General features: G+C 50.5%; 1 protein-coding gene and 1 pseudogene across 1 annotated transcript; both read left to right on the top strand.

The window, feature by feature from the left end:
- The first annotated feature begins 22,141 nt into the window (after positions 1 to 22,141).
- Stc2 (stanniocalcin 2) lies at positions 22,142 to 34,721 on the top strand. Its single transcript, XM_060363887.1, has 4 exons — positions 22,142 to 22,814; positions 24,760 to 24,902; positions 26,912 to 27,123; positions 31,499 to 34,721. Exons 1-4 carry the CDS (start codon positions 22,478 to 22,480, stop codon positions 31,890 to 31,892), a joined length of 1,086 nt encoding a protein of 361 aa, XP_060219870.1. The 5' UTR covers positions 22,142 to 22,477; the 3' UTR covers positions 31,893 to 34,721.
- Positions 34,722 to 36,745: 2,024 nt separating this feature from the next.
- Positions 36,746 to 37,328, top strand: LOC110547807 (small ribosomal subunit protein eS10-like; annotated as a pseudogene).
- Positions 37,329 to 71,273: the final 33,945 nt, after the last annotated feature.

The raw sequence follows: 71,273 nt of genomic DNA, 5'->3' as shown, positions 1-71,273 counted from the left end.
AGAGATTTGTCCCCAGGCACATGTATAGAGGACCGATGTGTGCAAACGGATGAAGGTCCAAGGTAACCAAGAGTCTCCGGAGAATGGAGCGAATTCATAGTCAACAATATTTACGTGATACTAGGTCCCAAACCCGGCTCCACGGTCGGTTAATTCCCATGGCGTGCCAAAAAGACAATGTGCCATCACCCACCGTTAGTTAGGTGACCTCGGGACCAGAGAGATAGTCCCATGGTTAAGAGCACTGGCTGCTCTTCCGTGGGACCCACATTCGATTTCCAGAACCCACATGACATCTTACAATCATCTGTAACTTTCTCTTGACCTCCCTGGGCACCGGGCACTCATGTAATGTGCATACATACATGAAGGCAAAACACTCACACACATAAAATTATTAAAAATAAAAAAGAGGTGTCTCGCTGCAGATCCCATCGCTGGTCTGGGTTGGCTTATGAACCCAGACAGCTCGTCTCCAATGGCTTCAAGAACTAATGGCCAGAAAGAGCCATTCAAGAGTTTCAGGCCAGCGGTGGAACACGAGGAAAAGGAGTTTTCGTCGTCAAAGCAAAAGAAAGACACTAGACCTCACTTCTCAAAGCCAAATGCCAAGCAGAGATGGTGTGTGTGTGTGTGTGAGAGAGAGAGAGAGAGAAAGAAAGAGAGAGAGAGAGAGAGAGAGAGAGGAGAAGTCTGTAGTGAAGCAGCAGAGAGAGGGGAGCAAGGGTGAGTCACTGCCTCTCTAACGAGGATGCTCATGTTTATATGTGCCTGACTGAAGAAGGAGCATGTGGTCACTGTGTCCACATGTGTATGCATGTGGGTTTGTGCTTGGCTGCACACACTTTTGAGTGTATTCACATGTGTGTATGTGTGTGTGCATGCCAGGGCAGGCGTGAGCATGGCAGACAGCCGCGCCCATAAGAAACCTGACCATCCCAACCGTCCCCAAACAGACTTGTGTTTTCCCATTGGCAACCCAACTTTGTTGCCAACAGAATTCCTCATCGGAAACAAACAGCCTCCAGGGAGCAAATGTCCCCTCCTCTGTCTCCCTGCGCACCCACAGGGCCCCACAGACAGAAGGGCTCAGTCCAACTTGTTGACCAACTGACAGCAAGCCGGGCTGCGGCTCCTGCAGTCACCGGAGGTGCAGTTAGTGGCCACTCTCTGCTGGGCAGACAGCTCGCCTTTCACACATTCCTTGGAGACTTAAAAGAAGAGAGCCTGTTTATTCCCACTCTGTGCAAACGCTCAGGGTGTGCACGGCCACTCGTGGGCTTGCCAGTAGCAAAGGCAGCAAGGCAGTGGCCTTCTGGGCTGGCACGAAGAGAGATAGCTCCATTTCGCCTCCTGCCAATTTAACTTCCCCACACATGCTCCTTTCTTCACACAGCTGACACACAGAGCTGGGAAGCACTCGCCTAGCATGTGTGAAGCCCTGGGCTCTTTCTCCAACACCATCCAAGGGAAGGAGGGAGGGATGTTAACATAATCTCATGTATTTATGAAGTACCGTGAGATGTTTTGGTTCCTGTAAAGTGTGACATCCGGTCAGGGTCACTGCCACTCTGTCTCCTCAAACACATTGTGTCTTTGCATTGGAAATATTCAAAATTCCTTCTGCTTAAGCGTAGAGCTCTTGTTAACTAATCGCCCTATGATACTGTGCAACAGTGCAATTCATTCCTCCAAACTGTGATTTTTTTTTTGCCTCTCTTGGCCTTTCTTCCCCTCTACCCTTTCCAGCCTCTGCAAACTACAGTTCCACTCTTGACTTCTGAAATCAACCTTTTAACTTCTAGCTATGAGCAGGAAGATGTCTTCACTCTCATGGTTGCTGTAACTCTGTTTAAAGGAGCCCAGACATAGACTCAACTTAAGTGTCTATTAACACGTGGATGGGTGAGAAAAACACAGAGCTATTGGAATTTTACCCAGCCATAAAAATTAATAGAATCGTCCTGTCATTTCTGGCAATACAGACAAACCCGAAAGATGCCATGTTAAATGAAAGAAGCCAGACATAGGAAGACAACCCACACATTCTTGAGCTGGCTTCTCTCTGCTATGATGATGGCCAAATCTCAAGCCTGTCCTTCAAGTGGTTCCATTTATAACCCTCAGAGAAGACTGCTCTTTTAGAGGTTTATTTGAAACCAAAGTACCCAAAAGTCAGCTTCATCAAAACTCCTCAGCAAGCAGGCCTCATCCCTGCCCAGTCCTACTAATCGCAGAGATACTGCTGGCACTAAAAGAACTCAGAGTCCACCCCATGCTTCCTAGGGCAGCTCTGGGAAACACTGTCTCAGTGTGACAGTTGACCCAACCTGGAAGTAAGTGCAAAGGGATGGACCCAGAGCAGCTTCTCCACAGGGAATGTGGCTGCATAGACACTGCACGAGAGAGAGAGAGAGAGAGAGAGAGAGAGAGAGAGAGAGAGAGAGAGGTGGGGAGGTCCTTGTCATTTTGTGGAAGTCAGAAAGCCTTAGGGTCATTTCTAAGGCAATAGGACAAGGTACAAGAAACAGCAAGTCACAGGAGTGTGTTTGTATTCTCTGTAAAATATCCTAAAGAAAGACACCCCTGAGGTAGAGCAGGAACAGCCAGGAAAGGCTGTCACGCTCAAATGTCACTGAGGGCTGATGCCATGTCTTCCCAGACATATCCCTGGTGTCTGCTCCAAACCAGCCACTAACTGCACATTTTCTAAGGGTAAACGGGGATGACAACAGCAGTGAATACCAGCTCCTTCTGACCATCTCCCACCATGCTTCTAAGAAAAGTCATGTCCTCGGCCTCCTAGGAGTCACCCATCCTACAGAAATCCGTGTGTCCCAGCCTTTCTATTTCAGACATGAAGAACAAAAACCCAGGGGAATCAGTCATACAAATCGGGGACAAGGAAAGACTAGAGCCCAGACCTCTCGCGAGCCGCCCTTCTCTCACACAGGCACCAACTCCAAGCAAGTGTTTGAAACAGGTAACGCTTTGCAGGGTATGGTGTTCCTCGAACTGTATGCAGTAAAAGCACCCAGCTAGGTGGGGTGGCAGGGCAGGCTGGAATGGAGGCTCTTCTCGCCAGTAAAACAGGCATGAGTTCCTGACCTCTACGCCCTCAGCCATGCGCTTCTGTAGCCCCAAGCACTTCCTGAGACCTGGGTGCCAAAGGAAGGAGTTTTGAAAGCCGGGAGTACTGAGCTAGTGAGACTGGGCTTTGGTCTGGAGAGATCCTGTGTGGGATGGGGCTAGCCCAAACCAGATTGGAATTCCAAAAGGATGCTCGTGGTGGTGATGGTGGGGAGGGGGGGTTAGTCTAGGGCCATGATTCAGACTAGACCAAACACGGAAAGCACAGCCATCCACTCATCTGAGTTGATTTCAGAGATGTGTTCATATTCAGACCGAGTTTTCTGAGGCGATGTGAAACGGCACTCCTCTGAGGTGGTGAATTTTATGTTTCACACATAAGGAAAAAAAAAATAAATGAATAAAGCCTTTCTTCACCAACTAACACTCTCGGTTGTCAAAAGGATGAAGAGGCAGGTAAACGGGAGAGTCCTCTCTCGGTTCCAAACCTCGTGAAGAACCAAGAAGAGTGGCATATACTGTGTTAAGTACTTTGGTGCACGGTAGGTCCCGTTATAGCAGCCATTTTACAGCCAGAGAGACACAGGCCGCATGCGCAGAGCCAGGCGCTGCCGCAGGCTGCCAGACTTCAGAGCCGCAAGCAACGCGCAGCAGCGAGCAAGACACTGAGCGTCTAAGCCCAGCAGAAGTCCTCTCCTGACCAGTTCACCCCGCTGGTGGATCATCTCTCCCTGCAGAGAGAGAAATCCAGACAGCTGACTGGATTCCTCTCCCATCGGCATCCAGATGTTTGACATCACGTAAACAAGATAATGTGCCCGTGAGTAGGAGCCACTCAGGAATTAAAACCCTGTCACAGTAGACCCACTGTCTCAGCCCACGGCTGTCATTTCCTGAATTATGTCCTGCCCAGGGCTGCTTGCACCAAACAGCTCGACTTTTCGAGGCTTCCTAGCGATTGCCATTGATCAGCTGCGTGCAGGGGAGTGATGGCGAGCCATCCTCAGAGGTCTCACCCTCTATCCAGCATCAGCTCAAGTCCCATGGATGGTTTTTATCACAAATAACAAAAACCACGCATATTTTAACTTCGACTCTAGGATTAAAGTAAATACATAATTTTGGCAAATTACTCGGAATTATGGGCTAGCAGCATCTGGTTCGGATATTCTCAAGTAAGTTATTGGCACAGTCACTGCCACATTTTTAATTTTAACCAAAATGTTCTCGGAAACATGTGTTTTCTGTCCTGTTTGCATGTAATCGGTTGGAGACGGGGTCGGAGTTCAAACAGGGGGTTGAGCTGTGATACCTGGGTAGTGCCTGCTGTCTGAGGGGGCTGCGTCCTCCCAGGGCCAGCAGCGTTGGCTTTGATTCCTGTCCAGTGTGAGAGGCCTACAGGTACTGTGTGCCAGTCTTCATGCTTTCTCTCTCCATGCCAGGATCCCATCCTTGCCAGTGGGTGCCCTTCCCTCTGCTCCAAACGCCCTCATCACTCTTCTGAAGACTTCACATGCCTCCTTACCAGGTCCCCTCCTAATTCCACATCAAGGGCGGCCAATTACTTTTATAAATACTTGTTTTAAAAATATCACAGTGGCTTCCTGCTGCTTCGAATTCTGACCGGTTACATGGGATTTTAGACTCATAAATCCTTCAAACAGCTCGTACTTAATCTACAAAGCATGCTCATTTTTTTTTCTGTAGACCCTAACTATGACCACTCATCGAGAACATTTTGTCAGATATTTGACCTTTCCATTAAAAAAAAAAAAGATAAAACAAAAGGCATTTTCTTGCCATTTCAAAGCCCTTTGTAAAGTTGTCCTTGCGTCCATGAGTTCCACCTTGTACCCATTAATTGCCAGCTGGGTGGAAAGGGAGGTGTCCCATCACTGGAGGGAGAAAGCACGAAGAGTGTCAGTTCCAGAACGTCCAGCAGAGGTTAGGTGCCCGGCCTTCAGAAGGAAATTCCGGGAAGGCCTTGGCTTTTCTTACAAATGAGAAGTTCTCCAGCACGATGCGGAGATGTCTGAAGTGAATTTTCCCTGTGGTCGACCCACCGCATTGGGACCTAGGGAGTTGGCTGCACAGTCTTCGGGTTGCCACTGCCCTGCTCACTGTCCACTGAGTGGGGTGGATTTTGTCTGGATGGTTTCTCACTTGAAATAACTGGAGACACCCATGGGCTGTCCACTTGGGATGTAAGCCCCCAAGTGGACAGGCAACAGAGCAAGATTCAGCTCACAGAGTGGCAACAGCCAGGCGGCTGCCCATCAAAAGGACCCCAGGAGCTTAGGAGCATTTGTCTGACTTGGTCCATCCCCTCAGATGTAACAAAGAGGCTGAGACTGAGTAGTTGATAGGTAAACAACAGAAATATTTCCTAAAGTTCTAGCGGTTGGAGAACACAAGTTCAAGGTTATCAGCAGATCCAGGACCTATGCCAAGATGCCAACTGTGTCTGTGTCCTTATGCATCACCAAGGTGAGGGACAAAAGGAGGAGCCACGGTCCTCCCATGGCAGAAGGTACAATGAAAAGGAGTGAACTCTTTCTCCCAGTCTTGTTTGTTTATTGTTACTACATTTATTTATTTATTTATGTGTGCATGTGTGATCATGTGTGCTACAAAACATGTGTGACAAGCATCTGAGGAGTGTGTGATTTTCCAGAGTACACAGCAGACAGACAAATAGACACAGAGAGAGTCTTGTGAGAAACTGCTACAAATACTAAAATCTACAGACCTAAAGAAGCTAAATAACAAGGAGGACCCAAGGGAGGATGCTTAAATCTCATTCAGAATGGCAAACAGGATAGACACCAGAAGCATGGAAGAGAGGAAACAGGATGAGAGCTTACCATAGAGGGTCCTCTGAAAGGATCCACACAACAGGGGATCGAAGCAGATGCTGAGACTCACAGCCAAACTTTGGACAGAGCACAGGGAGTCTTATGGAAGAAGAGAATGGGGAATAGAAAGACATGAAGGGGATAGGAGCCCCACAAGGAGACCAACAAAGCTAAAAAATTAGAGCCCAGGGGGTCCTGCAGAGACTGATGCACCAACCACGGATCATGCATGGAGAGGACCTAGACCTCCTGCTCAGGTGTAGCCAACTGGCAGCTCAGTATCACTGTGGGTTCCCAAGTAAGGTGACCAAGGGCTGCCTCTGTCATGAACTCAATTGTCTGTTCTTTAATCATTTGGCCCTGGCGATGTGGTCTTGCAGGGCCATGGAGAAAGAAGATCTAGGCAGTCCTGATGAGACTTGATAAGCTATGGGCAGATGGCAGAGGAGAACTCCCCCTTTCAGTGGACTAGGGGAAGGCAATGGGGGGAAAGAAGAAAAGAGGGTGGGACTGGGAGGAGCTGAGGGAGGGGGCTTCAATCAGGATATATAATGAATAAATTGTGAAAAAAAAATATTTTTTTTTAAAAGAAACGGGTTCAAGCAATTGTGAAGCTCTTGGACCAGCGCTCTGTAGGCCAGGCCAACAGCTGGACCTTCCAGTAAAGGTCAATGCTGCCATCTTGAAACAGCATCCCCCCTCCATTCCCCTGAGAGACCTCGGCTTTCCTCCTAGGCCTTCAGGGGCCTCCCCCGCCGCTGAGGGTCACTATCTTTGCTGAGAGTCAATTGGACCCAGATGCTAACCACAGCTGTAAAATACCTCCACAGCAGCATCTACATTCGTGTGTGACAAAAAAGCTGAGCAAACAACAAGGGCCACTTAACATATAAAACTGACTGACATCGGAGGCGTCCGACAGGGAGCAAGGAAGAACAGAACAGGGACATGGGCTGTCCAGGAGAACCACGTGTCATGGGGGTGCTGAAGGCGATGCAAAAGCAGGCCCATGCAGAGCAAGGCCTGTGTGAAAGCAGGCGTGAGGGAGCAGGCTCCCTCCCAAGGGCTTGTGGCCTGGTTGTCCCTCTGAAAATTGTTAATCGTTTCCCATCAGATAGGCAGCACCACAGTCTGGTACTCAGGAAGGCTTGGAAAGAACAAGAAGGAAGCAGCTGCATGGACTTAGGGAAAGACCAGAGCCCAGAGGGCAAGAAAAGGATGAGAAGACAGAGGCACAGCTGGGGAGGGGCTGATCCAGCTCAGTGCAGAGACAGTGGGACACGTAGAAGGAAGAGCCGGCTTGAGCGCAGGACAGAAAGGCTGCTAAAACCACTGGGGTCCCACAGAAGGCTTAGTTAGGACAGATGTGGGACAAAGCAGAGAACTTGGGAAGCAGCAATAGAAAGCCACTGAGACCCACTGACAGTTTCCAGAGAGACTGAAAAGATCAAAGCCAAGAAGGGACCAAGGGGCTGGGAATGACCCCCCCCCCCCAAAAAAAAGCCAGAGACCTGGGGAGATGCTGCCAACAAGAAGGCCTGAGGCAGATGTATCCAGAGAGGAGGGGTGGACCCGAAGCCAATGTACACGGAAGTCCTGAGCACCTAGTAAAATGGGAACATTGCACATGAGTGTGGCTAAAAGCTGAGGAGTTACTGTTGGAGATGTCAGTGGCAAGGAGTTAAGAGGAAAGGAAAGGCCCATGACTGTGGAGTGGGCAGTTAGTAAGCAGAAAATTGTTTCTTTGGTGGTGGTGGTGGAGCTAAATAAACTTTCTTCTTTATAAAATACCCTGCCTTTGGTATTTTATTACAGCAAATAAAATAAACTAAAGCAGTGTTTCACAGCAAGGCCCCTGAGTGCCCTAAAATGCTCTGTACCATGACACATCAGACTGGGAGCTTTAATGTCTACTGATGATCCATGGTGTCATTTGATCTCCCTCTTTTTTAATAAAACATTTTCATTAATTCTTTGGGAATTTCATACAATGTGTTTTCATCATGTTCAACTCCCACTTCTTCCTCTAGCTCCTCTCAGATCCACGCCCACCTCCTTACTCCCCAAATCTACCCACCCAACTCTGTGACTTCTTTAAATAACCCATCGACTCCAATTTAAGCAGCCCATATATGCACAGGCATCAACCTACCAGTGGCCACATCCTTAAAGAAAACTGACTATCTTCCCAGAAGCCACATAGGGGTAAGGACTTATGGCATCCTCCTGCCTCCACACTAGAATGTTAGCCAACTTGATCTCACACAGGCCTCCACAGCTGCTCTGAGTCCGTGAGCCCTGTCATGTCCATGTTTCACTCCGGTCCTCCTGACTCTGACTTTTACACTCTTCACCCCGCCTCTTTCTGATGGTCCCTGAGCCTTGCTGGAAGAGGATGACCTATATGCCCCCATTTGTGACCAGGAATTCGACTAACACTTGTGCCCTGCACTTTGACCAGGTGTGGGTTTCCGTCCCACCATCCTCTGCACAAAGAAATTTCTCTACTGAGGTCTAAGAGCTGTACTAACCTGTGGATATGGAGATCCAAACTCAAGGGACAGTGTGATACTCCGTCCATTTAGCAATATTACAGTAATAGGTTCACGGCTGGGGCTTGTGGACTTCCCAACCAAGCCACACTTACACTATCTATGGAATAGGCCTTACATCCAATCAGAAAGTAGGTGGTTACCCCTATAATATTTGTGCCACTATTGAACCATGGGCATATATCTTACCACATCAAATCAGTCATTTACTGAAACTCACAGGCTTCACAGCTGGATAAACAACACACACACCCCCTCCCCGCAACCCTGACACCCAGCAGCCTGCATGGCACCCTCCAGTGAAGGGAGCTGAAGAAGCCCTGACTCAAGGAAGTCCTGATAAAGGTGCATTTCGACACCGGCATGTCAAGGATCCCAAGTCCTTACTGATACGGCTCAGGTGCAAAAGGAATGGCAGCACTTTCCTCAGGAGTCCGAGCATGAGTGTTTATGGATGACGCGTGCACAGACTAGCAACTGCAGCTTCCCCTTCCTGGACGTTCAGTCTGAGACTTCCCACCTCCAAAGACCTCCTACCAAGACTACCCAATCCCTCTCCCTCCGTGCTGGACCTAATAAACACGCAGAGGTGCCTGCTTGCGGCAGTAGCGTTAGCAGAAACTCATCTGACCCCAACCTCACTGTCTGCGGATCTCTGTACCTGTCCTTTCTTTATCGTTTCACCACCCTGAGCTAGGGGTTAGAGACCCAAGCTGCACAGATCTTGGCAAAGGGCACCCGAATGAGAAAAGAAGCCAGAGGCAGGAAGCTTCCTGGTTAGTACAACGCGATTTTTCATTGTCCTACCTACCCCGAAAGTGTCTTCAGCAATAGGATCTGACCGTTAAGTTCTGATGGGCAGCCAAGAGCATTGGCAGCAGCCTTGTATTGTCTGATAAGTGACGTGGTGGGGTGTGTTCTAGGATACCTCTGACCAACACGTGGGAGGGAGGTATCCCACGCCTGGCACTGAGAACTTTGTTTGGCAACCTATGGCTTCCAGAGAGACCATTCGTCCCTGTATAGGGGAACGCCAACCAAACCCTTTACATGTATATGTGGGTATAAAGATTTGATGTGTGTGTGTTTGTGTCTTTTACAAACACCTTTAGTGCCCCATCCTCTCTTCTGCTCAACCCTCCCGCCCCTCTCCCCATTAACCCTCCTCCCCTTACTCCCCCTTCCCCCTTCATATCGTCAGCGAACATTGAAGGGGAGGGGAAAGACTATTTTATCTCAGCTTTCTGAAATCCAAACTGATAGTTAAGCTAAATCCAAAGAGCTGAGGGAAGGAGGGAGGGAGAGAAGGAGGGAAGGAAGCTGTGGTAGTCTGAACTATAACGGCCCCCATAGGCTCACTTGTCTGAATACTTAGTCCCCAGTTGGTGGAAATGTTTGGGAAGAATTAGGAGGTGTGGTCTTATTGGAGGTGAGTCATGGGGGAGGGGCTGGGGGAGGTTTCAAAAGACTGCCGTCATTCTCTGGGCTCTCTCTGACTCCTGCTTGTAGACAGAGGTGTGAGCTCTCACTGTTCCTGCTGCCGTCTCTTTACTCCACTATCACGGACTCTCAGCCTCTGAAACTGACAGACCACTTAAACACTACCTTTTATAAGTTTCCTTGGCCGTGGTGTCTGGTCCCGGCAATAGAGAAGTAACTAAGACAGGAATTTTTACATCGATAATGTGCATGCATACTTGCATTTTGCTTTCTAACTCCAAAACGTCTCCCCACGTGTTAGAGCACCTCTTGCGTCTCTTACGTCTCTTGCGTATGTTTGTTACGTCTCTTACCAGCCTCCGCTCCTCAGGCGTGGCCCCTGCCAGGACCTTCTGTCTACCCCCCCTCTGACGAGCAGCTTGCGGAAAGGTCTTTGAGGAGGGACCAGAGGACACAAGTAGGGCTCAAGGACCAAACCCTAGACTCTCTCCCACCCTCTGTCCGGTCACCTCCACCGTCCCCTCAGGGTAACCCAAGGCGAGCGGCAGTAAGGAGAGTTGCCCGAGACGCAGCAGTGTGTCAGGGATGGCTGCCCTCCGAAGAGCATCCTCACGGGGTAAGAATCCAAGTTCCCTGAGTGGGGGATGCATTTTATTGGCGCCCCGAGGATGATTCAGGGGGCAGTGACACATGCTTTCTATTTAAGAGTCCGGGGTTTAATTTCACGATCACCTTCTATTTATGGAAAGAGATGCTGGATTCCATGTGCGGTCACGGTATTAAGTTTCCTGCTAGAATACACTTTCTAAGTGAAGAATTGGAGCCGATTTAAGAGAAAGTAAGAAGTAAGTAGCCGTCTGAGCGGGAGGCGGTAATGCGTGACTAAAAGCTGGCCTCCTGGGATAGGGCCATCCTGTAGATACACCTTTGTCACTTGCTCCCTGAGCCCAGATTAAAACTCATAAGCCTATTAGATCCAAACAGGTATCTATTCGCTGAGAGCCTGCAGCTCCTGGGACTGTAAAAGTCATACAAATAGGAGCCTGGGGGTCTTCCTCCCTCAGAGAGGCCACCGGAGATGAAGCAAAGGATGTGTAAGAACAAAGCTGTGGGAGGCCTAGGAATGGGGGGGGGGTGCCTGGAGGAGAGAATCTCTGAAGCGTTGGCTATGTGGGGAAACACCCAGAAACAGCCCCTGGGCTCTGACCTGGTCGCCTGCATCCAGAGAAGTGTCTTCGGCATTCTGGGGACCTTCTTATGGCAGAAAGGGCCATCAGGGGACTGAACTTCCACAGGTATTGGAGCCTTGTGAGGCACAGATCCGGAAGCATGTCAAGGTGATAGTCTCAGGAGCACAGCGCCTTAGGGCCAGGACTCTCTTGCTGATTGGCCCACAGTGGCCAAGATCACCCTCTAGGCAGCTCCACCATCTGCTCCCTGCCTTCCTGTGTCCACTGAGCTCCTGACATGGCAGAGGCTGCCTTCTTCCCAGAGGCTGGCCAGTGCCCCTAGCCCTGGAGGGCCCTGGGCGTAAACAGAGCCCAGCACACAGAACTGCCTCCTTTTGCTCCAGAACTTGAGAGCGAACACCACAGAACCTTTTGGTGCCCTGTGCACCACGACATTAGGGAAATGATGGCCCCACATTACCTACAGAGTCCCAGGGAGACAGAAGCACACAGCCCTGCCCTTGGCCAAAAGCATGAAGAGATCTGAGCCAATCAGAGTCTCCCTCTGAAGGAGGAACTGCCAGGAACTTGAGCTGATTCTTCGAGCCCAGTTAATGTGGGGCTCCTGTTCATACAGTGGGTCATCTCCATATAGTGGAGGGGTTCCTATCCATACACTGGAGGACTTATATCCGTAGAGTGGAGGACTCATGTCCATACAGAAGAGGGGCTTGTCTCCATACAGAGAAGGCATTCCTTCTGGAGATGGGGGAGGTGGAACAGCTGACTAAGCAGTATTTGTGGAGGAATGGCTTCCTTAGACCTGTAGCTTCACCAGTTCCAGTTGGTCGGGTAGGGCAGGTGTCACAGTGGGATCCCGAGGCAGAGGCTTGTTCACTTCGTGCAGACCGGAAGGAGAACCGGAAGGAGATGCTGGCAAAGCTGTCAAGGGTGCTGCTTTGGCATGACTGGCTGCTTTGGGCCCTCAGGGTTTCTGTAGAAATGACTTGGGTCCAAGAGGCCTCTTCTGACTACTCTGCCTAGGCCAAAGTCTTAGCCACGTGGTTACCGTAAGAGACCAGCCAGCCAGCCATCTGATTGCCCCACCTTGGCTGTCAGTATTGAGCACAACACCTGTTGCATCAAAGGAACCTATCAGACATTGCTGGGTTAGTGATGGAGCTAGAAGACCCAGGCTCCGAGAGGACGGGAGGAGACACCAGCCGGGGTGCTGCCCTTGGGGCCTGGGTTTAGCCCTTTCCCAGTCGAGGAGTCAGTACCCCAGGAAACATAAAGCAAGGAAGAGCTTGGCAGGCGACTCCCAGGCTGCTGAAGACAGTCACACTCGAAAATATAGACGGGCAGATTTCGCACAGCACCCTTCTGGAAACATTATTCAAGAACACTGTGAACACACGAAAATAAATCTTTAAAAATACCATTTGGACAACACAGACACACAAATGAAGGATTTCTCCTTCTACTACGGCAGCCCACGGAGGCATTTTAAAGAAATGAATGTGGCAAGCTTACAGCACAGAGGACCTGCAGATATGAATCTATGCATCCGCTGTGGTCCATATCAGCTCCCAACCCACGGAAACACACTCAACCTCCCCCACGTAAGCAGAACTGCCAGACCCCCCACAGTGGTGGGAGGCGGCAACCCACTGACTCTGCTCCCCGCCTTCTGAGACTGTGGCACAGTGCCCACCAGAGAACTGTCCCAACCACCGCTCCTGCTCTAATCAAAGGGGGAACGACGGTCATTCATAGCCTGCTGCTCCAAGCATGAAGGAAGAGGTTCTCACACATTATCTCACAGAACCCCCGAAACATCCCTGCCAAGGGCTGTGCTTATGCTGAACAAGCTAAAGCCTAGAGGGGCTAAGTAAGCTGGCCATCGTTACCCAGCTGACAGAGTCAGACTCCGACCACACCCATTGGACAATACATACGAGGATAGGGAAAAGGCGGGGGACACACACATATGGAGAGAGAGCAACCAAAATGGAGGCATCCAAGTCAAGTCTGCAGCACCGAGGCTCAGGCTGTACGCACTGTGGAATCAGTAATGTGCCATGGTGATGAGCTTCCACAGAGGCCCAAAGGACAGGACAGGACAGTGCTGGAGTGACAGGGGAAGGTGGGAACGACACCTAAGAGGGGAGAGGAGGGAACACCTGGTGAAAGGGAAGCTTCCGCTTCTGCCTGGCCCACTCGCTTCCCCTCCCATGCAGAAGCCGCTCCTGCAGGCCACCTGACCACTCAAGGAGCTTTGCTTTGGCATCTCCAACACCTCCTCCACCTGCTGTCTCCTCCAGACTTCCTGAAAGGAGACCACGCTCACCCCTCGCTGCTTACGACTTTTAGTTGGAACATTCAGTGCTGGTAAAGCCGAAAAGACAGAAAAGATGCACCGGCTAGGGAAGGGGAAAGAGGCCTTGAAGGAGGGAGTAGAACACGTGATATGAAAGTGGAAGGGGAGAGTACTGGGAATGGGAAGGTTTAAGCGGGGAGGGGGGTGATAGGATAGGGAAAGGGAGAAGGAAGGAGGTGTAACCAAACTATTATTTACGTTTGTTGAAAGCTATATAATGAGAGAAACAGAGAGACAGAGAGAGATCAGAAAATTGAATGGAGGTAGGCTTCATGCATGGATAATGCTTCTGCCAGAAGTCACGGGTACTAAGTGAAAATTCCAGTGCCAAGGATAGAATCCATCCCTACAAGCTGTTATCCAGGGAGTTCCCAGAGGCTCCCAAGCAAATCAGGCCATTGCCATTGCTCGTGGTTGCCACTGGAACTTGGTCCTATTGCTGAAGACGCCAATATTTTCCTCACAGGACACAGAAATCAAAGCTGGAAGTAATCTGGAAGGTTCCTCCCTACCAACTAGCTTTCCAGTGCCAGAAGGCGCTGTGCAGGCCACTGGGGAGGGGTGTCACTAAGGGTCCTACCCACTTGTGAATCTCGCAAGGTACAATAATGACCTGCCAGGAAAGATGTGCCCATAGTGACATGGCTGTTAGGGGAGTCACAAAGCACTTTATGCTTGGGCTTGAGACCCGCTCTACAGGAAAGAACGTATGCCTGGTTCTATAACCTGACCAAGAGCCCTTGACTAGAAAAGCCCCTAACTAGAAAAGCCAAAATAATACTCTACTAGTATTATTTTGCCAAATGGTCATGTTGTCAAATTGTCTTCTAGACCCTCATGTGTATACCCATAGATTAATGTTGTGCCCGGCCTCCATCGCAAAGGCTTCTTATTGATGTGGGCAACAGTTATCACAGAAACCATAACTGACCAAAGCGCTGAGAATAAAAGCCGGTGGCGTGTTCTGCCCCATGTCACCCCCTCCAAAGCTCACAGAACATCCTGGAGAAGGAGGCAGCTGTAATAGCAGGGCCAGAGGCCGAGAAGATGTACAGCAAAGAGATGGCTTCTGAACATGCCGTAACCTGTTGCACTCAAGAACTGGCACAGCTGTGGTTTTCTGGCCAAGAACCTGTACACAATTAGGCCCTCCAACATTTCATCACAGACGGGGACAGGGTCCATGGGCCTCCTCTCTCTTTCTGTCTCTAAGGAACTACCAGTCGGTCATAGCAGGCTTGGGGGCGGAAGGTGTCACTTTTTTCAAATAACATGCCCTTGTCCTAGTAGGTAACCCTCCACCCATGCTCAGACAAGGAACTCTAGCTGCACTCAGCGGGCCGCACACCAAAATGTGGGAAAATAGGAGGTCCTGTGGAAACAAAGGGATCCACCAGGGGAGGGATGATAAGGAGGAATGGGGGAGGGGAGGTGAAAGTGAGTGAAATTCATTTTACCGATCTGTGAAACTGTCAAACAAGAAAGAAGCTTAATATAGAGAAGAAAGGGCTTCCGGCAGGACTGCCTTTCGCTGCTTTGAAATGATAACCTTCCAGCTTTACTGTGGTCTGCTCAAAAATCAGAGCAGCTTGAGAACTTTCTGCCCTTCACCTTTCCTTAGCAGCTGGGTTTTCTGTCCAGTCAAGCTCTGCTTAGCAGTATCCTGCTCTTAAGTGAACCACGTGGCTCACAGCCATAGGCCCAGAAAGGGACGTAGTGAGAGCGTGCCGGCTATTCGAGCTCTCTCAGTGATATCGTCTGCAGGCCTACGAAAAGGCCTGAGCCACATTTCTCGGGACTTGGCCCCGTCCCTGATGGATGTGTGGCTGTGGCTGCAGATAAGTGCTGAGCCAAGTGGAGCTCCCACCTGCCCAAACACCAGCCCTCCCGGCCACCCACTTTTCCTGTTCTCCTGATCCTCTGCGTCCCATCGTCTAGATTTTCCTCTCTCCTTTTTAGGTTCCAAATGCTTCCCAACCATCTTTCAAGATTCATTTACTGTTTGTTATGAATAGAAAGACTAAAAATGTTCACCTCTGACACCTCTTAGGAGTCCCTCTGCCATCCTCTTGGTTCCTCTCCATCAATATTCCCACCATGTGTGCTGTAAGAATGACTTCCCCCCACACTAAACACTAAGTTCAGCCGCTGTGGCCCTCTGCCTTGTGTAGCTAGAACACACCCCCAGCTTGGGTACACAAATACGTGTGAGTTTGTTGGATGAATTAATAAGTGCCGGATTAGACAAGGTTCTAAGATCTGCAAAAGTGAAGATTTTTGAGTGCTTGAAATTACTTGCAAAACGCTATGAGGACTAGCTCAACAGTAGAGCCCACTTGTCCAGCACTCACATGCACAAAGCCTTGGGTCCACAAAAAATAAATAAATAAATAATAAAAAGTTTTTAAGCCCGTAAACTCCTTTAAGAAAAAGCTCCGTGTCACGTGCGGTCGGTCCTACGCTGTGGTCCCCACTGGAGTGTGCACTGAAGAATAAGGAGAGGACCAAGTGAGGTGTCTCCCCTGCAGCCTCCTGCTGTAACAGCCACCAGCCTGGCAACTCTGAGACAGCTGGGAAAGGACAAATGAGGCTCATGAATGAGTGCTGAAGATGGCCACTGACACGGGGACCCCACCTTGTATTCACTGTGGTGGCAGTGTTTTGAAATAATTGGTCTTGTCCTCTACACTGCCATCTGAAGGGTCCTTCCCCCCATCAGAAGGGTCCTCCCCCCTTTTTCATTAACCTTTTTATGAAAATGAGACCTCATTAGAAAACTTAGTAATTTAAGTGTGGAAATCTTTCACAGTAGAATTTCCTAGTTTTGAAAACACATAAACCCCAAATGAGCACAATCACATGACTGCATTCGTTGCTCAGCAGGTGTCATTCATACGTGACGTGGGGAAGATTCATCCCCCACCATCTCAGATCTCACGAAAATGAGTTCCAGCTCATCATTCTCTGATTCTCACACAAAATACGTTCTTCCCAAAGCCTGAGGCAGCCTGTAACTTTGTTCTGGGGAGAATGATCATCCTCTTTGCTTCATAGCAAAGCTTCCTAGCAGTCAAGTACTTCTGAACACCCATGAGAGTGACATTATCTATTATCTATCTTCACATTATCTATTCCTTATAGTCACCTTTGATTGGACTCCCTCCGTTGTCCATTTTAAACTGTATCAAGTTAATTTTGGTAAATAAACATCACAAAAGATATAAAGAACACTGGCCTCCATTCTTTTAGGAAGATGGAATATTCCAAGTTCATGTTGCAAAATATTTTATGATAAAATCATTCCCGTTGAATTGCTAAGTGGATGAAAATATGGTGTTTGTTTTCCATCTTAAACACTAACTTACAGAATCTTAAGGTTTGAGAATGTCATCTCGGTTAGCATTAGAACAGACTCATAGCCTAGGCCTTTGCTCATATAGCTCATTTTGCCATCTTTATTACTGGCATACAATACTGCTATTTTTACATTGGTCTCATTTGCCTGTCAGTTGTTCATTTCCTTCTGTCAGTTTTACTCTCTACCATTTTGCACATAGGATTAGAAATTCTGTATTCACAGCTATATTCGGGGAAAAGAAAAGTATGCCCCATAAACACTAGCATTTTATGTGGCAGTTAAATGAATAAATGCATGTCCAGGAGAGACGTAAGCAGTGACCATTAGGTGAAGATGTAAGATGGTGCCATCTGTCTGTCATGACTTCTTGAGGGCACAGGAAGTGCTCCGTATGACACAGCTTCTGTCTCCCCTTCTGCATTATCCTTCCATGGCTTCCCACTTCACAGGTGTTTACCACAGTTGACAAAAATTGGTGAATAGTGAATAGATAATTCCTAGTAAGATAAAATGTCAAAGACGTAAAACTGTAACTAAGGATCCCATGATTTTTGCATAGAGCCACAGAGTTGTCAGAAGTCCTACCAAAAAAATTTTAAAATGGAATGAATTTCTCTCTGTCTTTTTTTTTTTATGTTGCCTTTGGAAGACTTTTAAAAATGAACAAAAGTTGTGCATGAAACAGCACTCTTTGGAAACAGAACTGCTGAGAGAGAGAGGAGGAGGAAGAGGAGGAGGAAGAGGAGGAGGAGAAGCAGCCTCTTGAAGGCTCCTGAGGGCACATGAGGGTTTAAATCCCATTAACAGATTCCATCATTTACCAAAGACTTCCAAAGTCAGGTTCATTTGGAAAACAACCCCCTCAGAAGGCTTCTCCTTCATCCACCCGAAATCCAGCATTTCTCAGCCAAAGTTTCAAAACCAGCCAAGAGTGCCACCTCACCCCAGCACCACCGCATCCCTCCTGGCCTCGGCTGTGGAGTCCAGGCAACCCTTTGCTTGGGATATTTTTTGTCTCAGCATACAAGAGGGAGAAAAGGTGGCATCCCAAGAAAAACAGTGAGGGCTCTGGGCCCTGTTGAGCCTTTGGGGTGAAGCCCTAACATAGCTCAGCCCACAGCAGACACTTGATGGCTCCTGTCTTCTCATGTTATTCCAGCCAAAGAATCTACTGTGGAGCTGCAGTGTCCTTATTTCTCCTAGACTTTAAAAAAATCCTTTGTATCTTTTGTGTTTCTTACCGATCAATGAATGGCTTGACTACTGACTGATGAGACAGGAAATGCCCAACTCACAAGTGTGTTATGTTCCAGCACTTTGGAAGCTACTTAGGGAACTCAGAATATATTCTCCTCACAGCATTGCACAGGCTAGCCATGAGCCCTTGGGCTAAAGCCATCCTCCTGTCTCAGTCACCTAAATAGCTGGGAATAAAGGCATGCAGCACCGTGCCCAGCTGAAAAAATATTGTAAGTGGTCGGTTTCCAGGCCAGGCCCAAAAGCCTTCCACTCGGATGTCAAAGGGCTAAGCCTTTACAGAAAAAGGGAACAGAAAACATTTTGAAGATGTATTATTAAGCAAAACAAACTATGAAAGACTTAGTCTCCTTTAATCCTGAAGCCTGATCAATAAAGCAACCAACGAAAGAGGGCAAAGGGGAGGATCAAAACGTTTTAGGAGGGACTTCTGCGTATGAGAATTTGGAGAGCCTGATGCAGCCATTTGACCCTTCTTCCAGTTTTACCTCTAAACTTTTTTTTCCTTTTTCTTCCTACAAGTATGAAACAAACAGGGTACACAGAAGAAGGCAATGAAGGATGGGGGAATATGAAAAATAAAAATGTTTGGAAGAGATGTCCTTCCTTGTGAGTATGCAGTTAAGTCATGGCCCTAGGATAACTGGCTAATCTGAAGTGTACTGGTGAGTAAAACGGGAAGAAATCTAGGCAACGGTGGGACACCCAGGGTTACGGGCCTAACCAGGTGGAAGAAACGAGTCCACTATTCGGTAAAACAGTACCCCTTGTGGCCATAAGGTGGTGCCATAAGCCCAGCCAGTCTGCCCCAATAGGCTGTGGCATGCAGTGGGTGGAGCTCCCCAGTGTAAGCCATGTTCCTCACTCCGGCTCTGGAACCTTTAAGGAAGCCTGGACGAGAGACATGTGTCAACTTAAAATCACTGCCTCTGCAGGCCAGAATGATCCCATCTGCTAGGAGCCCACCCGGTCACCCCACAGCAAGGATACCTTTTGTCCTGCTGGACACTACAAGCCACCTGGAGAGATTAACTGGCTTCATCTTGTTCCAAAATGTCAGCACCCATCCCAGAGCTTCCTGAGTCCTCAAGGGAATCCAATCAAAGAGCATCCTTCTTCATATTTTTAGATACCTATCAACTCGGTGCTTCCGTCTAGTTCTTCCATGGTGAACACAGATGTGGCACCATGGCCCAGCCTTACCACATGGCTAGCCATCTAGCCACCCCGGTCTCCCTCTTTAGCACCAAAAGGAACAACCTCTTCCTGACACAAAACTCAGTGTCCCCTAATCTTGTGTTTTGCCTCCCTGGAAACAGCCTTTTCCTTGCCTCCACTTGGCAACACCCACCCTCCTCTGGCTTTCAACCCAAACACTTCCCTCTTCAAAACCTTCGCTCTTGGACTTAACTGAGGGTAAAGCAGGGGTCTCACGCCACAAGGTCGGATGTCACAGACAGACCCGATCTGTCTCAGAAGTTATATGTCTCAGACTGAGGTGGGCCTGGTCCTCAGACGCTGAAACCCCAGGGCAGCACAGGCTGGCCCATCCTAGCTCCTGTCTCCATTTAGGGTGGACATTACAGTTACAGTGACATCAAATTTTCAACCTTGGTCCAGTGCCTGTGTTCAGTTCATGCTGGCTTTCTGAGTGCCATCTAGTGTGTCCAGCTCATTCCATTAATCTGCCAAAACCAGCCTGAGGAACTGAGCTAAAGGAATCTGCAGAGAAAAGAAGAGGAGAATCCTGCCAGGTGCTCTAGGCCTTTAATCCCAGCACTTGGGAAGCAGAGGCAGGCTGATCTCTGTGAGTTCAAGGCCAACCTGGTATACAAAGTGAGTCTAGGACATCCAGAGAAACCCTGTCTTGAATAAAGAGAGAAAAGAAACAGGAATCACAGCAAAGACACCAGTGTGTGTGCCATGGAGGGTTGCCCTGCAAACCTCCGGTGAGCCTGCAGCCCTACTGAGGTGGACTGGAAGGGCATCTTGGCTTGCTTCAGCCTTGGCCACGTGGTCCTGAGATGAAAGTTCAAAGAGTGCCGTGTGTATTCGAAGCACCTTGCATCTAGCTACTGTGCGGTGTTGCCAAAGCAGAAGTTGACTTAGAAATTCCTTTGATGGTTGTAGGAAAAGCCTCAAGATGTTTTTTTTTTTTTTTTAACCATACAGGGTCTCTGAGGGCAGGCCCAGGGCCTCACTAAAACGGATTTCCCTCCACTGCCTTGAGTCTCCCCATTCTGTTTCTCTAGTAGCACCTTTGTCCATGAAGGAGGCCACAAGAGAGGTCTACCTAGCTCTAACGTTAAGTAAGGCTGAGGGCCACTTCACTCTCCCAGGAAATTCTAGGCCTTAAAGGGCGAGGACAGACCAAAATGCTTTAGTTTAGTTTAGTTTAGTTTAGTTTAGTTTAGTTTAGTTTAGTTTAGTTTTGAAGGATGTACAGAAGGGGCTTTACCGTAAACTAATTTAAAAAGCTAAAAGAACTATTCAAACAAGCAGAAATGGCTCATCTTTATACTCAATATCCACCGCCTTTCTCAAAAGATAAATAAAGAAGTCACGGCTGTTAGAATCATGGGCACCAGAGGCCAGTTTCTTCCCACCATCGAAGACTAAGACATTCCTGAGAACTGGATATGTAACGTGGACACAAGGTCCAAGAAGCCCTGCCCCTGGAAAGCCCATTCCGAGGGCACCTTCCCACCTCCTCCCCTCCTCCCTCCACTCTGAGGCAGCGGTCGCCCGGACCCCAGCCTCCGCGTCTCCGTCGCTGGCGGGCAGCTGCCGCCCAGGGAAGCTGAGCAGCCTCGGAAAGACAACCTGCGCGCCCATCTCGGTACCCCTCCCCCAAGCGTGTCGCACGTACGCGCAGAAGAGGCCGAGAGCAGAGCGTGCCTCGCTGCGGAGGCCCAGGGCTGCAGTCGCCGCGGGCAGTGGGTGATGAAACCTCCCGGGCGCATTACTGCAGAGTGCGCGGGCGAGCGGGGGAGTCGGGCAAGCTCGGGGGGTGAGGGCTGGTACCCAGGCTCACCTGTTCTCCAAGACCAGGGTGGGGAGCACGGGGGAGGGGCAAGGAGTGCCACTGCCGGATGAGGGCCAGGTGGCGCTAGCTGGCCGCGCTCGCCTCTCCACCCTCCCCTAGCCGAGCTAGCCCCCCGAACTATGCCGTCGGGTTAACGAGGCCAAGAGCAGCAGTTCCTGTCCCGGCCCCAGCGCGAAGGAGACGTGAGCGTGCACACGTACACAAACAGCAGAGGAAGAGGCGCTCCCAGCGGCGCCCAACTTTCTCCCTGCTCCCTCCAGCAGCGGGGAGAGCCGCTGAAGGCAACCTGATTCCCAGGGTGTTTAAAGAAGGGGCTCCAGGAGAGGGAGAAGATCTGGGGGGTTTCTGTTTTGTTTTGCTTTTATTTTTACAGCAGAGGGCTGCGGCGTAACTGGGCCAAGTAGGGTTGCGGGGGGGGGGGACTGAAGACTGTGTTTGGAGACGCCTAAAGTTGCCTGTCAAGCTCTGCTCTCTGGAGCACGCGATGCTCCGCGGCCACCTGACCCAAGGCCGCCCGGGCCTCCTAGCCACCCGCCAGGAAATGATGCAAGTCTGGATTGTCACCTGGATCCCTGAAGCCCAGACAGGAATCCGTCTGGAATGGGGGAGGGGCGAGACGAGACGCCCAGGTGCTGCCGGACCCCCTAAACCCGAGCAGAAACAAAGTGGGCTGTGGGCAGTTGCTCTGGCCAAGCGCTTCGGGGCTTAGCCGCCTGTCTCCAAGCGCCTGGTTTTTATTTTATTTCTTTATGCCAAGCGTCACGAAGCTTAGGAATTCCCATCAGAGCTCAATTTGCTCGCACCATCTCTGTGCCCAGGTATCTGTTCCGATCTATTCAGGCCCCGGGGCTGAGAATGTCCCTGTATTCCAAAGAGGAAACTTTCCCGGCCGGATGCGAACCCCGGGGACGCTGCTCCTGTGAAGACCGACCCCTCCCACCCCACCCCACCCCTTTTTTTTTTTTTTTTTTTTTTTTAGTTTTTTTAGTTGCAACTGGGGCTGGCGTCTGCTTCGGTATCTTTTCCCTCCTCCGTCTGTTCGGCCATGGCCCCGGAGCGCCCGCACACGCGCACGAAGACGCGGAGCCGCCGCCGGGTCTGCAAGTTTGTGGGGCGCCCGCGCCGGCGCTCGGCTTCCTCCTGGAGTAGTTGGCGCAAGCCCCGCCCCCGGGCCGTGTTGTCAAACGGGCCGGGGTCTCCGATTGGTCCAGCCTCCGGGACAACACCTGCTCGACTCCTTCATTCAAGTGACACCGGAGCTTCCAGGGATATTTGAGGCACCGTCCCTGCCATCGCCGGGCACTCGCCGCGCTGCTAACGGCCTGGTCACATGCTCTCCGAAGAGCTACGGGAGGGCGCTGGGGTAACCTCTGCGCGAGCCCCGGCGAGGCGGAGGGAAGGGGCCGGCGAGGAGAGCGAGCGGGAGGAGGGGGGGAGCGGCGGAGGAGGAGGAAGAGGAGGAGGAGGGGCGCACAAAGAATCCGGGTCTCCCGGCGGGAGGGTGATCCCCAGGACCATGTGTGCCGAGCGGCTGGGCCAGTTCGTGACCCTGGCTTTGGTGTTGGCCACCTTGGACCCGGCGCGGGGGACCGACGCCACGAACCCTCCGGAAGGTCCCCAAGACAGGGGCTCCCAGCAGAAAGGCCGCCTGTCCCTGCAGAACACAGGTAAACGCGTGCGCGCGTCCCCCCCGCTGCCGGGGGAGGGGACGGGGCAGGGGGGGGGGGAGACACGCCGCGCGTCCGCAGCGCCCCGGATGCCTTCAAGCCCCGGCCCGGCGACCCGAGCTCACCCCGAGCCGCGCCAACTCTCGGTGGCTCGGGACGCGCCGAGGGAAGAAGGAGCGAGGAGGCGAGGCCCGGGCCGGGCTCCCGGAGCCCCGCAATCCGCACGTGCTAGCAGGGTGATGAAATGGCCGGGGCACGACTTGTTGCTCTCCAACCCCCACCCCGCCCCGGGGGGCTGAGGGGACACGGGGCAGCTCTGGGCGCTGGCAGCTCCAGCCGGCGTCCCCCCCGGGGGGGGGGGAGGGTGATCGAGGCGCCCTTGGCTGGGTCCCGGCTGGCCCGTGCGGGGAGCCCCCGAGGGTCCCCGGGGACTGGACTCGCCCCTCACCCGGACGCCTTGGCTTCCAGTCCGGCCAGCCTGGCACGGGCCGTCCTCCCCTTCCTCCAAAGATGCCGGACAGCCCAGAACTCCGCTGGCCGCTCAAATGGCATCAAGAACTTTTCCTTTGGCGGGGGGGAGGAGAGGAGGGGGTTCGCAGAGCGGACCTCTGGGCGCTGCCCCTACCCCCCGCCCCACCCCCCGCCATCCCCCTGCCGCCGGCAGGGTCGGCGAGGGGAGAATTGTTGACATGACCCGAATCGTGCGCTGGCCCTGCCCGCCGGCAGGAGCCTGGCGTGTGGCACACGGGGCTGGCCTCCTTCCCGGCTCCCGGGAGCGAGAGGAACGTGTCCGCCGCCGGCCTCCTCGCTCACGCCCCCACCCCCGCTCGTCCTCCGGGGCCGCGTGGACGCTGCAGCCGTGGCGTGCGTGCGTGCGCTCCTGGCCGGGGCCGGAATGCGTAGAGACGGGGTCGGGGGGGGGACCCCCGAGGGAGTGGTCGTGGCCACGGGAGGGTGCAGGCAGTTCGTCCCCTCCTGCCCCCCCCCGCGGTCGAGGGTCCCTCGTCCCCCCTCGGGCTTAGGTACACCCCCCTCCAAACACACGCCCCTCGGTCTCTCTCGCTGGATTTCCTCCGATACGGATTTTTCGACTCGGGCCCCGCCCTTCTCCCAAAATACGCTTTCCTCGTGTGATTTTTTGCGGTTGGTTTAAATCGTGGAACTGAGTGGAGCCGAGGAAGGCAGGAGGCTGCACTACCACAGCCTGACAGCGCCCAGTCTGTCCTTTCGGGCTGACGAATTAGGACATCTTGGAAGAGGGAGCAGGCTCGGGGCCTCCGGGATTCGAGGGGATTAAGTGATAGCTCACACCGGATCCCTAATTAAAAGGAACCTCCAAAGGGAACGGTGGCCAGGCCCGCCCCCACCTGCTTCCCTTCCGAGGCTGCGTTCTCAGGCGCACGCAGCCTCCTTGGCCTGGCTTTTTTTTTTTTTTTTTTTTTAAGCGGGTGGTTTGGAGGCATGGCTTTAATAGGAATCTTGTTTTGATTTTTAGGTGTTGAATCATAAAGCTGAATTGAAGTTGCTTTCTGGACGCTTTCGTCTGGGGTCAGGAAGGAAATGTCCGGATCTTAACGGCAGCCTCGAAGGCCGTTTAGCTCATGAAATGTGGTCTTTTTCAGATTTCATTTTCCCTGTGGGGTTCAAAAGCTGAGGTGTTTTCAGCCCTTATGCTGAATATTCCCACAAAGACCTTCATAAAGTGGAAAAGATAAAAGGGGGGGAGGAAGAAAATGTTCAGACCAACTTTTGTGATATTTGTTTATTTTGGCTAATTTTACAAAAATTTACAAACACCAACACTTCCCATACCTAGTAAATAACAACCTTTTCTTTCCACTCCTTAGATTCTGAAGCTGACACAGCTTTTTCCTCCTTGCAGTTTCCTCTAGCCCTCCCTAACTTTTAGCCTGACTGAAAACTTGGTGTGTCGTCTTCATTTTAGCGGAGATCCAGCACTGCTTGGTCAACGCCGGGGACGTGGGGTGTGGCGTCTTTGAGTGTTTCGAGAACAACTCTTGTGAAATCCGGGGCTTGCATGGGATTTGCATGACATTTCTGCACAACGCTGGAAAATTCGATGCCCAGGTGAAAAGAACACATAGCGCGCACGAAAAATATTATGGGTTGGTGTAGCATGGCTGCGAGGACTTGGCAACAGGTTTCTGGGACTGCTCTTTGAGGGAGTTTGGTGTCTGCAGGTAGGTGTACCTCGGGGCACCGTGGTTCTGCTTTCTGGAGTTGCCGATTGGGCCAAATCCTTTTGCATTCTTACGCTGTGGCCAGGCAGGCTGGACACCAACGCCATAGCCAGTGTTTACCACTAGAACACAGTCCCCAAACCCCATCACCTCAGGAAGAGAGGGCTGAAGTGGCAGGGACAGTAGCTAGAGGTAGCAAAACCTCGTCTGGTGTATAGATGGCCAGGCAGCCTGTATGATCCACAGCCTGCAAACAGTATGGAAAACAATATGAAAAGTCTAAACCCCGACTGACTCTCACTTGCCTTACAGTCAGAGTTGAATCTGCTTCAGACATCGCAAGGTAAAGCTGAGAGTTGCTGCCCAGGGCAGAAAACCAATAAGCAGGCTGATGGTCCTGTCACAGAGGGCCCAGTGTGTGTTTAGATGACTAAGTTTGGAGGAGGCCACACAGCTGAAGTGTGATTTGTACAAGTGCTGGTCACCATCCGCTGACACCCTGTGGACAGCCTGACAAAGCAAGGCCTGGGAAACCAGGAAGGGATGTGACGGGGGCCGGCAGCCTAAACTATAGAGGATATGAGGTAGCAGAAGGGGAAGCAGAAACCAGGAGGAAAGAGGGAGAACTTTGAACTCCTTGTGGCTCCTTAAAAAAGTGCCCACACACCCCCTCCCCTCAGAATTGACTGGAGCTAGGACACACACAATAGGAAATCCGGAAGAGAGGAGTGTGTCGGGGGGCCTTCCCACCGGATGTCAGAGAAGAATACCAAAAAACAGATTGCCACAGCTCTCACATAGATCCATCTTCCTTGTTTCCTCAACCAATAGGAGGATCATGTTCTCAAGCTAGAGGCATCCCTTTCAAGTCATTTCGCAGCACACAACTACTTAAGAAAGTGCCAAGCCCTGCCCTCCATCCCATTTGGCTCCAGCCAGAAAATCAAAGAAAATGGGGGCCACAGGGAGGGCATATGTGCCATGTGGGTTTTCAACCATCAGACACTATCTGTAGACATTTCTAAAGGGAAAACCAAAATAAATATACTGGCTGGCTTTCCATTTTCAACCTAAACTGGTTCATTTTTTCACTCTTCCAGACCTGCCTCAAAAAAACAAACAAAAAAAACAGAGGTTACTTCTTCAGAGGACTTGTTTCCACAGTAACTGAAGGGAGATTCCTGGGTATATACCCAACAATGCCTCCAGGCCGGGTTGATAAGAATGAGCTTGCCCCCACTTCCCGACAGCTGTCTCCTTTCTGTCCTTGGCACAGTCTGCAGGGGTCACCAGGAAAGAGCAGTGGGCCACATGTGTGCCCGGCTGCCTAACCCCAATGAGGCAGAGCATAGAGGGTGTTCTTTGATGCTACTGTCTAACTCACATGCTGCCGTGATAGATGCCAGGTGGGCCTTTTAGAGCCTTTTAAATCCTAACGATTTCAAAGCAAAGCATGTTTCTTCTGGAAGCACCGGAAGAGCAGACGAGACCATGAGCTAGAGTCCTGGAACAGAAATGGGAGGCTCCAAGAGCCACTGCCTCCCATGGAGGAAGAAAGAGAAGAGTGCTCGGGTTGATAATGGCAAGGGAGTTAGGGCCCAATCCCCTGATGTTCCAGAGAATTTGCTACTGGGGAGTCACCAGCCAGCTGCCCCAGATCCAGGGAAGCTACAAGAGCAACTGGGGTGGAGAGAGGCAGATCCGTTTGCAGACAGAGCTCATATCCACTCTGCAAGGGGATTCCTGTTAGGGTGTACCTCCAAATAGCCTCTCACTTGGAAATATATCCATCTGAGTGGCACCTTGGGACCCTGAGATCAAATACTCCTGGGCAGACCTAAGACTGACTAGTGACGAAATCTCCTCCCCCCCCCCCCCCCCGTCCTCCATCCTCAGGGCAAGTCATTCATCAAGGATGCCCTGAGGTGCAAGGCCCATGCCCTGCGGCACCGATTCGGCTGCATCAGCAGAAAGTGTCCGGCAATTAAGGAAATGGTTTTCCAGCTGCAGAGGGAGTGCTACCTCAAGCACAATCTGTGCTCGGCAGCGCAGGAGAACGTCGGCGTGATTGTGGAGATGATTCATTTCAAGGACCTCCTGCTGCACGAGTGAGTAGCACCCAGTCCCCAGAAGAACGGGAGGAAGGGGCGCCTGGCAAGGACGGGGTCCTGAGGGCTGGAAGTCTGTTTGAGGATGCTTTTCGGGAGGTGAACTCCCTTTAGGTAGAGATATTTGTGGTGCGCCCCCGGAAAGCTAGAAAGCCCCCAGAAATATCATCAGATTTGAAATCCCCACAAACAAAAACATTATATCTCCAGTTCACAGATGAGAAAACTGAGCCCCACTGAGGTGAAGTGTGCACAGTTAGGGAGAAGCAAAGCTAGGCACTGGGGTCCAGGCAGGGTGGCTACAATCTCATCGGCAGCTTTTTCCTCTTCCAGAGCCTCCCTTTCCCTTCTCTAGCTCTGCAGAAAACACAAGACAAACATCAGGAACTTTAGTCAGCTAAACATGCATGCTAAATTGGACTTGGAGAGTCACAATTTGGTGATAAAGCCAAAAAAACATCTCATCCCTTGAAACTCACCCCAGCTGCAGGATCCTGGGTTTTGCAGATAAACCATTGTTTCTAACATGCAGTGGGGTCCACAGTCCCCAAAAGACAGAGATACAGAGCAGAAAGGAAGCCACCAGGCCGGCAGACCTGTGCCAGTCACTACCTCCTTTACACATGCCCACCTTCCCATGGTGGCTCACTGGGCCAAATCACCCTCAATTCATTGCACAACCTTCTCCTGGTGATGTCACCAAACATACTCCCTACCTTCACGGCACGAATGCCCAGATTCTGGAGGCAGCCACCTCCTGTCTCTGCCCACTCAATTATTTGGCCTTTGGTAGGGCTGTAACACCTTGGCGTTAAATTATTCGTGGTGAAATTCTACAACCTGCTCTTTCCAAAAAGCAAAATTGTTTTGTTTAGCTTATGAAGCATACTAATACTTTACAACATACTTTCACTCTCCCAAATATTTACAAAGGAACAACAGCACCGACGATAGCAATTGTCTGTTATTTCTCTGGTGTGCCGGGACCTGGACTGTGGGATATTTATGGGTTACCATGTTTCTCTTTCCCAACCAGCTACAAGATTGAAATTATCGTCTCTGTTTCATAGAGGGGGCTAGTGAAGCTCGGAGCTTCAGTTTTCTACTTTGTGAGGCTTGATTCCTACTTTGCAGCCTGCGAGCTGCAGTGTTCTCTCACTAACCACAGGGAGCGCTTCGAGGACCTCCACCCCATACCAATATCCATAAACGAGAAAGTCTCAGATATGCTGAGGGAGTATTTGCACATGACTTATTAGCCTCCTCCTGTCTGCTCTGGGTGAGTTATAATGCCTGGAGACAATGCAGCTGCAGTTTAACAAGGAAGAAAAGTCCGCTTCAGTTCAGAAGCAGGCTGTTTCTGAAACGGGTCTGTGGCTGGCTAGCTGGACCCACAGGCACAGGGCTAACTGTGCATGACGAACTGCATGTGAGGCAGGGTGCCAGCTGCCCTGCCTTCTGGGCCTGTCCAGGGCTTCTTCCTTTTCTTAATTACTCCCCCATCGTGACCGGAGAGTACTGTGAGGATCTTGTCCTTCAATGTGCTCTCGAAAGACACACAGTCGAGGAACCTCTGAAGGCTGCCTCCGTGGCGTGTTTAAGATGGCTTCTTGGCCTTGAGAGTGGGAGGTTGGGAGCCTATTACATGCCATGATATATTCCTGGGTTGTGTGAAGTGTTAGTATTTTCTGGGGAAAAAAAAAAAGGTGGGGGAGTCTTTGAGGAAACTCAAGATTTTCAGGTTTGGAAAACACACCCCACCCTAGAATCTAGGAAGTATTGGAACACTGTGGTGTTCTAATGTCTCTTCTGCAGGAACATGGCCTCCAGGCCAGGGACTCTCATTTCAAAGGATCTCCCACACCATTTAGAATAAGCAATAGCAGCCAACACTGGCCTTCTCTGGAGAAGCAGGTGGCCCACCCTGAGCAGAGGCCTGGGTGTCTTAAGAACACTGCCAGGAGGCCACGTGCAGGACCTCCTTCTCCTGCTAAGCTAGTCCCTCTAGGCAGTGGGTTGTGCCAAACTCCAGCTCCTGAAACCCTCTACTCCCTGTCACAAGGCAGCAATGCAATGCCCCGCCTTCAAACCCAAGCTGAATTGCCGGAACTCTTCCAAATTTTCAATCAGCTTAACAGATTAAAGAGCCCTTTCAGCCCCAATACTGAGAAAGCAATCTCAGAGTGTGTGGAGACAGTCACAAATGAGAGTGTGAGCTGGATTTGCCTTTTCCTTCTCTAAGAGGAGGAAATCAGTCACTGTAGAATCCAAACCACTCCATTCCTCTACTAGGCTTATGCCAGGAGCAGGGGAAGCAGCAATGTCCGGTCTACTGCAAGCTGGTCCCATCACCACTGCACGTCCACCCTCCTCTCTCCTTATCATCTGCCTCCCCCTAGCTGTGGCCAGTTCCCTTGGCCTCTGCACACCCTGTCACCAGGTCCTGGCAGCCACCGAGGGGCTGGAGCCTCAAGCACATCCCCTCCTTCAGCCTTGCTGACACTTGTTGAGTGCTGGGTTTTGTCATCAGACAGGCTCAGCCTACAGCCTGAGAAGGTGCCGTGCCAGCCCACAGCATGGCTTAGATTAGCTTACTTGGCCCTCACACACCCCATGAGGGCTCAGCTTCCTCCCTGAGAGAAGACAGCAGGCTGAGGAGGAGACTAGTCCTGCCTCAGAAGGCCAGTGTCTGCCTTACAGGGCCAGGGTTCCACGGCAGACACACGTGGTGGAGAAGGCCCCAACGACAATTCCTGGCGAGTTTCTTTTAATAATGGGAGCTTAAAGGGAAGAGCCGGTTCAGAATCCCTGATAAAGCCAGCAGATGACCAAACATCTTCCTCCAGTTTTGCAGATGGACTCAGTAGACTTGGGCTTCATAAGGCAGTGTTTGCTTCCAAAAGATGGAAGGATACAAGCAGCTTTCAGCATCCCTTTCAATGTATCTCCTCAGAGTGCTCCAGGAGACAGTGTCAGACTGTCCTTGACACTGGCAGAGGCCTGCTTGAGAACAGCTCAGGATCTTGTCCACCACTAGCCGTGTATAAACTGATACCAAAGACATCAAGTAGGCCTCAAAACACAGCTCCAGTATATTCCTTCCGGCTATTTCCGGGCCAGGCCTTCCTTGCCTGGGCGTTCCCACAGGGGACTTCCCTTCTTCCGCTTCCTGGTTCTTACATCCCTGAAGTAGAGACAGTTCACTCAGTTCCAGTTTGAGAAGTAGCTGGCAGAAGCCGCAGGGACTACGGCACATAACTTATGCTGCTTTTTCTGCAGAGCAACAATTGCCAATTTGCAGGAAAAGATTACAAGGGCCCTAGGGTAGCCATCCAAGAGTCAGGTCCAGTCTCAGGGCAGACAGAACCCTGGCTCCTTATAGCCTCATATCCCACAGTAATTTTGCTATATGGGGGATGCGGGGTGACAATGTAAGTCGTGGGCGGCTGTGTCCAGGACTTAGTAGCTACAGAAAGCTTGATTCTACTTTGCCACACAAAGTCACATGAGGCATCCCACGTCTTTCTCAGGATCTTAAGAGGCCAGCGAGAGGTAAGAAAGGCTCAGTGGTGAGAGCTCACTGCTGGAGACATGCTTTACCAAGCAGCCCCTTAAGTATGAGGAGTGGGCCCACTTCCTTGGCCCCCTTGGTGTGAGGTCCTCCAGCAATTTAGCTAAAGAACAAGTCAGGGTGCAAGCGAACAAGGCTCTGAGCCCAGAACAGACCAGTGTTTGTTTCACGGAGAGCTGTTCCTATTTCTGGACACGGGTACCCTAACAGCCATCGCCCACTCCAGTACAAGGAAGCACTGGCTGACCGTGAGGGTCAGCAGGGGGTCCCAACCCCCTGCTGCCTGGGAGGTGACACCACAGGGTAGTGGCCCTCCACAGCCCACCTCGGTCCACGCCAGATTGCCCCAGACAAAGAGGCATGCCTGGCAGTTTTCTGAAAAGCCCTCTGTTGTAAGCCTAAACCAGGGGCGCACAGAGAGGGAGAGTGGACTTCCTGATGCCACCCATGAAGGGCAAGGGTGGGGACTCCTGAAAGCCGCTCAGGAACACCTTAGTCCAACACTTGCTGGATTCCTCACTGAGCATGCACACACTCACACACACCCATTTGATATTGCCAAGATCTGCTCCACCCAAAATGCCTACCTTTAACATCCTAGCCCTTAGCTCTCCTCCTGTGTATCCACACTGTGAATGGCCCCTTTTCCTGGGGCTCTACACCTGTGTGGGGAGCAAGAACCTACCTCAATACTCTCTGTTGCCTGAACCCAAGTTAAGCACTGTCTCCCTCCTGGCCTAGTCACAGCTCCCCAGGGCTCCTCTAGGACATTCTTAGTCTTTTTCCCTCTGCTCTCATCTCCAGGCCCTACGTGGACCTCGTGAATCTGCTGCTAACCTGCGGGGAAGAGGTGAAGGAGGCAGTCACCCATAGTGTCCAGGCTCAGTGTGAACAGAACTGGGGAGGCCTGTGCTCCATCCTGAGCTTCTGCACCTCCAACATACAGAGACCGCCCACCACAGCCCCTGAGCACCAGCCCCTGGCCGACGGGGCCCAGCTCTCCAGGCCTCACCACCGGACCTCGGGCTACCACCTAACAGAAGCCAGCCGAGGTGCCAAGGGTGAGCGAGGGAGCAGAAGTCACCCAAATGCCAACCCCGCCATGAGAGGCGGCGCCGGTGGCCAGAGCGCTCAGGGACCGTCCGGAAGCAGCGAGTGGGAAGACGAACAGTCGGAGTATTCCGACATCCGGAGGTGAAATGAAAAGCCGGCCACGAAAGCTTTCCTCCAGGCCGTCCATTTTCTTATCTATGGACATTCCAAAACATTTATATTAAAGAGGGGGGATGTCACACGCAGGATGTGTGCGAATTGTGGACTTCGTGCAGGTGTATGAACAGGTGAGATGGAGAGTCCAGGGCAGCAGGGCCTCCGGATTGGCGCGCGCGTGTGTAAGCTTATTAGAAGGAGTGGTGCCTTGAGTCGGCCTTGTAACTTTGTCTCTTTCAGTCCATGGAGCTAGTGGGTGGCTAAGGCGTGCTCTGTTGTGGGGGAGGGGGGTCAGATGGGGAAGAGAGGGGCCACACATGGGTGCTAGGCCCTCCCCCACAGTTTCCAATGCCGTCTGCAGGGGTCAGGGCAGCTGGGTTCCGGCAGGAGTGAGTGGGAAGTGTAGCCGAAAAGGCAGAGGAGCAGCCATCCGAGAGGATGAAGGGCTTACCATTGCTCAGTCAGTGCCAAACCGAAAGTTTAGTGTTGTGTGCGTGGGGCCTTTTGTTTCACAGCTGCTGGGAGGGACATGGGGTAGCACATTTTTCTGTGTGTCATTTCTGAGCCATTGTTCTGTCTGGGGGACACTGAAGGAGTGGCCCCTGCCTGTTTATTTTGACCACTGTTTCGGATCTCAATTTTGCTTTTTTTTTTTTTTTTTTTTTTTTTATCTATTGACATCTACATGTATGTCACCTAAATAAACGGCTTTCAAACCAAACAACTGGATCACAAAACCAGCTCAGAGGAGGAAGAAAACCAACCCCTCCCCACCCCATCTCTGGAGGGTAAATTTTTGTGAGTTCTATTCTTAAAAAGAGGAGCTCAAACAGCACTGTGCCCATGTGGGCTACTGCCCCCAGAAACAGACTGATAGCTAGAAGGAGGGAAGGAAAAAAGGCACATACCTTCCTTTAGACAACCTTTCCCTAGAGTTTTGCTATCTCAACTTGACCTCAGCCAAGGTCCATGAGCCTGTATATTGAATCCGTGTGGCCAAGTTGAAATCAGCCTCTGCGTGCTGGAAAGAGAGAGAGGCCTCAAGATCGCTAGGGGAATGTCACCCTCCACATACTTGGGCCGAATAGCTTAATCGCTAAGAGACAGGGCTTTCCACGGCCAAAGTAGAAATTTAGCAACAAGGAGAGAAGTGGGGGGGGGGGGAGACAAAAGAAAGGCCAAAGGGGAGAGAAAGAAACGACTACAACAGCTCAGCGCTCGCTCGCATCTCCTCCCTCTGTGCCTCTCATGGTTATTCCTCTTGTAGCCAGAACGCCCGGGAGCCAGGGTTGCAGGAGGGGAGGGTATCCTGGGCCAGGTCACCTAGGGCAAGGCTCAGCCAACTTTTTCTATGAAGGGCCAAATAGTAATTAGAGAGTTTCAGTTCGGCAAGCCACATGGTTTCTGTTGCCACTAGCCAGCTCTGCCATCACAGCACAAAAGCACCCTCCGCCACACAAATGGGAGGGCTTGGCTCCGTTCCACTATGATTTTCCTCAACAGGCACCCAGCTGGACTTGGCTCACAGGCCGTACATAGCATACTCCCTGTTTTAGGGAGCTGGATGAAAAGCATGCATTCTGCCTTGCCCAGCTACTCTAGTTCTCCCTGGAAAGCCCCTGAGGCCAGAGACAGCCACGTTTCTCCAAACACATCCCCAAACTCAGCTGGTGTCTCCACATGCAGGATCCAATCTTGATCTCTCATAGGCTTTGCTTAAAAAAAAAAATCATCTGGGGAGGGGTGGGTCAGTGACGTCCTGGGAAACCCCCAGCAAAGTGCGGAACTGCAGAGAGCAGAGGAGTGTGTGCATTTCATCCAGTTCTGCCCGGAAGGAAGGAGGCCCAGCATGCCAGGCTCTGCCACGGGAAATGAATGTAGATTATGGCGCTCCCATGCCATGTGCCTGCGTGGCACCTTGACTGTTTCTGCTTACATCACTCACAAACATTCTCCTTCATTCCTGGCTCGGCTGCTCATTTGTCCCCAGCATCTGGGCTGGGTTTGTCAGTGTCTTGTGTTCACCTACTGATGTTGTTTCTACTGTAAATATTTGTTGTTTGTATTTATTATCTCAGTGTTTTCCCCCCAAAGGCACAAAATCACTTCCTATGTTCATTTGAACCCACCGGCTGATCTCTATTGTGTATTTTCCATGCCTCTGTGGTCCCTTCCCCTTCTAAAAGTAAAAATATATATATATATATATATATATAAAATCATTTCATGGTTCCTCGTGTGATTAGAAACATAGAATTTATCTCTCGGGTCCTTTTGCTCAAGCCTGTCTAAATTCTTGTGCGCCTGGTGGAGGCATTTGCACAGTCTAAAATGTAAGCAAGGCAGCTGTTGGAAATAGCTCCTCCTTAGGCTTCATGCTTCATACACATTTACTCGGGAGCCTTCCTGTGAGGAAGGATGTGAACCTCCAAATAAAGATGCAGTGTTTATTTTGAGCTTCAAATCTTAACAAGATGATCTGAACACCTCTCCTTTGTGTCAATAAATAGCCCTGTTATTCTAAAACGAGAGGGCCAGAGACAGCAGAACTCTGACAACCCAAAACCGAATAAATCGGCGACACCAGCCCACTTGTCCTTGCACACATGCACACAGACCGAAACTCTGAACCTGGCAAGTGGCATCTCTGAAACAACATGGGAACAGTGTTTCTGGCCCCCGCTTCCTAAGGAAGGATAGTACCATGTGGGCCTACTAAGTCACTGTCTGCTTCTCTTACAGAGTTAGGCGACAGGGCCTGGGCACTGTCACACTGCATTGTTTTCCTTCAGGGACTAATAAAGGTTTAAACAAGCGACCTGCACTTGAGCTGTGATGTTCCTGGGCAGCTTTGATGTGATGTGTAAAGGGAGATGACTGACTGGGAGGGTTGTTGACATTGCTTATACTCCACACTTGTGGGAGGGAAGCCAGGTAAAGAAGCCCCAGCCTATCTCTCAGGACATCCTCATCCCAGGGACCCTGGCCAAGGCTCCCCGGGAGCCACCAAGACAAAAGAGGAAAAGGAATTCTCTGCCACCTCTGGAAATACCACCCTCAGACCAACCAGCTCTCAAAGCCCCTCACCCTCCTGTCACCTTCGGCGTCACACCTTCTTCAGACTGCTGCTGCAGCCCCTGCCATCATCAGCTTAACCACTCAGTGGCTTAGGACCTGCAGGGTGACTCCATGGCTCCTTCACAGCTCCTGGTTACCACTGCGAAGCAAAGCTGGAGCTGTTCCTCACTACAGCTTGCATGCCATGGTGCCCACACTGTATGCTGGACATCCTGGTGGACATCAGGCGTTATCCCATGCTGAGTCCCGCAGTCTCCATTACTGTTGCCCAGCTGGGCCAGCGAATCCTCTCAGCAAGTAAAAGGCTCTTGCTGTCAAGCCTGATGTCCTGAGTTCATTCCCCCAGGACCCTCCTGGTGGAAGGAGAAAACCAGCTCCTAAAAGTTGTCCTCTGACTTCCGTATGTGCACTGTGACTTGGCACAATACACACATAGATATAAATGAATGGATAAGTAAGCAATCAAAAGAATAAATAAATAAGCTTCCTGTTTTGCATGAGGCCTGGGAAAAGAATAAATACGCTCTGGTATTTATAATACCTGGCGCTGGAGGAACTCTGCTGCAGAGCAGAGAAGAAAATGGAGGCTCTAGCCTCTGCTTCCACAGACACTGGAGGGTTGGGTGACACAGACGGACATGGGGAAGGCCTGCCACCCCACTGTGGATGACTTTGTAAATGTTTCGCCCTCAGGCCGTTGGGAAAAGCACCTGGGAAGCAGCTGTCTGGTGTGAACACACAATGAGCACTCCTTAGTCACACTCACGCCAAGGCCAGCTCTTTCTGAGGATCCAGGCTCCCCTTACTGCTCTCCCCAGTCATCATCAGCGCAACAGCTGCCAAGTCTTGAGGGCCAGTTGTGTGCCCCTGTTTCTGCTGGGGCTTAGCAGATGTCATTTCCAAACCCCGATTTACAGCTAAAGAAACTGAGGCCCGAAGGCATCCTACTGTGTGCCCGGTCTCAGTGACGATGCCACTCAGCTTTTGAGGTGAAATGCAGCTGCCTTGTGACTCCATCTGACCCCTCTCTTATCCCAGGTCCAAGCACATGGGTTTAAGGCACACAAATGAATTCAAACAGGCAGCTGCCTCCCCAACTCTCATGGCTGGATTATTAGGCTTGGGGAGAAAGAAAGCAGAAGGGCCTCAAATATGCTGGGTCTAAACAAAGTTTCCCAAGGGATATGGAGACACACCCCAAAATCTGGAGAAAGAAATCTGAATTTGTGCTGAAGTCAACAACAACAACCAAAAAAAGAGAAAGTCCCCTGCTGAGGAGGGGACAAGGCTTGGCCAGAGAACAGCGTTTATGTGAATTATTTTTTGTGAGTGAAGAAGAGAGGGAAGCAGCTTTGGACCGGAATCCCACGTTGCTGTCCCACGTTGCTGCTTGCATAAGCAGTTCGGTTTTATCACTCCTCAAAAAGAAAAAAAAAAAAAAAAAAAAAAAAGTCCCCAAAGAGAAGAAAAGTCACATAGCCAACTTGAATACATGCCTGAAATAGATGCCAGCACAGTGTACCCTGTCACTTGACAGGACCCAGACTTCATGGCTCCGTTGGGTCTACACACAGCCATGACTGAACATCAGATGTGCCCGGATGAGCTGTGATGTGGCGGAAACAAGAAAAGTTCCTCCAGAGAACTCTCGGGGGAAGGCAGCTTCTGAACAGGTGGTAAGCAGATCCCTCAGTGGGTCCTCTTCCCAACGCACAGGGTCCAGAAATTGTTATGAGTCTGAAACGGAGGGGGGGGAGGGGCGTGCAAAAAGGAAGAGCTATCCTTTCCAGCCTCCGCCTCGGTCCTTGCAGCCGCCGCGATGTTGATGCCTAAGAAGAGCCGGATTGCCATCTACAAACTCCTTTTCAAGATGGTTGCCAAGAAAGATGTCCATATGCCCAAACACCCGGAGCTGGCAGACAAGAATGTGCCCAACCTGCACGTAATGAAGGCCATGCAGTCTCTCAAGTCCCGGGGCTACGTGAAGAAGCAGTTTGCCTGGAGACATTTCTACTGGTACCTTACGAACGAGGGCATCCGGTATCTTCGAGATTACCTACCCCTACCCGCTGAGACCGTGCCCGCCACTCTGCGCCGCAGCCGTCCTGACACTGGCAGGCCTTAGCCCCAAGGTCCAGAGGGTGAGAGACTGCAAGCTTCGCAAGAGGGGAGGCAGACAGAGACACCGACAGAAGGAGTGCTGTGCCCCCTGGTGCTGACAAGAAAGCCGAGGCTGGGACTGGCTCAGCAACAGAATTCCAGTTTAGAGGCGGCTTTGGTTATGGCCATGGTCATCCACCTCAGTGAAGATGGAGATTGTGTTGTATTGAATAAACTTTAAAGAAAAAAAGAAGAACAAGAGCTATGCTGAAGGGCACCGGGACCTCCTGCTTGCCCTCCTGGTTAGCGGTGACTGCAGGAAGGGCTGAGGGTGCGGAGGGCATTGCGCCGACAGGGGGCGCAGTCCCGGGGATTTTCTCTCCTGCCTGAGCAGTCATTGTCAGGCACCTAGTCCCAACTGGCTTCTCATTCTGTGGGTCAGAAACTTGGAAGGTGCCCATCTGGACGATTAGACTCTTCCCCTCGGTGATTCCTGGGTAATGAGTGACCACTCCCAAGACTCTGGTGTCCTCTTCGAGATGGCGCCTCAATGTTCCCATCCCATCCCTTCCTCTGCACCTCATCTTCCAAGACCTCTCGGAACATGGCTACCTCCGGGTAATTTTCCTCTGCCACAGCAACTGGCTACTCCCAGGACAGGTTAGTGGGTTACAAGCATTTTCTTCAAATCCAAACTGTTGTTTGAGTTCCCCTTAGTACTATAATAAGTAACCACAGGACCTAAATGAAATATATTCAAGGCAGAGAGATTTCACTTCACTTTTTTTTTAAAGTTACTTTTATAAGAGAATGAATGATACAGTTTTTCTAGAGCTGTCAAAATGTCCAATCAAAAAAAGTTTCCTGGGGGCTGGAGAGACAGCTCAGAGGTTAAGGGCACTGACTGCCTGAACAGGTGGTAAGCAGATCCCTCAGTGGTTCCTCTTCCCAACGCACAGGGTCCAGAAATTGTTACGAGTCTGAAACGGAGGGGGAGGAGGGGCGTGCAAAAAGGTTGAGGTTAAGGCCCTGCGTTCAATTCCCAGCAACCACCTGGTGGCTCACAACCATCTGTAATGAGATCTGGTGCCCTCTGCTGGCACGGCAGGCAGAACAACCGTGCACATAATAAATAAATCTTAAAAAAAAAAAAAAAAAAGTTTCCGTTTCTAACACAATGCCATGGTGCTTTCTGGTGGCCTGGCTTTGCTAGGATAGAATTTTCCAAATGTGATAGTACGGATGGAGACATGGTCTGGTGGGGAAGGGCAGTCGGTGCCAGATGACCTGAGTTCGGTGCCTGGGACCCACACGGTGAAGGGAGAGAACTAACTCTTGCAAGTTGTCCCTTGACTGACACATGTATTCATACATGCACACGCATGCGCAAGAAATAAACATGTAACTCATTAAAAGTTGAATTACTAGGAAACATAACTGTGGAGTCAGGAGATGCAGACTAAGCTACCAGCCCAGCCTCCTGCGTCTGATAAGCCTCTGAAAACAACAGTGGAGAAAGAAAAAAAAGCTACAAGGCTGGCCCTGGCTGACCAGCTGAGCTTTCTGTTTCCTCAGCTACTCCCATCTACCTGCTTCCCTCACACAGCAACGTGACTGCAAGCGACCACAGCTGTATGAAAAGTCACAGTACCCAGGAAATGCTTCTGACACAGTGGAATTCCACAGAAAGAATGGCTCTTCTTTCTCTGGGCTGCCTTGGAAGGCTGAGGCCTAAAGCTCAGAACACCCACAGGCTGTACTGGCCCTCACTTTCATTCTGTTCTTCTGTCTGTTTTCTGTCCTGCTGTCCGCTCTCAAAGGAGAGCTCCAAATGTTTGAAAGGCAGAAGGAAGGGACAGTGTACACAGTGGGAGCTCACTGAAGGGCATGAAGGGTTGAGGACTTGTAAGTGTGGGCCCTGAGCGAGTCCCAGGCCCACTCTAAGGCGGCAAGCAGGTCCAGAGTAGGTCACTATGCTGAGTATACACGAGCCATTAAGGAGATCTGTGGCAGCTCAAAACGGCTGTGTGAGACCTTGCTAGGGCCTTCCTGCCAGGCCCTCACTGAAAACCTCAAGGCAGGGACCTCCCGGCCCAGTCAGCTCACTGGCCTTCTCTATGAGACAGAAAAGCCGAGACCAGCAAAGACTGGAGGAAAGAGATGAGGGTCAGAACCCACTCTGCCCTGGGCCAAAGTTCCTAAGAGTTTGACATTTGGAAAAGATTTGGCCTGGAGGATTTGGGGCAGGGCTCCTTCCGGCTCCCAGGAGTGTCAGGGAGAGGAGGAGGAGGAAGAGGAGGAGGAAAGTGACTCAGCTGAAATGGAGAGAAATGTATTTTTAAAAAGCGAACTGATGAAGGCACAATGGCACAAAATGTAACCCAGGACGTGGTCCAAATACTTCCTCAGAGAAAGCGGGTGAATTTCCAAAGAGCCAGAGAACTTGCTCAGGTTTCGGAACCAAGAATAACACCAGGAAATGGAGAGAGTCTTCTGGGCTAGGCAGGCCCCCAGCTCCCGGAAACCTCCTCAGCCATGGCTCCCTGAAAGGCTGGTGCCCACCTCCGATGGAGAGGTAATCCCGCCGTGTAGTCATGCCCGTGACTCCTTCACAGTTGTCAGGACCCAGCAGGAGCTCTGCCTCACGATGGCAGCAGCTATGAGGAAAGAGTGGGGCTGGCCACCCTCGAGGCCCCTTCCTTCCTGCCGGTCTTGAATGTCCTAAGCTTCTTCACTAGCTACTGCTCTTCTCACAGACACCCTCAGGGAGAGGCAGGGCTTCCTCCGTACTTCTACCCCGTGTTCGAGGACCCCAAAGCTGTAAGGTTAGAGGCCCTCCAGGCTCTTACTCACTGTTCTCGTTCCTGCAGTAAATACATAGCAAAATCAGCCAAAGGAAGGAAGGGTTGGCTTGGGTTCACAGTTTGAGGGGATACAGTCCATCGTGTTGGGAAAGCCATGGCCACAAGAGTACGGCATGACTGGGCACATTACCTCCATCATAGTGAAGCAAAGAGGAAGAGTGACCATGGCTGGTGCTTTCTCCTCTACACTTTTTACTCAGTCCAGGACCCCGGCCAAGGGAAAGTACAGCATGAGTCTTCCCTCTTCCATTAAACCACTCTTGAAATGACCTCACAGGCACGCCTGGAAGTGTGTCTCTGCCTCCCAGGTGATTCTAATCAAGCGGAATTGAAGATTAACCCAGGAAACAGAGAATCGACTCATATGGGATTTCTTGGGGGAAGGCTAGAAAGGGTCTCCTGAAGAACAGATGTAGGTACAGCCTCAGGCCCTGTGGGCCACCTGACCTTGCAAAGAGAAAGCGAGAAGGAAGGAATGCCGCTCGGGACCACAGAGCAGCCCTCAAATCCCAGGCATTAGGATGGGAAGCCGCAGAGCAGAGAGTGGCCACGGGAGGAGCCCAGGTGTGGCAGGCACAACTCCATTCTGCTACCACGGCCTGCTCAGGGAGTGGTCCCAGAAGAGTGTCCTGCAGCCTAGGCACTCTAACTCTCCCCTGGTTCCATGCTCCACTGTGAAAATGCAGCGCCTGGGCATTTGTAAAGAAAACATGTTCATTTAGCTCAAGCTGCAGAGGCGGAAAGCCTAAATGATGGCACAGGCCTGACGGCCTCACCTCAGAGTGAGTCGCATCCCTTGGGAGTGCATGAGAGGGGAAGGATCACAGAGGATGGCAAAAATGCTGAAGGGATGGGGCAAAAACAACCTCCACTCAACCCCACCTCTTAAAGGTACTGCTACATCTTAATATTGCCACTCCAGGGATCAAATTTCCTGACTCCTTAGAGGAAAGTCACATACAAAACAGAGTAGACCCTAAAGATGGGGCATCCGGGGATTGGTCAGCTCCCTTCCCTTGTCCCAGGGTGAGTATCTGAACTCCACACACCAATAGCCACCTAAGAGCCAATATTTGCTTGGTAAAAATATCTCAGCAGAGCGTCACACTTAGTCTTTCCCAGTTTCCTTTTAATGTTTGAGGCAGTGTTTTCCTGTACATCCCAATATCTTAGCTTCCATTCTATTGCTGTGAAGAGAGACCAAGGCAATGTGAAAAAGGAAGCATTTAATTAGGGGCTTGCTTAAGTTTTAGAGAATTCGTCCATGATCATCACGCTGTGGGAACATGGTGGCAGGCAGGGAGGCCCGGCTCTGGAGCAGCAGCTGAGAGCTTACATCTTCTCCGGAAGTTAGAGGCAGAGAGAGAGAGGCGCTGGGCCTGCTGTGGGCTTTTGAAACCTCAAAGCCCACCCCCACTGACACACATTATCTAATAAGGCCACACCTCCTAACCCTTCCCAAACAGTTCCACTAACTGGGAACCAAACATTCAAATATATGAACCTGTGGGCGCCTTTCTCATTCAGGCCACTACATCCAGATGACGGAATGATGAGGCTGCACTACCACACTGGATTGCGGCTGACATGAGAAAAAAAAATTAAGAGAATACATGCAGCAGTAATTTGCTGTGAGGCTAATAGAGGCCTACGGAAAGGCAGTTCACAGGCAAACTGTGCCAAAAGGCATGCTTTCCTTAACTAACATGCTGGTTTTGCTGTCGTTGTTGTTGTTTGGGGGTCTTTGGGGTAGAGGTAATTTTTTTTAAGACAAGAGACTCTGTAACCTAAGCTGGCCTGGAACACTATGTAGCCCAGGATAGCCTCAAACTGGTGCCAGTCCTCTGGCTTCATCTTCTCAAGAGCTAAGATTACAGGCACAAGAACCATGCCCAGTTTACAGCTTGATTTTCTTTTTAATACCACGTTTGTTGCTGACATGTGTAAGCCTTTAAATCTGAATTTTCCACTTCTCTCCAAAAGTTTAAAAAAAAAAAAAACAGCCCACCTTCTAGTTCACCTCAGTGAGCTCTGTTGTCACACTCTGCATGTCCCACCCACCCAACCTCTGAAGGTCTCCTGTCTACAGCAATGGGCTCTTTCTTCGCTGATGTAATGCAATCTTTTAGAAAAGCCTACAAAGGTTCTCAGTGGTTCAGCTAAGGGGGGATAAAAATGAGAAAACTCATTAGAAGCTGGGAGATACAGAGCTGGAGAGATGGCTTGCAGGCATGGATGGGTATCAGCTCCCATGTACATTCTGGCAAGATGTGACCCACCTGTGCTCACAGTCCTCAGGAGGTGGAGACAGGAAAGCCCCCGAGAAGTTGGCTATCACGGCTAGCTAAATTGGCAAGCTCTGGGTGAAGTGAAGAGACCCTCACTCCATCTGTACGATGGAGAACAATTGAGAAAGACACTCACCGTGGACTGCTGACCTCCACATGCACACACACACACACACACACACACACAAGCACACACTGGCATACACCACACCACACACACATTTTTTTTAAAGAGAAAAAGAAAGGAAAACTGATAATCAGCTCATAGATAGGAAAGGAATAGAGTTTGGTCCGTGTTTTTAGAAGCTTCTAGGCCTTTGCTGGGGACTTCATGATGATAGTAGGTGACATGTGGCCAATAAGCACGAAAAGACCAGGGCCCCACAATCCCCTTCAAGTGCATCACCCCACTGACCTTCCCCCACCATCTCCTAATACTGCCACCCTAGAGACCAAACTAAGACATGGCCTCTCGGGGAGCATTCAACATCCAGACTGTAGCAAGCTGGGAGAAAGGTATCTGTGAAGTCTCACAGAACTGCTGAACAGGCCCAGAGGGGTCCCAGGCCAGGCCATGGGGAATCCCCAGACCTGGGGAATTCTGAAACCCCTGCAGATAAAGTGAAAACCTGAACGCTTCCAAAGAGTGAAGGACGTCACCCAAGGGGGTCAGGGTCTGCGTGGTAGCTCATCCTCAATAGAAAACTTTGGGAGCCAGAGAGCAAAGGACCAGCCCTGCCCACAAAATAATCGAAAGGCATCCCAGCAGGATATCAGCTCCCCCAGTCAGGCAGAGTGCCTTCAAGGTGCTTCTCAACCGTGCAGATTCTCACAGATGCCTCCCAGGAAGCTCCTGAGGTCGAGTCCCATCAAAACGAGGAGCAAACTAGAGAAGGCTGTCATCAGATTCTGGAAGGAGGGTGTTAGCCAGAAAAGAGAGGAGGATCCAGGCAGCCCCTTTGGGCACCAGAGACAGGGGTACATGAGCATTTTAGTTGTGCCACAGGGTTTGGGTATGGGACAGTTAAGATCAAATTAGTTATAGAAAACTGAAGATGGCACTGGAGAGATAGCTCAGTGGTTAAAAAGCACTTGGCTATTCTTGCACAGGACCCATTTTTGGTTCCTGATACCAAGGTGGTTCAGCAATCTAGGACTCCAGTTCTAGGGGATCTGATGCCCTCTTCTGGCCTTCCGTAGGCACTACACACACAATGCACATATGTACCTATGTGTGTATGCATATATACATTCAAAACACTCAGACACAAACTTAAAAAGAAAAAACAATAATTTAAAAGGATTTGTTTAAAAGAAAAAAACTTAATAAAAAATGAATAAAGACTTGAGCAGGCATTTCACAAAAGAAGATGTCCAGTGGTCAATGAGCACATAAAGAGACCTCAAACCCCCAGTCACCAGGAAAAGGTAAACGAAAGCCACAGCGATAGCTCTTGTCTAGCATACAGGACAGAGAACTCGAGAATGACAATCCTGAATGCCAACAAGCCAGGGACACCCCTAGAAGTCTACATTCTGGTGGCACCTAAGCGAAGCTACACTGAAAATTTTTACATTGTCCCTACACAATTAAACACACTCAGTTGTGGCCATCCAGCCCCACCCAGGCTCCCCTCAGAGTAAGACACACACGCACAAAAATGCTGACAGTGTCTGCAGTGGCTTCATGAAAAGCCAGAGCCGGCTGAAATATCTATAAAATAGGAAATGGAGAAGCCGCTTGTGGTATGCCTTCCCAGGAAGTACTACTCAGCAGTGAAAAAGAAAAAACAACTGACAGACACCGCAGCAAGGTGGTCCAGAGCCTTGTGAGTGTGAGAAGCCAGGGGCGAAAGGGTGTGGGGTAGGACAGCTCAGTATGTCGCCTGCAGAAACAGTAAATACTCAGCTGCTCGGCTCTGGGGACAGAAGTCTAAAGCGTAGTTATCTCTCTAGGGGCAAGGACACAAGGGGACCTTCTGCAACGCCCTGGATGTCTTCTATCCTAATCCTAAAATTTGTGTGTTTGGGTATAATTAGTTCTCCTGTAATGCACTGGGGGGGGGGGGGAAGAACGCTAGGCAAACCCTAGATGATGCTTTATCTACTTCATAAAAAATGTCAAGAGTCACCAAGTGCGGGGGGGAGGGTGTACACACCTTTAATCCCAGTGCTCAGGAGGCAGAAGCAGCTGGATCTCTGGAAGGTCCAGGACGGCCAGGGCTACACAGTGAGACCCCGTCTCTAAAAGATTCAAAAGTTAAGAGTTATATTCCAAAAGAAAATATAGGGCATAAGGGAAATGACTCAGTCATCTAAGCGCTCGCCCCAAAAGCGTAAGGCCTGCGTTCCATGCCTAGCACCCACGTAAAAATCCAGGCACAGCATCCTGGCGCCCCTAATCTTAGCGCTGGAGAGGTGAAGCCAGCCTACTGAATCAGCATGCTACGGGTTCAGTGGCAGATCCTGTCCCCACCCCTAAGGAGGAAGCAACAGATAAAGACAGCCTTTGGCCCCTGAAAGTGCATGAACCCTTGCCCCCAGCGCATACCCATGCATGCAGGCATGCACACACGCGAACACACACATGCACACGTGCCACACAATCTGACATGCTCCTCGCAGTCTGAGCTTTGCTTGTATATGGATGATGGTGTGGTGATAATACTGGACACGTGCCCATTACTTGGCACAAAGCCTAACTCCAAATGGATCAAAGATCTAACCATGAAACGGTAAAAGCTCTGGGAAGAAACACAGCAGTACCCGACAGGATGTAGGCCTTACTTACGAACTAAAACCGCTTCTGCGGTGAGACACCATGACCAAAGTAAGAGGAAAGGATTCATTAGTCTCACACTTCCACATCACTGTTTAACCGTGAAGGAAGTCAGAATAGGACTTCAAGCAGGGCAGGAACCTGGAGGCAGGAGCTGATGCAGAGGCCGTGGAGGAGTCTTGGCTGGCTCGCTCCTCCTGGCTTGCTCAGCCTGCTTTCTTATAGAACCCAGGACCACCTGCCCAAGAATGGTACCCATGGTGGGCTGGGCCCTCCCCTGTCAATCGATAATTAAGAAAATGCCTTACAGGCTTGACCTCTCAACTGAGGTAACATCACATGGATTGAGCAGATTGTATTTATACATGTAGAATTATATATGTGTGTGTGTGTATATATGTTCATATATGTGTTTATGAATTAAAGAAAAAGGAGGCCATGAATTTGAAAGAGAGCCAGGGACTGGGTACCTGGAAAGGTCTGGAGTGAGGAGCAGGAAGGGGAAATAAAGTAATTACAATCTCAGAAAATATTCCAGCTTGTGTCAAGTTGACATAAGCTAGCCAGTACAAGGTAGGATAGGAAAAGACTTTCTGAATAGGACTTTATTTGTCCAAGAATTAAGGCCAATAATGAACAACTGGGACCTCATCAAGCTAAAAATCTTCTACACAGTGAAGAGCTACCAGTGCAGTGGAGAGAAAGCCCACAGCCTGGGAGAGAAGGTTTGCCAGCTACGCCTGTCAGAGGATTAATATCCAGACTATATAAAAACACTCAAAAAATGGTAAAAGTAAATAAATACAATAGAAAATAAAAATGACCCATTCAAAAAAATTGGCCAGGGATCTGAACACAGAGTTCTCAAAAGAAAAAAATAAATATGACCAAGAAATATCTCAAAAATGTTCATTGTCCCTAGCAATTAGAAAAATGCCAATCAAAACAACTTTGAGATTCCCGGTCGGAGTGGCAAAGATCAACAAAACAATGTACAGCGAACTCTGGGGAGGATTCATGGAAAATGGAACCCCCCCTCACTGATTCAACCACTCTGGGAATCAGTATGGAGAATTCTCAAATAGCTAAAAATAAATCTGCCATATGACCCTGCTATACCACTTCTTTACTTTGGGCACACCAAATACACCCAAAGGACCCAACATCCTACTCCACAGACAATTGTTCAGCCATGTTCATTTTTGCTCAGTTCTCAATACCTAGGACATGGCAACCACATAAACAGCCTTCAACCAATGAATGATAATGAAGGTAAAGCACATATAAACTATTGAATACTATTCAGCTGTGAAGAAAAATAAAATCATGAAGTTTGCAGGTAAATGGATAGAACTAGAAACAGTCATATTGAGTGAGATACCCCAGACCTAGAAAGACAAATGTTGGATGATTTCTCTCATCTGAGGTTCCTAACTCCAAATCTTCAGATGAAAGAACTTCAGAAACTAGGAAAGTAAAAAGACACCATTGTGGAGGAGGGGGAAGGAGCAGAGAGGGGAATAGCAAGGGACACGTGATCTGAAGGGGAAATGGGAAAAACGGGGGGGGACTCTCAGTAGGGAAGGAGGGGGGATATATACAGCAGAAGAAGAGCAAATGGTGAAATAACACTGTAAAGATGTCTGAAAAAGTCTTAAGAAATCATACTATCTACAAAACAAACAAACAAACAACAAAAAAAACCTCTAACACATTTAAGTTGGTAAATAAACACACATATATAGAATAAATAAAATTTTACCCTCTGGGTTGGCAATGCTCCCCCCAGAGCTATGGACCACTTAACAAAAATCCCAATACAGGCATTGAGAAGCCCTCTTTTGAGTTGTTGGTCCAGTGTTGTTCATGAGACTCCCAAAACATTATAGGCTATTGATTACTATTGCCCTCGGTTACCGCCAGAGGTTGAAGCTAAGTCCCTATCATTGAAGACATCACACCTTTCAGACACAGGTCCCAGAGGCCCCTGAGATGGAACTGACCTGAATGCCTCCTCCTGAGGACTAGCTTCCATGGCACCACCAAACCAAATATCAGAAGTCACCATGGACGCTTCCAAAGAAGAGAAGCGACCAACAGTTCTACCCAGCTCTAATACCTATGAACCATGGCAACAACCAGCATGGCAAGAAAACCCTAAAGGTGCAGGCATGCCTTGGCGGTAACCAATAGTTCCCCACCTGAACTTGAGACCAGCTCAACAAGAGAGAGCCATGCCTGGTGCCGGAAACCTAGCCAATTACCCAGGGCTAGTGAAGTAGAGGAGAACCTGCAACCACCTCCTTACTAAGTCGTCACAATCCCTAACTGCATCCTAAATATGTATCATATTTAGCATATCAGTGTAGTGGTTAGCCCCTCCTCACGGAATTTCTCTTTGTGACAGACGGAGACCATTAAAAAAAAAAATCACAACCAATCAAAACGCAGTCCTGGAACCCAGTTCCCAACTGACCCAACTACCCTGTAACTCCTACACCTGAGACTCGCGAACATTGCAGAAAAGTGGGTGGAAAGATGGTAGCCCTAGCAACAGGGGGCTTGCTGTGAGATTGGTCTCCTAGAAGTGTCAGAAACTACACTCACAACGTCTCACCAACGTGGCTGCCTAAACATGACCTGAACAAGCACAACGTCAAGAGACATGCTGCTGTGGAAAGAAGGCCCTGGTGACCAAGGAACGCTGAGAATGGGAGAAACAGTCTTCCCCAAGAAGAGTCTCCAGTTGGTTATCCAATACCAAGTATTGGTAGAAACAGATACATACAAGTAACATTATATGGATTGAGCAGATGTATTTATACATGTAGAATTACGCATACATGTATGTTCATATATTTCTATATGAATATAGGGATACATATCAACAATTAAAGGAAAAGAAGGCCATGAATTTGAAAGAGAGCCAGGGATAGGGTACATGGAAAGGCCTGGGAAAACATGGAAATAAAGTAATTATAATCTCAGAAAATATAAACAATTATTAAATAAATTGTCTTAAACTATTCATGATGAAACTAAAAAATAAAAAAGAGAGAGATGGTTAGCGTTAGCATGCAGACAGCATGGTAGATGAGCAACGAGAACCGAATCCTACAGCTTTACAGGAGGGAGACAACAGAGAGTGTTTAAAATCAAATAAGCCAATAACTAAAAAACAGCAGCTGTGCCAGGCAGCACCTGGAGGTGAGTGACCCAGCCCAGCTGCGGAAGCATTGTCTGTCTGTGCGAGGGGGACTGATGTGGGCAGGTGTGAGGTATGACGTCACCTCATAATTTATGTCTCGGGCACTAGGCTTGGCAACAAGAAACTAAAACTTGAACCAAAATCCCTTCATTAAAACAGAAACACACTTGGGTAAAAGCCTGGCAACGCCAGGCGGCCCTACAGAGTTCTCAAAGGCAGGCGGCTCCTGTCTCTTCCTCCCACACCACTGCCTCATGCATCAATAGTGCTGCTCTGACTCCAGCCATCAAACCCACATCCCAGCCAGCGGGGGGGGGGGGGGGGGGGGGAGGGGGGAGAAGAGGCAAGGAAGAGACAAAGGGCTCAGGAGTTGGCACTTAGGCTGTTTCCTCAGAGCTACTTCAGACTCCCTTCACTCTCACAGGACAGAGCGGAGGTCCCCGCCAGATATTCTCCGCCCCAGTCAGCCGTATCTGGCCGTGAGGAAGTGGCCATCTGATGCTGATTCATATTTAATGTCATTAATTCCACGCATTGGTGTGCTGAAACTTAAAATGTGAACTAAAATAAATGGCATGAGTGGCCAACCAAGTTAAGGGCAATTCTTCCGGTGGTGTTTAAGCAGAAGCACATGCTTAGGCAGGAAGGAGAAACAGAGGCAGTGTGGCCACCTCAGCCTCCAGCCCCAAGATGCAGGACAGGACCCAGATGGAAATGCAGATGCTGTAGCCGTCTCTCACCACAGGGCCAGGCCACCTCAGGACGATGGTCCTACAGATAGGCAGAAGGGCCCCAGAGCAGACCGTCTTTATAAGATGGTCACTCTTGAGATCAGCGTTGGAAAACGCTGATGGCAAGACCTCTCAAATGCCTCATCAGTCTAGCAAGAAACACCTTCTTCTGGAGCCTGGAGGATATGACATTGCTACGAGCCATGTCAACACACACACACACACACACACACACACACACACACACACACAATTCTCATAGCATGAGATCTCCTCAGATAAGGATCCAGACACGGCTGCCCTGGAAGAAAAGAGAGAGAACCGATGGGCTGCAGACATGTGAAGGTCAGAGGGTAGGAGACAGCCTCGTACCACAGTCTCTGGAGCTAGGCTCCAGGGCAGGCCCATGTTTCTCTCCGTCTTTACTGTGAAGGTCACCTGTCCCTTGGAAGGGTGGGGGCTGTGTCTGTCCAAGGGAGACTCAAAGGTTCCACAACCACACTACAGCCTCTGAGAGCCAGAGCCAAGCACACACACACATTTAGCATTCCAACAAAACCCCTGTCTGTTCACCGCTTCCAGCTCTGAAGAATTTGGTCCTGCCTCCCGGCCTTTCCCACGCCTTTTGAGTTTGTGCATGACCTGTCCTACAGAGGCCTGTAGGGGAGTGAGTCCCACTGATCGGGACCTGGAGACACAAATTCTCTGTACTTCCCCCTCCCTGGAAAGGAGTAGACCGAGCAGAGTGGTCCGGGGTATTAGATGCTAAGGACTGCCTGGTGCAGGTGCCAAGATCAGCCTTCAGTCCCCGAGGCTCACGTGCTGCAGAGCAAATGAAGATGAAAGGCACAAGTGTCACGTCTCCGTCAGATGTAGAGCACTCCCCAGACTCCCACGCCCATCTCGAGGGAGAAAAAGGCAGTCTTTAGTTACTAACCTGGACCTTGAACAGAGCACAGAGCCAGAGTGCTGGAGCCAGTCATGCCTGTAACCCAGAACATGTGAAGCATAGGCAGGGGAGTCAAGAGTCAGAAGCCGTCTTGGGCTATGTAGTAACACCTGCTCTCAAAAAACCAAAAGGAAGGAAGAGAGGGAGGGAGACTGGAGAGCTGAAGGGCTGAGCCTTTGGCTGCTGGCCAGCATAGCAACCACAGGGCATCTCCCAGAGGTGAGCGGAAACAAGACATCAGTGTCCCGCAGCGCTGGCATCTGGAATCCTACATTACACCAGGACCCCAAAGTAAAGGAGGTATCCCCAAATTCAGCATACACCCGTCCAAGCTTTGCTTGTATTTCAAAGGCATCAAGGGCAAAACTCAAAGACAGAACAGAACCTACCTACAAAATTTGGGGGCATTGGTGATACCCATATATGTGGTGTGGTCAGAAGGGGCAAGATAAGGTTCTAACTATTACCCGGAACTCCAAAGCTTCATGCATGCATGTATATGAATATGTGTGTATTTATGTTAATACATACATATATATTCAATATATGTACATACATATATATTCAAAACTAAAAGAAAAAAGTCAAAACAAATCTACCCACCAGCCTGGAGATAATATACAAAATTAAGGGGCAGTGCCCTTTGGGAGGCCTGTGTGTACATGGTACTCTGAAAGGAATGAGCTAATAAAAATCATTTCAATAGGGACTACAGCAAGTTCTGGCAATTATACGGAATGACGTTGGTTGCCAGTGGCACCCATCCAGTCTAAACTGGTTCATGCCAAGAAGGGGAAACTCCTGGCTCATTCCACTGAGAAGGTCGCCGAGGCAGGGTCAGATACGGTTAGATCTGGGCCCAGACAGTACCGTGAGGACTCAGTTGCCTCTTTTCTGTGGCAGGGTTCCGAGTCCCTCTGTGCCAGCCTCATTCCAGGATGCCACGTGGCATCCCAGGAGACTGACTGCAGGCGTACAGCCTCCTTTCTGCTGGCATTCACAGGGGAAAAAAAAAAGATTTTCCTCCCAAAGTTCTCACTGACCTCATTTGTGTCACGGTCACTGTGGCCAGGATTAGGCAGACCTGCGAGGGGTATCTGATAGAAGGGTCTGTAACTCAGAAGGCCTGGGCTGGAAACAGCACTGAAGCCCTCGTACAAAGATGGAGTTGGAACAGCCCAGTTCCTTCGTGACGGCCTCTGGGGTTCGGGCAGGTCCTCGCCCTCGGGAACCTCAGTTTACCATTTGTAGTTGGAAACATCACTAGCTACAGAGGCTCCCGTGGCAAATCGAGGTTCTGGCACAGAGCATCTGCGCAGATCTTAGGCCACTGCTTCTTCATTCAGTCAGGACCTTGATGTTGACCTGCCTGTCCCTACCCAAGGACTATCAGCGACCCTCCCTCCTGCTGTCCGTTCTTTGCAGTCAACCATCACCTTGAAATATGAAGTGGAAGATTCCAGGAATAAGTGATTGCCGAGTCCTAAGCTGTGCACATTCCAGGTAGCATGATCAAAGCTCACGCCACGCCCCAGGCCTGGAGCCTGCCTTCTCCCAGCGTGCCGAAACTACATACCCACCCGCTCTCCGATATCGGCTGCCCCGGGTACCACAGTGCACAAGCCAAGGAAGCCTTATTTTATTTAAAAAATGGCCCAAGTACAGGGTGGAGCTGCTGGCATGTGGCAAGGAGAAGCCACGAAGGACTTACTTAAGCAAAGAGGGGTAATCCGTATTTATAGAACATGTTTTCTGGGGGTTGGGATTGTATCCCCCAAACATAAGGGGGGATAATATACACAGTCTCCAAGGAGGAGTCAAAGGTTAAAAAAAAAAGTTTGTGCTGTGCCTCCCATCATTCATTCCTTTCTGCTGCGGCAATTGGCGTGGACCCCAGCTGCCAGCCCTGAGGATGGAACTCAAGGGTCTGTCCCAGCCGGAGCCACACCACACCAAGCGCAGAGCCTCTAAGAACACTCCCTGGTTTGGAACCATGAGGCAGGAATGGAGCTGGGACTGCCAGGTCAGAGGTCAGAGGGACAAGGGAAGCAAAGCTAAGGTGAAGGGTAGGGAAATGGCTCAGTCCAAAGAGCATGGAAGTCCCAGGAAGCAACCTCAGGGCAATTGGGTGCTGGCAGGGCTGTGGACAGTGTTCCACTTCCTCCCCAGAGATTAATTAGCAAATTCTTTGAGCTAATTAATTCAGGACAAAACCGCCCACTGTTCCCAGGAGGGTCTTGGGGCTTTGGGAAGCCAGGGCCCTGCTTCCCCTGCCTTTGTCCTAGAAGCACCATCCTTCAGGCCTCCCTGTTGTGAGCAACATGTGAGCACTTGCAGGCATCAGAGGAGGGGCTGTGGCCCTACTCGGCCCTGCTGAGGCCCTCAAGGACCGGCTTTCCTCCATTGAAAGCTGCGATAACCTTCCTGCAGAGCTTCCCAAAGGAGCAAAGGCAATGCACGCACAGGGAAAATAGTTGAAATTCAAGAGTGCCACTTAAATGTTTGTTCTGAAGAGTAGGCCTGAGACCCGAGGCCGTGAGACCTAGAAGAGGCTGCTGTCGAAGCTGGCCAAGATGTCTTCCTGTGACAGAGACTCTCTTTAACTGTGTGTTCTGTAGACACAGACTCTGAGACAGAAGGGCTGGTTTGCAGGGGAGAGCTCCCAGGATGGAGCTCAGGAGGAAAGAACAGAGAGCCCTGCACCATCCTGCAGGATCTGAAGGTGGAGAGTCCTCAGAGCTATCTCAAGGGTATAGGTGTGTGGTGACACGTGGGAGGTGAGTGCGATGTGGAGAAGGCTCTCTCAGAGTCCCAGGAACTAAGGACACGAGGCATTGTGCCAGCAGTAGAGGCCAGGCCTGCCTCCTGCAGAAAGATGGGATTATGTACACAACTCACAGCATTCAGGATGAAAGCCAGCTCAAGAGGGCTCAGGTAGAGGAAAAGCCATGCAGAGTCAGAGGCCAGGCGCTGGGAAAAGGGTGGAGAAGCCAACAGTCCCTCAAAAAACCCAGGTGTCTTTTTGTCCTGCTGTTACTGTCATAGACTGCCTGAGTCTGAGTTCTTTACAAAGATGATATTTACCTCTCGTAATTTCAAAGCAGGGAAGGACAAGGTGGTACCAGCCTCTGGCCCTCCCCTTTTCCATCATAACCTAGCGGATGGCATCTGTCGCTGAGAAAGTCCCATTGTGAAAAGAGAGCAGACCCCCTTCCACAACAACACTGTAAACCCATCACTTCTCAAAGGCTCCACTTCTCCACCTATACAGTGGTAATTGCATCTCAGCATGAGTTTTGAAAGGAACACCCAACCCATAGCACAGGGCAGGTCAGAATCCAGAAGCCAAGCACACTCACACTGTGTCCATCTTGGGGGTCATTGACTTGGTCAGAGCTCAGCACACACCAGCGGGGCAAAGAGCTGGGCAGCCCAGCAGTGAACTAGGCCACTATGGGACAGAGGTTGGGGAAGCCACCTCTGCAGGTCAGGCAGGAGGTGTTGGGAATCCCGGGAAAGCTGAGGACTCCAGCTCACAGAGACATGGCAAAAACACCTGACTGGGACCAAGGGCGACTCCTTTCCTAAAAAAATCCTTTAAATACCTTTATTAATGAGTTGTATACACACACACACACACACACACACACACACACACGTGAGTTTATCAGGAAGCAAGAGACCAATGCGGTGGGTCTTCCTAGGTCTCTGAGTGAACCTGGAGCTTGCTAATATGGCTAGACTGGTTTCGCCAGTAACTCCAGGAACCCTGTCTGCCCTCCACCCCCTCCCTCAGCGGGATTACAGGAGCGCTTATACACGTGTATAAGCTTTTCCTTTTACACGTGTGCTGGGCTGGAACTCAGCTCCTCCTCATGTCTGCAAGGTGAGGGCTTTACCAAACCAGCCTTCACCACCCACGCATCACAACTTGTTAATGTTTAACAGCAGTGTATTTTATCATTAAATTAGTACGTGATGAATCAATAACAATGTGTACAAGGAAATTCTAACTTCTCTTATTTGAGATATATGCATGAGACACACAATATGCACACGTGCACTCACGAGCATGCTTATACACACACACACACACACACACACACACACACACACACACTAAAGTTCACTAGGCTCTTCAATAGTTTTAAGTGAGTAAAGTGATCCTGAAGCCAAGATACACTAGTTTGAGAAACCTTGAGGTGAGTGTGTGCTGTGAGCTTTCATCCGTCGTGTTTCTTTTTGCTATAATCACTAATATGTATTAATTATGAAAACTACTGGTTGCACTATTACACCTTCCTACAGGCCTTGAGCATGAACCATGTCTATTCATCTTTCTACATTCTTGCCCTCCATGTGCTCCCTGGCCCAGCCCCTGCTGGTCACTAATAGTCTCTCTTCTATCTTCAGGTCATCTTTCTCTTCTTCAGTCTCTAGTTTCCACATTTGTAGTAAGACCCTGCATCTTGCTTTTCTGTGTCTGGCTGTTTTGCTTCACATGATGACCTTGAGTTCCACCCATTTTCCTGCAGTGATGTAATTTCCTTCTTCTCCATGGGCGAAGAAACTGCATCATGTATCTTTGATATGTTCTTCATCTTCCCGTTGATGCTTAGTTCCCCGTGCTGTTTCCATAGTGTGCCTGTTGTGGATAGTGCCAGGGGCCATTCTTGAAAGAGCCTGGGGTCCAGCCTGACAGCACAGCACTGGTCTTTCCTGAATGTGTGTCTTTCCTGTTCAGCATGGCAGCAGGGATCCCTGTGAGCAAAAATGTTCTGGACATGTGCTTGGGAGCCATCTTGGCTGGATTCACACAGTTGTCTCTCAGGGATGGATTCCAGGAACCCTGGGGCTACCAAGCCACTAGAATGCTCATGTCCCTTCCTTTTTTTTTTTTTAAATTATATCTTTTTTACAATTTACTCATTTTATATCCCAATTGTTACCCCCTTTCTCAACTCCTCCCACTCCCACCCTTCCTCTCTCTTCCCCCTAACCCCTTTCCCTAGCCCACTGAAAGGGGGAGTTCTCCTCCTTTACCGTTATGTCCATAGCTTAGCAGGTCTCATGAGGACTGCCTGGATCCTCTTCCTCCCTGGCCTGGCAAGTGATCAAAGAGCAGGGAACCAAGTTCATGACAGAGGCAGCACCTGCTCCCCTTACTCGGGAACCCACATTGATACTGAGCTGCCTATTGGCTACATCTGAGCAGAGGGTCTAGGCCCTCTCTATGCATGGTCTTTGGTTGGTGCATCAGTCTCTGCAGGGCCCCCTGGGCTCAGACGTTTTGGCTTTGTTGGTCTCCTTATGGAGCTCCTGTCTCTTCCATGTCCTTCTATCCCTCCCCCCTTCTTCCATAAGACTCCCTGCGCTCTGCCCAAAGTTTGGCTGTGAATCTCAGCATCTGCTTCCATCCCCTGTTGGGTAGAGCCTTTCAGAGGACCCTCTATGGTAGGCTCCCATCCTGTTCACTCTCTTCCACCGCCTCTGGTATCTATCCTGTTTGCCCTTCTGAATGAGATTTAAGCATCTTCCCTAGGGTCCTCCTTGTTATTTAGCTTCTTTAGGTCTGTAGATTTTAGTATGGCTATCCTATATTATATGGCTAATATCCGCTTACAAGGCTCATGTCCCTTCTACAAAGTGGACACTGGCACAGACCTCTGAACGACTTCCTGTGCACTTTAAACTGCATCTAGTTGACTCATTTCACCTCAGATATTAAAATGCTGTTCAGACGTTTGCCAGGCTGTGTTGAGGGAATGACAGGGGAGAAGCAGCTGCCAGCGCTCCACGGTAGTGCAGTTTGTTGCTGGACCCTTTGGATGGAGAATGTGCTCATCCATCGCTTGCACACCGCTGAAACAGAGCATCTGACGAGAGCAAGCCCAGGGAGAGACGGTTGGTCTTATCTGATGTTTTCAAAGCATGAACTGTTTCCCATGCACGTGGGTAGGAAGAGCACCATGACTGAAAATCACGGCCACCCGCACCCATGACGGGAGTAGTTCTTCAGCAATAACGGACAGGGTGTAAGAACAACAGGAAGGGGCCAGGTCAAGGAACAAGCCCTCAAGAAGCATTTGCACCCAGTGACTGAGTCTTTCTACCTGGCCTCGCCTTCAACGATTCCACCACCTCTCGATTTCTCCTAATTTTGGATCCACCAATGGAACATGCCACTGTCGTCTCTCAAAACCCCTCTCAGACACACCCAGGAGAGCACTTCACTAACCTGGTTCTTCCTCAATCTGGTCAGGTTGCTAAGCATCACGGGCAGCTTCCGGTATGGAGGTTCTGCTGCACTGGCCCGTCTGCCGTAGCTTTTTCTAGGCCTGGGTGTCTGGATGCCCGTAAGCCAGAGGTAAACAATAATGCCGGCCAGAGGTAAACAATAATTGCGGTGGTTGAGAGGAGTGAAGGAATTCCGCAACTAGCATAGGACAATCAGTCACCTGATGGCGGCAGCTGCTATCTTGCGATGCAGTAGGAGGAGGAAGGGGAGGAGGAAGAGGAAGAGGAAAGAAGTTCCAAGGAAACCTCTCAAAGTGCATGACTGAGCTAGGTGACCCACTACCTGGTTCTGTTTTGTTTCTCTTTCACTCTCTGCTTTCTTCCCTCTTTGTGAGACCATACAGCGGCTGGGAGAGAGGACTATTTGGAGAGGTATGCAGATCTAATGAGCAAATGAATGCCTTTCGGCCTCTAAGACTGGCTCGGCTTAGAATTCTGCCTCTGTGTTTACCGCTGGCAACCTTTCTGAGCCCCATTGCAGCCATAAAGGTACCTAACTCACAGCGCTCACAAAGAATCGCAGGAACCAGCAAGTGCCGCTTTCCCTTTGAGAACAGTGACATGGTGAAGACAGTGGAGTGTGTCGCCTTGGCCACTGGCACGATGGCATCCTATGCCTCGTTCTAAGTGCGGTCCACTCATGCAGGGGCGATGAGTTCGTTACGTGGTGGTGAGAGGCCGTCTAACAAGGCCTGACCTTAGCATCACCCTAACCAGTACCCAGGAGGCTGCCTCCCCACAAGCACATGCGTCCTGGAACCATGCCTTGTCCCAGAGGTCTGTGGGGTTCACACACATCCTGAACCCAGGGGTCCCTTTGCCTGCTTCTGGACTCATCAGTCACCACACACAGTTGAAGCAGACCTCACTTGCGGAGTTGGGGGGCAGAACACACTGATGGAGAGCGGCACCGTCGAACACATGGCAGCGCCCCTCTCTGCTCCGCCCTCATCGGCACATCCCTTCCTGATGGACCCTCTACCAGCTAAGCCACCTCGACAGCAAAAGGCACTGGAGCATCTAGACGGCAGTGCCCCCATTGGCATCCCTCTGACCTAAGCAACTGGATCCACTGCCCATGAGGATGTACCTGTGTCCAACGCCCACCCTGGCAGCCTCTGTATTTGGTAGTTGTCTGCCAGCCCCGAGCTGCAAGACACGCTTGATCTAGCGGCTGTCCCTAGGTTAAGCCTCTCGGACCACCCAGCGCCACTCATGACAAGGCGAGCACATGTACTCTGGCAGGGCTCTCCGGGCTTGGGAGAAGGTGCCCCTCTTCCCTAGACTGCCCTTCCCCCTGCCTCTCCTTCCTGCACCAGGAGGCAGGAAGTCCTCCCTGACTTTGCTCAGGCTGTACCCAGAGTCCCAGGCTTTCGGATTCTAACCTCTCCTTTCATGATTGCCTGTTTGCCCGAGGCCAGCTTAAGACTCGCCTGTTCTAAAAAGCTCTCTGTGTCTCTTGATCCTGGTCGGCCTCTGTTCTTATCCCATGGTGCTCTGTGATGCAGGGCCACCTCAGTGCTGCCCGAAATGTAGTGGGGAGAGAGGAGAAGCATGAAGATGGTAGTCCCTGATGGGCACACTAAGACTCACAGCATGGAATCCTGTATTATCCCCACAGCCCTGTGAGCCATGGGGTGGGGGGTGGGGCAGTGGGAAAGCCCTCTTGATGTCCACTGCAGACAGAGGACCAACCAGTCTTCAGACCTGATACTTGGGGTGTGCGGGGCTCTCAGCATGACAGGTGGCAGGCTCGAGATGTGACATCCCCACCCCCGTGAAGCCAGGAAGTGAGGTGGGGGGGGGCTGGCCAGGACTGCAAGGACCCAGGATGGCCAGAAGCAGCAGACAGGCCTGCAGATCTGACAGTGTAATTTCAGCAGCTTTTGGCGGCTCGGGGTTCATCTCCTCCCCCACCAGGTTCAACTATTCTTCCTGAGTGGCCCTACTCCTCACCCTATTTGTGTGCCCGAAGTGAGGCAACCAGGGCTGGGCTTCCTCTAACAGGGTGTGTTAGAATTAATCGGAGCAGGAAGGAGCCACTGCCTCCAGGCCATGCTGGAGATGGACTCTCCAGAGACAGAGAGCCCCTGTGTGTGCGGTTTCTGCCTCAAACAGTGAGCTCCCCTGAGCTAGCCCCTCGGGACCATTCCTCCTCTGAGACTCCATGCTTTAGCTGTGGACAGGAATTAAATTCCTCTTCAGGTTCCGTCCTCTGTGTAGCTTTTTGGTGCCATCATACTACCCTTGTGAGGCTGGGACTGAGCTTAGCCCAAGCCTCCCCCAGCATCTCCATAACCCCCACAATCCCTCCGCTTCATCCTCCTTTCCTGTCAGCTCCCTATGACCACCTTTTCATTGATTTACTCCTTCAGTCCTCTGTCCAGGGGGCTCTCACCCTCCTTCCTCACCCTGAGTGGCACCCACACTTTAAGCAGCTGTGTGTTCACAAGTGATGTCCTTGCCTGTCGTTTCCCTCTCACACCCAGCCAGAGGATCTGATCCCTATTCTACAGTGCCACCTGGTGGTAGCAGGAACAAGAGGGGCTGAAGGCATGACTTAAGGAAAAAACCATCCGCCTGTCACCCAGGTGAAAGGGGAGCTGGAGAGTGGCCCTCCCTGGCTGCAGCCGTAACAATGCTCTATGGAAGCTTCCTTCCCTCAGCAGCAGAGTGGCCTGGAGCCTGCTGCCTACGCCCCTCACTCCCCGCTCCCCCTGACCCAGGGAGATGCTGAGAACATCCCTCCAGTTCTGCCAGGGGCAACAGATACACAGAGTATGAATGTGAATGGACCATAAACTCTCCTACAGCGTCAGAGATGTATGAGGGTCTGGATTCTCAATGTAGCTTCCTGCATATTCCAACTTTTCCAGTTTTCCTGGCTACTCCAAACACAGGGACACGGACATGTTTATGCTTGCTGAAAGCCAAGGTCATCCACTCACAATGTGAGTCACCTCCCTAATCCCCATCCTGTCCTCCGCAGATGACAAGTACCTCACCGCACTCAAGTGGCAAGACAGCAGCCCGTCATGTTTTGTAGACTTCAGAGGTTTGAAACAGCTTAAGGAAAAATGAGATAAAATTTGTGGTTGCTCTGCAGTTGACAATGAACCATATGGTTTGAATGAGAACAGCCTCTGTATGTTCCTATATTAGAATACTTAGTCCCCAGTTGGTGGAACAGTTTGGGAAGGATTAGGAGGTGTGGCCTTGATAGAGGAGGGATGTGTCGCCGAGGATGGGCTTGGAGGCTTCAAAAGCCCATGCCATTCCCAGTAAGCTCTCTCTGTCTTATGGTTGGGTCCCAAGATGTAAGTTCTCAGCTTCCACTCCAACATCATGCCTGCCTGCCTGTCACCATGCTTTCCACCGTGATAGTTATGAACTCACCACCCTCTGCAACTGTAAGCACCAAACAAATTCTTTCTCCCATAAGTTGCCTTGGCCATGATGTCTTATCACAGAAACAGAAGCAAAGGCCGTATATGTGATGGTGGTCCCACAGGAATATAATGGAGAGGGGGAAAAAAACTATCACCCTTCGTGGCCATCCCTGACATGCTGTGTAGCTCCGTTGGTGTAAACAAACCTGCACAGCTGCCAGTTTTGCGATTGTGGTCTGCACACAGAGCTTCACGATGCTGAACGGCTGCCGCTGCCCCTTCTCCACAGTTGGTTTCGAGTGCTTTACACCACACTGTGCTCTCAGCAGCCCCAGCAGCCTGGATTTACTGCACACTCCCTGAAGGCATCAAGGGGTCATGCTTAACGACTGACCTACACAATCCGGGTTTGTGTGAGTGCGTGTCTCCACAGTGATGAAATTGCCTAGACGCATGTCTCAGAACGCATCGCATCCTGATGTGCTGTCCAGAGTGGGGTATAACCTGCACGAGCCGGGCTTGGGAGTGTGGCTCTGTGGAGCCTGCTTGCTCAGTGTGTGTGAGGCCCTGGCTTCCACCTCCAGAAGAAAATGAAAAGGACCAGGCTTTCAGCTGCAGCCACATCAAAGTGCTTGGACGGAGTCATTGGAAATCCCTCCATCCCTACTTGGAAGCCTAGGTAGGTTTTCCCGCAAGAGTTCCTCAGCTCTGACCTAGGCACCCACGAAACACAGCCAGATCTTCAGCCTGTGAGAATACAGCATATGCCCAGGATGGGGCAGAGCCTACCCACCCAAACCTCACAAGTACTTGGGGTTTCTCCCAATGGAAATGGAAAGGTCCCCCGAAACACAGAGTAGCCAAAAGCGGGCCATGAGCTGTCATGCCTCCCTTAAGATAGAAATCTTAATCACTCCTGCCAACATCTGCAGAAAAAGCCATCAGTAACGGGAACGGAGGACATGGGTTCTTCCTAAGCGCTGTCACCCTGTGTGTGACCTTCATAACTACAGCAGCTTAGATAGCCTTCATTCCTTCCTCTGCCTGACCAGGACATCCAGACCCTCGTGTTCAGAGCTGGGTAACATGGACTCGTGAATGCTTAGCTCATCAAGCTACTCCTTTCTCTGATTTCTCACTGCTGACAACTCACCTGGTTCCGTCACGGTGACACAAGTGTGACAGCTCACACGGCTGAGAAAGCAGAGAAGGCTGCATACACCACAGACTGTGTCCCGACGAGGCTGCTAGGAGCCAGTGCAAAGCCTCTTGTGTTTTGTTTTGTTTTGTTTTGTTTTGTTTTCAGGCTTAAAAAATGAATTAAGCGCTGAGAGAGACAATGTGCATGAGCATTATAAGTGAAGGCTATGACAGCCGAGACACACACTGAGGGCCACAGTGGCTGCATCCGAGACATATCCAAGGCAACAGGACCAGAATGTTGTGGCCAGGCCCTTGTGGGGATGGGAACAGGAAATCGGGGCTTAACGGGTACAGAGGTTTCTTCTGAGGTGGTGAAAACACTTGGGAGGCAGCTCGTGGCTGTTCTGTAAATATCACCAATAGGCTGGAACGGTAGGGAACTTTAAAATGGTTAATTTTGTGTGATGTGGATTTTACCACAAAGTTTTATAAAGTTTAAAAAGGAAAGCTCAGCTGGCCAAATAAAACATCTGTGGGCTGAATTGTGCCCAGTTTTCAATCCCAAACAAGCAGTCCCCAGAGCCCCTTTTAACACTCAAATCCCAAAGCTCTGGGGACCAAAATGCCGCCCCAACCAGGCAGTGACCAGCCAGCCACCACTCCCAGCAAACAGAAAAGAGCTTCTGTCTGTCTCCTGAATACAGATGCTTTGGAGCCAGAAAATAAAAGTCTGTTGGAACTGGGACTCTGCCAAGCTTTTCCTTTTTTTTTTTTTTTTTTTTTCCTTTCTTTCTTCTTTTTTTCTTTTTTTCCGACTGCCCTTTGCCACAATGAAGGGCAAAGAGCTAGCCCTGGGTGACAGCGATTGGACTTTGTTGACACAGCCCAAGTTCAATTTTTGTGAGGTTCATAATTAAGCTGTCATCCCTTGCTCCGGCGCAATTAGGGCCTGCAGAGGGGATGAATGGCCTGTTATCATGGGGAATTATAAATAGAGGTTCTGCACAGCATCAGGGCAGGGCGTCTCTGGGCAGAACCAGCAAGCCGGAGTGTGTCCACCCTCCCCGGCTGACTGGCTGACAGCTCAGAGCCCAGCTGTCATCCAGAGCTCTCAATCTGCCTCTGTCATCTGAGCCTGGACTGTAGACACAGCCACACAGCAGGGCCCTGGGGCTAGATATGGCCTTTGTGTTTCCTCCCTCCTGGGGCTTTACTGAGCAGAGGGGACTGGGCTCCTCCTGACAGGCTGAGGTGTTGCTGACCAGAGAGACAGGCTGCCCAGCAGTCCCCAGAGCAGGTCCCAGCCAAGAGCAGAAGTCCCAAAGGTGTAGCTGTGGGCAAAGAAAGATACTGGATCTTCCCTCCCCTGGCCTGCCTCATGCCGCACTTACCCTCTCTGTAGACCCTTGTGTCTGCCAAGATGGGTCATTTTGGAAGGGAGTCCCACAGCCGAGAGACACCGAGACATCAAATATCTTTCAGGAGTACACATTCATTAGCCAATTGATTAATTTCATTATTTAGTTACCTCTCTCCCTCCCTCCGCCCCCCCCCCCCCCACACCTCTCATTTTATTTCTTTTTTCAGTACTGTGAGAAGAACCTGGGCCTCTCACAGGCTAGGCAAGCCCTCTGGGCCTTGCAAGACACTTTCTTTCTTGTACAAACATTATGTGGTATGTTTATAGACTTCCACGGTGGAGCGCCATGTACACCTCGGCTGCATGCTGTCACATACAGAGAGAACAGAGAGAGGGAACATGGTCTGAGCCAGGACTGCTCTTGAGCTCCAGACCTATACAGCATGCCACGACACAGAATGCTGGGGGGTGGTTATCATACCATAGTTGTGTCCCGAACATACATTAGTGTAGAAAAGTACAGTAAAACTAGGGTGTAAAAGATGTTCAGAGGCCATGCGTGGTGGCACACGCCTTTAATCCTGGCACTTGAGAGGCGGAGGCAGGTGGATCTCCATAAGTTCAAGGCCATCTTGGCCTATAGAGCGAGTTCCAGGACAGCCAGGGCTATGTAGAGTGGCCCAGTCTCAAAATAAATAAATAACAGCAACAAAAAGCCCATGTCTGCATGGGCCTGTAACCCTAGTGTTGGTGGCAGAGGACAGTGGCTCTGGAGAGCTGGCTGGCTGGCCAGCCTAATGAAAACAAGGAACCTTCTGGCCAGTGAGAGGCCCTGTCTAGAGGCAAGAAGACAGAAAGCGATAGGAGCAGACGCACCTGTCCTGCTGTGACCTTCATGGCTACATGCATGCAACACACCACCCCCATGTATGCGTGCGCACATACACACATGCACACACGGCACTTCCTTCACTTCTGGGGAGGCTCACAGCGTGTGCAGAGCCTCACCTCACCCTTCACTGCTTCCCTACCTTTCTTTAGCTCTGTGTCCTATTTTCTTTCATTACCCTTTTAGGGGGCCACCACTGCACTCTGTCATGGGCCCAAACACCTCTCTGCGACCTAACTGCCCCTGAAATCAGAACACGGGCAGAGCAGTTTGGGCCCTGGGAGCAGGCTGCGTTTGTTGCTCCCATTTCTCAGATTTGTAAACTCAGAAGAGAGTTAGCCAGTCTGGCCGCATGACATAAGCAGGGTGAGAATCAAGTGTGTGTGCTCTGTGCTGTTTGTTTCACCTCTTCACATCACAGTGAAGCTGGCCAGAGGTCAGGCAAGAGGGAGTGTGGGCACTACGCTGTGTGGAGGCCATAGAGTGAGGCATGGCTGTCTGCCAGTGGGCCACCTTACAGTAATGAGGGTTCCGCCTGAATTTAACCTGCCTTCGTCCATTTTATGAGGCTAAGACTGAGCAGTTTAGAGCCGGTAACTGGTAAACGGAGGGGTATTCGGCTTCCGGCTCTGAAAGCTGGGAAGCCCAGGAGCATGGGGCTAGCCTCAGGACAGGGCCTGCTTCAGGCATGGCACAGTGGAGGTCATCACACAGTGAGGCTAGCATGTGTGCCATAGAAAGCCGCTTTTGAATAAAGCCATCCATACTTTGATCCAGTCCCACAGGACCTAGTCACTTCTTGAAGGTCCTACCTCAGCAATGCTGTATTGGGGACCAAGTTTTCAGACACGGACTTTTGGGGAACACATACAAACCAGAGCAGCATGAAATCTGACGGTAGGCCGTACCTGGAAGAGTGGTGCGTGTCTTTAATCCCAGCACTTAGGAGGCAGAGGCAGGAGGATCTCTGTGAGTTTAAGGCCAGCCTGGTCTACAAAATGAGTACCAGGACAGCCAGAGCTACATAGTGAAACTCTTTCTTGAAAACAAACAAACAAAAATTGGAGTAGAACAAGTAAAACCCCTGTGGACCAGACTTTGTATTTCTGACATGGTGGGATGCTCCTAGCCCTCTGCACAGCCAGCTTCCCCACAACACTGCTCTCCTCCTCACGGAGGCTGCCCCAGCCCTTCCCCTCCAATGTGCCCATCCCTTTACCCACTTGAGGCCTTGCCCCTGCCTTCTTCCTCAGTCGCTGACCAGCAACCACCCTGCACGAACTCTCCCCCCACGGGGCATCTAGGGAGTTAGATCCTCCCCACCCCAACATAGGTACTCTAACCCAAGCTACCGCCACCCTCCAAGTGACTACTCACCGGGACACAGGAGACCTGCAGTGAGGGCTTGAACTTTTAGTTTCTTGTGATTTGTGCAAGTTGCTTTGATTTTAAAGAGTTGTTTAAGGGGAGCTGGAGACATGACTCCACTGTTGAAAGCCTGCTGCTCTTGCAAGAGGTTCTCCGAATCCATGTGGCTCACAACCGCCTGTAAACTCCAGTTCCAGGGTCTCTGACCTGGCCTCATGCTCTTCTGGCCTCTAGGGGCCCCAGGAATGCACATGGTACCCAGAATGCATGCAGCCAATGACTCATACACATACAATTAAAACAGATGAAATGCCTGTAAGGAGTTATTTACAAAGAAAAGCCAATAAGCCTCCAGCAGGGAAGCCAGGTTAGAGGCACCTGCTGTCCCCATCCGTTCTCCAGGGTTTGGTTCAAGGTGGTACTGGTTTACCCAACAGACCGGAGAGCTGGGAAAGCCTGGATTCAGGTTACCTTCTACAGAGCAGAAATCCTGACAGTCACTCCTGACCAAGAGAGGCCACGTAAGACCTACTGGTGGAAAGGGAAGAGTCCCCGGATGCTCAGGCCAACGTGGAGGACTCAGATATAGGAAAATAGTTCTTGTCTGGAGCGAAACTCAAGACTATGGGAGAATTCTGGGGTGGTGTAGTCCAGCACACGTCATTTTCCATCTCTGACCCTCAGACTCTTCCTTAGAAATGTGTGCCATCCCCCCACCTCACAGGCACATGAAGAGACAATACTTGATAATCACGTTGAAGCTACCTAATTGCTTCAGCCAGAACCTTCGAACCTTCCCCTGCAATCAGTTTGGGACAGTGGTTCTCAGCTTTCCTAGTGCTGCGACCCTTTGACACAATTCCCCATGGTGACCCCAACCATAAAATCATTTGCATTCCCACTTTATAACTGCAGTTTTGTTACTGTCATGAATCGTAATAGAAATATCTGATCTGCAGATAGTCTTAAGAGATCCCTGTGAAATGGGTCCTTTGACCCCAAGGGGATCACGACCCACAGGTTGAGAAATGCTGATCTAGTAGTCTCTGTCTGCGTTCCCAGAAAACTCCTGGATGACATCATTAAATAACTTATAAATCAGTGACGAAAGTGGCTCCTGGTGGTTTTAAGTCTTAGACATGAATGGGGCCCGCCTGCTGTGGGGGTTCCACGGCTGATGGGCTGGGAATCGCCTTTGATGAGCCATTCCTTCACTGGGCACCTCTTCTGTCTCGAAACCCCATCTCTTGAGAATCAGGCTAGTGACATGCCAAGCCCTCGGCCCCCAGCCCTCAGCCTGCAGCCTGCACACAGCCGCTGTTCTCCAGTCACACCACAGTGAGCTTGCTGTGTGAACCTGCACCCTGCCTTCCTCACAAGAGCAGACACTTGCCAAAGACGACTGTCTCATGGATGCTGTTTCCGGAATATCCACCACCGTGAGGGAGCTCCCAGATGTTATTTTATTTCCTCTTCTGGCATCTCCGCGCACCACGTGGATTTTGTCATATCCACTTTAAACATGGGAAAGCCGAAGTTCAAACTTATCCAAAGCGGACGGGACTCAGAACTCAGTATGCTGCCAGTTGGGAAAGAGGAAGGACATGCGGGAGGTTGAATGGGCATATAGGTGAGTGGACGGGAAGGAGGCCAGTTAGATGGGTGAGTGAAGGGAGCGGTGGGTAAATAGGTAACAGCTCTCAGCTAACCACTGCATCTGCCCCACCCCCACCCCCAGGGTCAGCTCAGCATAAGGAATCCACTAAGCCGGACCCCGGCAGGCACCTGTCATTATCACGGCGTTCCCCATCTCAAGAGTAGCAATCAAGAACCTTTGCTCCAACAACTCTTCACGGCTGCCTCCCTGAGGCAAGATCTGGCCCCTGGGTGGGCGTGAGGGATGGAGAACAAAGTTTTTTCCCTTCCTTTCGAACACACCAAGCGTAGGCTGGTGAGCCGTGGCTGAAGAGATGAGTTTGGGACCCTGGAGGGCTGAGATGCTGGAGGCGCTCCGAGGACCGGCCACGAGGGGGCAGCAGTCCCCAGGGCTGGGACCTGAGCGACATCAGCTGGGTCCCCGCACCGCTGCTTAGGACTTCCCCAGCGTGGAGCGTGTGTGTCGGTGAACGCTGAAGAAAAGGGGAAAAACCAGTGTGGCCCACTCTTCCGAGACAGCTGTGCTGGGACAGGACCTGGCGAAGGACGCAGAAGGCAAAACAAAGACACGAGGTGTGCCCAGTACAGTCCAACTGGCGTGTTTTAAACATGCGTCCACAGGGCTACAGCTGAAAAAATTCTGGAAGGATTCCCAGGAAGTCACCTTCTATTTCTGCTTGCTGTGCTGTTGAGGTAAGTGTTTGGTCATTTAAATGTGTTCTATCATTTATTATTTCTGATGACGATGATGATGATATCTGGGAGCTAAGTATGTGAAGGTTTTGTTTGCTTGCTTTTCCTTTGCTTACTTTTTTTTTTTTCCTTTTTTTTTTTTAAGACACGTTATTGCTGGAGGATAGTTTGGGACTAGGGTGGTCGGCACAGCGGAGGCACAGGACAGCAGGTGCCTTTCGATTGCCTAATACTGCCTTTGAGTAGCCAGGATGCACTCGGAGCTGGCAGCCTTGCTACCAATCTGTTGGAGCCCCAATCTGTTGGAGAGGAGCTCTGGGGACAGTCACAGAGTCCTGGGGTCACAAAGAGCATACCAGTCACCCTGGGCTCAGGCCCTCATTGTTCTGACAGTCCGCTTTGGAGGTGGGCCTGGCATAGCAAAATGGGCAAAGTTAGAACACACCAAGTCTCCATTCAAACCATTTGCATCTGACACTTGGGTCGTGACCTTGGGCAAATGACGGGGTACCTCTGAGCCATGGGTTTTTCATGTTAGACAGCGGCTGCAAGATCCTTGCTGTGAAAGTCACCACTGATGCATATAAACCGTCCAGCAAAAGACAGGCATGTTTAATTAACAGAGGCTGTGCACACACCCTCCCCCCTCCCCACTCCTTCCCTGTCGGGCTGAAGGAAATCAATGAGAGAGCGTTGAAACTAAAGCGTCACCATCAAGGTGACTGTTGTCTAGCTGTCCCAGACAGCTGAAACAGTGGCCTCTCCTCACACACACATACCCCAACCCCAACCCCCCTCCCTCCCAGGGTGGCACAGGCTTCACCTCCCAACCCTGCAGTTCCTGCACACTCTCACTTGAAGGCGACATTGAGCTTTGGATGATGGCAACCTGTCCTTGGCTCTCCCAGCCTGGACTGCCAAATCCTAGACAACCAGAGCCAGCCTCCTCCTGACACTCTAGAGAAAAGAAAGGCACGCACATGCCACCTCCCTCTTGCAAAACAAAGGTGGGAAATTCCCTGGGCCTGAGAATGGCATTGGCTGGAAACAAGCAAGCTCCTGGAAATACTAATAAACTGCCAAAGACTAAGGCAGGGACTGCTTAAGGCAGCAATGTGGCCAGCAGAGAGCCTGTTACAAGGGGCTGGAGACGCAGTTCCTTGGATACTGAGCTAGCAGCTTGCAGGAAGCTGCCATGGGTTTGGTCTCCAGTGGGGGGGGGGGGGGAAGGAATGGCCAGAGAGAGAGATGGCTTCATAGTGGCAATCTCTCACTTGTTACATACAGCCTTGTGTCCAATGGTACCTATGTACAAGGCAGTCTGGCTAAGTAGGTGCTGAGTGTAGCCCAGGACACACACATTAAAAATAATAAAAAATTTATAAATTATAAAGGGACGCAAGAATACAAACATTTTGCCATAGTCTTGGGAACTTGGGAAATCGATATAGAGTTGGCTATGAGGTATCCCGTAGCCTCCTTGCTTGCTTTCCTATTTGATTTATTTATTTCTGATGTGTGTGTTTTACGTATTTAGTGCATATTTGTGCATGTGGGCACTTACCTGTTTTTGGAGGCTAGAAGTCATCATCAAATGTCTTTTTTTTTTCTTTTTCCTTTTTATTTTTTAGATTAGCTTTATTTTATCGGTTAGAGAGGATTTTTTACTTGTTTTGTTTTTAAGCTGGGCCTTCGGCTACTTTTATTTGGGTTCTTATATCTACAGCCCTCTCCACCCTAATCCCTTTCAACCCCATAGGTAGGCCAGAAAGAAGGTTGGGAGGAAAAGGGGGTATAGACCTCTTTAGACTACTTCCTGCTAATACCACCCCGCTGAATTTGCCTGACCCCCTCCATGGTGGCAGATGACCCTCCTCGCTTTTTATACATGAACCCCAGGGCTGCGGGGAGCATTTTCCAAAGTCACAAGGCTTTTTAGTACACAGGCCAACATTGCCATCCAAGTGCAACTTAATCTAACACCCTAGAACTTGCAGCTTCCGCTTAAACTGCAAATGGGCACCTGGGGCGCACCAGGCTGCTCGTTCTTTCATGAAGACATTCATAATTAGAAATGGCTTCCCAAAATGTTTGACTAAATCCAGCCCCTGTGACACACACCCTCCCCCGGGGCTACTTCCGCCCTTGGCCTCCCTTCTCGCTGACATCCCCAAGGCGCTCCATCCTCCCTTTCCTGGTTCCTGTGCTCCCTCCCACACCACTTAGCACATCCCAAAAGTCCAGGGAGGACACAGGCATCCAGCTGGGCCAGGCCACTTCCCTGACCTGAACTGCTGCAGATGGAAAATTAATCCATTAATTTACAGTGACAGAACATGGGACAAAGAAAGGACATAAAAGTATCTGTGGAAAGTCAGATGTGGGCACAGACCTGGAATCCCATAGCACATGACAGGTGGAAGCATGAGGACCCCAGATTCAAGGCTGTGCTGGGCTATGTAGCATCTCAAATGGATGGATAGATAGATAGATAGATAGATAGATAGATAGATAGATAGATAGATAGATAGATAGATAGATATGCTGAGTTAGAGATGCTTTGTAAAGTGATGACCTTACTTATCTCTGTCCTCTAGACTCATTAGTCTAGGCTTTCCTGTGTCTGGTCCTGGTTTCTGTCCTCAAGGCTTCTGGGCCAAACTGGCCTCTTCCATTATTACCCAGGCACTAAGAATAACCCAGGAAACAAGGCTGGGTCCAAACACTCCCATATGAGCCTGCCTTGAAGGCTGAGCCCACTTTCGTGGCCTCTCACACCAGTGGTTGTTACAGCATAGTGGCCATGCCACAGACAAAGCCAGGCACCAGGCCATTAACCCAAAGAAGTATAATCCTACCCCACGGGCCTTTGGGAGCCAGCTCCACACCAGAAATTATGACAAGCGTGGGGTCACTCTTTTCTCTGAACTTTTTTCTCTGGACTTGGACCACGTGCGTGAGGTTTCCGAAAACTCAGCTCTCCTCCAAGCCTGAGCCAAGTGCTCCCACCTCGGCTCCTTTATTCTCTGACCCCCAATATCAGTCATCCTCCTGTGCTGGAGGTGCCGTGTCTGTGGATCCAGCCAACACCGCAGATTCACAAGCGTGGGTCTGTGCAAAATATGTACAAGGCTGAACAACCCAGCGCAACAGGTTGCCCAGCATTTCCAAGCAACACAGAGATGCCGTAGATGCCTCGCAGAGTGTATGGATTGTTGGGAAACTTCCGTTTTATGCCCGGGATGTGAGAATCTGAAGAAAAAGGCCCCACAGGCACACGTGATTAAACACTTTAAAACACCGGGTTCCCAGCCTGTAGCACTCCACTGAAGGCTCTGACTGAGCCTTTGGACGAATGGCCTGATGGGCAGAGTCAGATCACTAGAAACTAGCCCGTGAGGGTTAGACTCACCTCTGGTTCCCACCCAGGCTCCCTGCTTCCTGCCCGCCACCACGAGCGAAGGAGTCACCAAAAAAGTCTCTGCTGCGGGTTCTCAGAGCCTTGCCCTCCCTCCAGAGATGGGCCAAGACCTCTCTACAACCCCACGCCCAGGCCTGAAGTTCTTCTTGTCAGGAATGTTGCCCCAAAGTAACTGATAAGGAACCACAGGATCTGAGAACCTACCGTGAGCCAATGGAGAACTGTGCCTACCCCCCCACACACCCCACACCCCACCTGCCCACCTCACTAATGTGTAAGATCCCTACAATGGGTGTCTTTCTGTCACACGATCCCCCGGTACCTAGTGTGGTACCCAGACATAGTAGGTACTCAAGAAATCCTTGCTAAGCAAACCCCTTTGGAATGGGCATGCGTACTGTGCAGCCAAGTGTTTCAGGAACAAGTGACTGTTTTCTATAGGCTCACAGTCAGCCAACAGATCGCCTTGCAGCTCCGAAGAAGCCTTGAACTCTGGGCTTCTCAATGGTGTTGAGATAGCTAAAGACTCTGAGGACGTTTAGAGAGGAACTAAATGTATTTACATTATAGGACCCTCAGGACCAAGAGTGGATGGTTATGATATGGCGTGATGGGGCTGAGTGTGGAGGCGTGGGGTCGTCACTGTCCACACTGACTGCCGATTTGATGGGACTTAGAATCACCATAGTAACATACCTCTGGCTGTGTCTAGGAGAGTTTTTCCAGAAAGGATTAGTTAAGCAGGGAGACACACCCTGAAGAGAGGCGGTACCAGTCCTTGGCTGAGCTCCTGGACTGAATGGAGAGAAGACAGCAAGCAAGGCGTCAGCCCTTCCTCGCCCTTCCCTTCCCTACCTGCGGACTCAGCGTGACGGTTGCTGCCTCCCTCACACGCCTGCTTCCAGGTCATGACGGGCTGCACCCTCAAACTGTGAACGCTGCCTGGAGCTGTTTCTGTCAGGGATTTTGTTACAGCAATGAGAAAATACCTACCTTGAATGGATGAACCAAATTTGATGTATACATAAAGTGGAGTATTATAAAGTAATTAAAAGACCCAAGTACTGCCATGCAGTGCAACAGAGATGGGCTCTGAAAACATGCCGGATGAAAGAGGCCAAACAAAAAAGCCATATATCATGCGATGCTATTTATGT

Source organism: Meriones unguiculatus, chromosome 11 (assembly GCF_030254825.1).
Source record: "Meriones unguiculatus strain TT.TT164.6M chromosome 11, Bangor_MerUng_6.1, whole genome shotgun sequence".
Lineage (NCBI taxonomy): Eukaryota > Metazoa > Chordata > Mammalia > Rodentia > Muridae > Meriones > Meriones unguiculatus.
This window is presented reverse-complemented; position numbering and strand designations above follow the sequence as displayed.

Bases quoted from the DNA above. Each gene is read 5' to 3' on its own strand.
- Stc2 (XM_060363887.1), top strand. From the start codon at position 22,478: ATGCTCTCCGAAGAGCTACGGGAGGGCGCTGGGGTAACCTCTGCGCGA. The intron at 22,815-24,759 runs GTAAACGCGTGC...TCTTCATTTTAG, and splicing joins CCTGTCCCTGCAGAACACAG to CGGAGATCCAGCACTGCTTG. The intron at 27,124-31,498 runs GTGAGTAGCACC...TCTCATCTCCAG, and splicing joins AAGGACCTCCTGCTGCACGA to GCCCTACGTGGACCTCGTGA.